This window comes from Lepisma saccharinum, chromosome 1 (genome assembly GCF_977018435.1).
Source record: "Lepisma saccharinum chromosome 1, izLepSacc3.1, whole genome shotgun sequence".
Lineage (NCBI taxonomy): Eukaryota > Metazoa > Arthropoda > Insecta > Zygentoma > Lepismatidae > Lepisma > Lepisma saccharinum.
Genome location: NC_139229.1, coordinates 16,144,707 through 16,216,795, shown reverse-complemented (window position 1 = coordinate 16,216,795; position 72,089 = coordinate 16,144,707). Strand labels below are relative to the sequence as shown.

Genomic DNA, 72,089 nt, shown 5'->3' with positions numbered 1-72,089 from the left:
TGTCGCGGTTTAACACTTTCGCATGTTATTAGTTCTCAAAGCAGTGGTAGAGTCGGTCGTGTATTATCTGTCGTTGCAGTTCCGTACCAGTGTAGACGGGTTCATTCGGAGTGAACAGTTAGAACGCCACCAGTGCATTAATACAATGGAAAATGATTTTGTTTGAAATCACTCAAATAAGGAATCACTATGAAGAAGTCTTCTTTGCAGCATTTTGGGAAATTTTACGTATGTGTTAGTCCATATTTTGCGAATTTTTAGTCCTACATACAAAGCCACTTATTAGTACATATTAATCCTAGTCCTGGTATAATGCATGACGTTTAAAACTCAACGTTAGATATAGCTGAACTCTCTAATTTTCTTGTACGTAACAGCTGTGCATCGGCGCACTGCAGCGATTTTTCAATCTGCTCCATTAGCAACACTGCTTCTTGAGTTGTGTCGCGCATCGCACGGCAGAGATATATGTGTCGGGCTATAACATCATAGAACGATTACATGAAAATACACCTAATCCATTTTGGGAATTACATAGAGATAGAGAAAAAGGTTGAAAATCCTTCAACTTATTGTCACACGCAATGATCACTAGCTTTAATTCTGAAGGTTCCAAGAAGCTACTATGTCTAAAGTTCGATTTTACTGCGCAATAGTAGATTCTACAGAGGATAATCCTCTAATTTAGAAACAGGAACAAAGATAATTAAATAAACGCTACTTGTCACAAATAATAAAAGATCAGCAATCGTGCTGGTCGTGAAGCGTCAGAATAGCTAAGGTATAATGATTACGAAAAATACAGGGCGTTTGCCAGTTCACAAGGACAAAAGGAAAATATTTATAAATTCTGTTAGGTGAGCCACCGACCCAATTTTGTAATTGCATAGCCATCACGACTGTTTAGCATTATAACTAAATGCATACTTTGCGTTCGACCGCGAAAATGCAATCAGGAATTCTCTTTGTCAGTTGCACGAGCTCGTACTTTAAAATTAACTTCGGGATGGCTTGTAATTGTAGGTTCCGTCCGAGGTTGATTACTCTATAGATTCTTCTGAGAGACTTGCTTCGTTGTGAAACAGCTCTGCTTCCCTTGAGCATTGGCTGATGTAAAAATAGTGGTGTTCGCTCGTGTGGAAGGTCGGTGACCCCTCTTCGTATCGAAATGTGGATCTTGGATGAGGAGAACCCGTGCACACTCGAAAGAAGAGGCCGTCACGAATTGCGTGATAGAGTGGGGTGGGGGAGGGGGTGGTAGCTTCGCATCCCTCCTGTCAAGAGCAACAGTCCACTTGTTTGCTCTGTCCATGTCGACAGGATAGAGCCACTCGTCTCTGGCAACAAGTGAAGATGCCAAAGTCGTAACTATGAAACCAGAGGTCCTGGGTTCGAATCCTGTTCAAGCCATTACTGTCTCATTTCCTCGGTTATTTGGGGGTGAAATGGGACGACCCTTTATTAATACACTAAAATGCCAACCTGGCTTGCACATATAGCCTGACAAGTTAAGTCCCGATATGCGCAGATCGCTGCGGAGCACTTCCTTTTACGTCATCCTCCCCACCTTTCTTCTACGTACTGGTCTGGACGAATGGTGCCAACTCAGCAAAATTAAGCTAAAACAAATATGACAAACTATTTTTACTGTGTGCCTCCACGGAGAATCGAACCCGTGACCTCTTGATTACAAGGCGACGACGCTACCACTGCGCCATCGGGGAGGCCAAGTTTTAAAAGAAGGAAAGGAGTCGTTGGCGAAAGGTGAGCTGAATTTCTGTACTCCGACAGGTAGAAAACAGCCCAGGAAAAAGCGAATACAAATTTCGTTAAAAATCCTCAGACCATTCCGCTCCTTCCAGGTTGCAACACTGCGAACCAACGTCGCTGCGGAGAATGGAGTGGGGAAATGTGGTGCGAGATGCGCAACAGCTATTTGCAGCGTCTTCTTTTTAAACTTGTCAAGTTATAGTACACCCTGAACTGCAATTTGCAGACTAACAAGGCTTTGGCGCCTGGACCTGCAGCCAGTGTTTATGATTATCCCTTCATCCATCTTATCATCATCATCCTCATCTTCTCGATTAGCCAAAAGTGAAACAAATGCGAAGTAAAATAAACTAAATCAATCAATCCTTCAGTTATTTCATCGACTCGCCACTCATCCTCACAATCTCTTCCTCTCTCTCTCTCTCTCTCTCTCTCTCTCTCTTTCTAAATAGCTTCTTTTCTTTTTCTGTCCTTCCGTGTATACAGCTTATTTATTTCTTTGCCCTCTTTCTCCATCGATTTTAACATTTTCCCTCGCTTTTTATACTTTCCCCACACTGGGTTACCTCCGTTTCTTTTGTATCTCATATCCCTCTTTCTCTCTCCATAATTTCTTTCCTCTCTCTCTAGCTTTTTTACTTTCTCTTTCCACGCTATCGGGGAGGTCCATCTTGGGGTCGATGTAAGTGTGAACGACATACACAACCTGTTGCAACACAATGAGAGGGTAAACATGAATGAGTAAAATGACGTGTGACGTCAATTTATCGAGAAAGACATGCAAAAAAGGAATTCGATGAAACGTTATCTGATCTGAAATATTCCGAAAGGGGGACAAAGCATTAAAATAAGGCCATGACGTCACAGCGACCTTATTTTGTTAAATCATATTATTCCAATAATGAACACACGATATATCCGCACTCATGTGTACATTAACGCGACGTTCAAATGCAAAACAAACCAGCATTTCGTCCATGCATAGAATTAAGATGATTCTTGGATGCTAATGCGGTTTCTGCACGTAGCATGATTCGATACAATGGGGGAAAGAAAGTTCCAGAAGCGTGATCAAGATGGCGCTTCAGATTTACGATTCGCCTCGACAAAATGGCGGCAGAAAACGGACTTCCTCTCCTACCCTCCCTCCTTCCCAAACGTGGCATAATCTCTACCTTCTGCACGCAATGCTTCCCATGCTAATAAGAGTTCTTGGATCTGATGTGGGGAAAGACATTGGCGTGACTCACAGAAGTTACCAATAGGTTTTGCACTACATTAAAGCTGCCTTTTGAATGTTCGGGGTAAGGCAAAATGTCCATCAACACCAGAACACAAACATGGAATATCCTAACAAAAATTGCAATGAAATGTGTTTCTCGTAAAATATTTTATAAGATCTATTGAAATGCATGTACCATAATGCATTGTGGCAGTAGATTTAGAGGGAATGACGCAACCAGCGGATGCAATAATATGACATTGCAGTGGTGCCAATGCCATATTTATTTTTTCCACTAGATAGTTTGATAAATTATTTCAATTCCTTCTTCCTTTCTTTCTCGTTTCTCCATTTCTTTATTTATTTCATTCCCTCTCTCGCTTCTTCTTTAGTTCTTCCTCTTTCTCTCGATTTTCTACCTCCTTCTCTGTTTCTCTGTCGCGTCTTTATTTCCCTTCCCTCTCTGTGTGTATACCTCGCTCCTGTATTTCACATCTTCCATCAAACTTGCTTGATATTGTTTTGTTGTTCATTCTATGTAAATGTGTGTTAGTTCAGAAATATCACCGTGCGAGATCCACCTGCTTATTTTCAACGCTATTTCCATCAGTTATGGACAACACAGGAAGAAAAACACTAGATTTGGTGAGAAAACGTTTAAACTGGTAAAACTGATCGCAGAATATTGATTGGTAAGACTGAGGGCGAGTTTGAATTACTGTAATCAGTGCTTAGATTCCAACCTACGCACTCTTATGAAATACTGCAAAGTTGATTGGCTAAGCTATTAACGACCCAAACGGATATACGGGGTTGTTCAGAATGAATCGCACAGAAATAAATATTTTTTTGTCAATTCTCTTTATGCCACACAATAGGTGATTAGAACTTAGAAATATTAAAAGTTATGCACCCATTTAATTGAGTTTTACACATTTATTGTCTTAAAATTATTCTTTTTCTTGTTCGTATTTTAGCGTATTTAAACGAGATGGTTCCGAAATGGGGTCGGATGTTTTGAATCATATCGGAAATATTTTTTATGTGAGAAAATTTACTTTTTCGGCACATTTTCTCACAGAGAAATGTATCCATTCCTTGTCAACAGTGAAAAGAAATTATGTTTGGATAATAAGGAGTTGTTTATACTCTCCACCGAAGGTCTACGATGGTTTACTTTAAGCTCCACACCATCCACATTCCAAATTTCCTCTCGAGAAAATACAGCATAATTGAATGAAATCAAAATTGTGGGTGCATCAGCACTTAAGCTATTTGCACCCGTCATATTATATGGTGGGGATACAACCGAAATTCTTATAACTCACACAAGGTACATGGAACATAAATATAATTTATACGAGAATTTTATATAAATATTATAAATAAATTATGTCAGACGTCATCAAGAACTGTCACACGCTGTACATAAATTCTCAAAATGTGATTGCATATTCTCACAAACACAAAAACCTACGATATGATTCTTTCACAGTATGTGTAACCTCTAGATGTTTAGGGATAAGTACGTACACCTATTGTCTACAGTCATGCTAGTGTATAAGTTCTACAATATTTATTTCATCTTCTCCAGAACAATCTCTAATAACCTACAACTACAAAGGGGCTTTCCAGCATCTTGATAAAAATTCTACAATCTACATACTCTACTGTGTAACTAGTCACTACATCATCAAACATAATAAACTACTTAGCCTATGTGAATAATCTTTACTTATAAATTAAACAGATATAAAAACATTAAAACTACTTAACTAGTATTAACTATGGATATATAAAGCTACTATAAATATTCATGTGTTCTACTTTTTTTATTGCAGTTCTACATAATAACTTTTGTGCAATATAATAATTGTCCGTTTCTTAAACAATTACTACATAAACATTACGTGACCGCAGTAGACTTTTAAAAACTAAAACCATGATAAAATTTTCAAGGAAATCATTTTACGTAGTGACACAAAATCTTGGTGCTACTGAGTAGTAAGTCTTGTTTCTCAACCGTTCTGCCATCTATTAGAGAAGTTTTATAACTATCATTTTCTTTTTTTACCTGCTATATAAGCTCCGCTGTCATATTGAGCATTGAAGTTGTGTATCAATTCACAAAATTAAATGTTTCCATAGCAACCGGCCGTTTTACCCCGTCCTGTGAACAATGAAGAGTCGACTTCCTATATTTCTTGTTTTAGCACAGAGCACAGAGCAGTAAACCCCCCCATTGCCGAATTCCTTATTGTGCGCATGTGCAGTAGACTACAGCGCATTTCGTCTGCGCATCATAAACGCGATGAGGCGCAGAACTCAGACAAGGAAATAATTAATGTATTTACGACGTAAAGAAAAGAACACGGAAGGTTCGTTAACTAATTCGGAAAATAGCTATGTAATTCGGATATAAAACGCATCTTATCCTTACAGAGCCTATCTGAAATAGTCCATTAAGGACAGTATTTATCAACAATCTGAATGATAGTTCAATTAAAGGTATGCATTCTAAACCCGCCATAATTCTAATCGCATAGTGTGTAGTGTAATGTAAGAACTACATATTACTCATTCATTTCTCCTATGGTGTAAATGTGTAAAATGAACTATAAATATGTAAGTTCAAACAAGATCTAACATTACTTTGTGCGTTAGAAAACAAGCATTCTATTTTCGGATGCAAAAAAATCACCTGTGTTCATCTTGGCAATTAGGCCTAGCATTGCCGTTGCACCTATAAGAATAAAATTAGTTATTCCTTACATAAAATACACTACGATACCCACAAATTACTCACATTTAGTGGTAACTGTGAGCCTATTCACGATGGTATATAACTATCGCTTACCTTATATCTATATATTTACATTTTCAACATATTTAAATACATATTTGTGCCCTGAAAGTTAATGCGTACATAATTGTCTACACACCTACAATGATATGTTAGAATCGTACATACTATAATGTAAATCGTACCTTTGAAATATGTATACTACTGGTCGTCCCCTATCAGTTGCCAATGACGTGTATAAAATACTCCTCGTCCTTAAAAACCATGTTGAAGTAAGAAACTTACTGTACATAGACATCGCCAACCCTGTTTTGGACAGTCAGCATACATACAGTGTGAAGCACAGGTATTGCTCGGTAAATTGTCCATAACAATTTTCATTAATTTTTGGAGTATCACTAATCAGCAACTACAAATAAGTTAGAATTGGCTATGTATAGTAAGTTTCTTACTTCTTTCAAATAACTTATCTGATTCTGAATGGGCAATACTATGAATAGAACAAATCATTTCAAATTGTGCATAAGTAATATTTATCTCTTCAACAGTGGCGGCGATTAGGAGGGCAGTTGCCCCCCCCCCCCACACACACACACTTTTCGCCACTTTTGTTCCCGTACTATGCTAAATCTTATATACAAAAGGAAATATACTGTCTTTGCCCTCTCCCCAGTTTTGGAACCTAATCGCCGCCACTGCTCTTCAAGTATTGTGATTTTCATATGTCAATTTTTCGAATTGTTTGATATTTTGTTGAATATGCAGACAATATCATATCTTGAACTACTCACCGATTTAGTGACAAGAAGTACACTAGATGGCAGTGCAGATAAAAAATATTATATTTCTCAAATCGACAAAGATATTTTTAATTATGTTTCAGTTTGTGTAATTTATTGGTGGAATAATCTAGCATGTGGAAAATTATGGATTTATAAGATATTGTTTTCGTTTTGGTTAATGCGACGGCGGTTGACTCAACACTGAATTACACTGCCATCTAGGGACGTGTTCACGTACCACGTTCTCCGGAACATACGATCATATCATGGTACAGGCACGGGCACTTCTGGGTTGTAATGATTCTCTTGAAAGTCAATTGTATCGTTACAACCCAGAAGTGTCCATGACTGTACCACCTTATAATAGCCATGACTTATGCCCCAGCCCTCATATTATTGCAAAAACATGTAGTAATATAAGCTAATATAATTACGTAGGTCTTAAGGGGCTCCTGTGAAGTCGTCCTTAGTACGATCGGTTCCGGGTTCGATTCTCGGTGGGAGCTGCCTCAAAAGCCAGAAAGCAGCGGCGATAGGACTCTATGCACTGACCACGCGTCACTCAATGCAAAAACCGCCCTGGTAGATTTGGCCCTTAAGGGGGCTGTTGAGCATGGAGGTTTTTTTTTTCCTTTTCCTCGGTGGATAGTGGTTCGGATCCCACTTTAAACTGTACGTCCAGTCTCGATTAGCCTATCGGTGTATAAAGTGAACTGAAACTGCAAACTCTAACAAGTACAGTGTAGTTCCCAAGAGGGGGGATAGTGGAGGTCATATCCCCCCTCCCTCACCCCCCTTGGCTCATCATTCCTGAATAAAAATTGCATTGCACGAAAATATGGTAAAATATAGACTGATTACTAAAAAGAAAGACAGAACAACGTTACAGAAATAAACAAACTCGAACGGTACATCATCTACATTGCTTCCTATCTATTTTTAGAAACTGTCAATTACACAGGATAGAATTACGTTCCCGAACAAACTCAGGCAGCACGGAAACATATTTCACGTGCCATCTGGCATTAGACAAGGTCGCGAAAGTAAGAAAAACTTTGCAAGTTTAGATTTCGAATAGCAGGACGGGAGAGACATGCGAATTCCTGTTTAACCTTGTTCGCAATGTTACCCCAGTTTCGCCATGTCGCACGTCCTATTTTTGTTCATACTGAAACGAGAAATGGATCTACCTTCCTTCAGAAAAGGAATGGTGTATTTTTGGAACCCAATCGCCGCCACTGATCCATGTGGTTCACTCTGTAATAAAACATAAGTAAGTCCTGTATGCATTAATTCTTCTTGAATCTGCTCCTACATTTATATATGCTACATTAATTTTCGATGTTAAAAGTAATTAATAGTTGACAAAATTGGTTTCTTCACGTTCCGGTGCTTTTTTGAGTTTATAAATTTGATACAAATTTTAATTTGAACAACTTATGTCTTTAAAATTATGGTGAATGTGTTCAAATAAAATAAATATCTCGCAGGATTCATGAAATTGAAGGGATACTCGATTATTATTACTATTACATATTCTTTGATGCTACATATTTAGCTACATATCCTTTTGATAATACATATTTCTGTACATATTTTGTATTATGATACTACATAAAAATCCTGGGTCTAATCATCACGATATTTAGCGATATATATAGTGTCGACGATATATAGTGGAGATGATACGGAAAAAATATCGTATCGTATTATCTGTGATGATATTTTCTTCACGATATCAAATTTCCGAAATCATTCATCCCTAATTCTTGTCCTCTAAGATTGTCGTGTTGATCTAGTTCGTGATCAGGGTTCGCAAGTTGATAAAAAGTAAAGGGTTCTGCTGTGCTTTGCACCACGCCGTGAAGGCGAATAGGGAGGTGTAAAGTTGGGGGTCCCATACTTTGTGGGGATGATGTGCTCAGCACCACGATCCTGGCCGCCTTCATCGTCCAGAGTTTACTGGAGGTACCACCTGTTCAATGCTAACCTGATAGTAGTTTCCTTTCAGTTAGAACCAAAAAACATTGATTTTACGACATATTACATTTTTAAAATTTTCGGCTGTTTTTACTTATAGGCAATTTTTTGCCGGGTTTTTTTTACTTTTTTTTATCATTTTTTAGTTTTCTTCTTGCTCCTTCCCTGTTGTTTCGTGAATTTTAAATTCATTTCATAGCTGGCAATTGATTTAGTAATTAATTGTGGTAAATTTAATTCTCCTCCAGCAAACTTAAAATTTACTTTGGGTGAAATCTACCTTGAGTTTCCCTTAGTGACCTCTATTATCGCTTTCAACTGTTGTTTTAAAGTAAAATTGGTCCAAAAAGAGTTATAACCTGATGCATCTGTATTTTTAGATGCTGATCGGCTATTGTATCGGCAAGGCCAACTCTGAAAGAAGGCGAATAACTTGTACAGAAAATACATTGAGGTGTATTTCGTATCGCAATGTTAAAACTTCGTTGGGATCGAACCTAGAACCTTGAATCTTCGATTGGGTGATGTAGTAATTCATCACTCATCTTTCAGATGGTTATCACTCGCTTGGCCTAAATGTGATACATGCGAGAGGTTACATTCAATGGAATGGCAAAAGAATTCACATGTGCAATAATTGGATTTCTGTAGGCCATGACTGAACCGATATGGATGATTCTTATTCCTTGGTGGAATTAACGCACTTTGGACATTACTGAAACAGTCAAACAGTACATTCTATTACTTTAATATATGAGTAATAATCAGTGCCATCTATTAAGATTGATTTTCATGAATTTCAAATGTGCAGAAATCACTGTGCGAGTTGTTTTGAATCGTCTTCGATTTTCGTGCGGCAGGAAGCAGATTGCACGCAAAGGTTCAATCTCACAACGAACATCGATTCCTCTCAGCCCCACAATCTATTCTGTGAACAATGAACAACCCAACTTGTTCATCTACGGCACAGAGTTGAAGTGACTCACATACCATCTTGTGAAGCAGTTAAGCAATATGCATCACATTAACTGTTTGTCCTTTCACTCACTAGATGTCACGATAAGTACCCATGATTTGAAATAGACTTTTTTATCTGCATGATTCATCTCTTGAACTGCTCGTTTTGAATTACAAACCTGGAAAGAATTCGTTTATGGAATTCTGCCATTCGTCTGTGCATGTTATGAGTAAGATCCTTGATTTTTTTGCAAGCGAGGGAACATTGAAAGAGTTTAATTGCTGTATAAAATGTTTATGAATGTGCAGTGACGTTCTGAATACATTCTTCACCCAATCAAAATCACTTAACCTTAGTTTGACTTAAAATGTTAATTGTGACCCTTTTCGTGAATTTCAACACATTTTGTGCTTAAACAACGTAAACTGCAGTGAAATTCCAACGTTCTTGTGTTTTAGGCTTTAAGAAACAAATCTACTCCTGCATGTATAACGCGCACCTTTTCCAACATTTTATCCAAGAGAAAACTATAATTTCGACTGCTACATGAAACCACGTGTAAATGGATGCTTCCAACGTTTTTTCACGTTTTGGCAGGAGATAGACTGCGCACGTACCTTCAAACGGTAGCCATAGCTTCGATTTTTGTCGCGCGAGAAGTATTTTCCGTTACCGAGCGACGTGGCGACAATTTGGCGGAGATCAAGTGCGCACCTATCGCCATAATGAAGCCGTAACATCGGCATTTGTCGCGATCAAAGTATCACAACCAGGCGTAGGCCATGTGACCGACAATTTAAAATATTACTTTAAATGAACAATAAAGGTATAATTTTAGGTACATCTGCCTAAATCAAAATAGCGAGTTTTGGGGAAAATAAAACCGATATTAAAAATAATAGCATCGAAAAATCAAGCTACTTAGTTATGAGCAAACGCTACGCTAGGATCGCATGCATTGTTGGAATCAATGTAATAGTGTTGCTATTGTTCCTGATATTTATTTTTTCTGGAAAGGATATTTTTCCTTCTCTCAACAGCAGCAAGTGTCATCAGTAGGACTCGGAAGCTGTGACCTTAAAAATAATTTTCGCTTTTAAAATTAAAGGTAGCCTGTTTTTTTCTTTCATAAATTACAAGAGAGTAGTTGAATAATTCGATAAATCATATTGTTTGGTGGTTTTACTACAGATACAAAGAGAAAAGAGCAATAAAGTGCTAATGTATTTTTCCGTAACGCAATGTTAATACTGCGTTGGGATCGAACTAGACACCCTGAATTGTCCGTTGGGCAGCGTAGCTTTTCATCATTTATCTTCCAGATGATTATTACTCTCTTGGCCTAAATGTGATACATGCGAGAGGTTACGTTCAAAGGAATTTGGCGATACAATTGACTTAAGGTAGATATGGGTTTTTTACTCTCCATGACCGAAACGATATGAATACTGTTAGGTAAAGTTTCTTACTTGCCTCACATTTCAATGAAGGATATTTCCACAGATTGTCAATCTGAATTGTCACACGTCTGACCTCCCTGTGGGAATTCACTCTCCTCACGCGTCACTTGTTTTCCATTAAGTCGGTTTGCAGTATGTATTTTTCTACGCTACTTGCTGCTTTGTGTGGAGACTCTAAGCTCCTCTTAAGGTGAAGAGCGACAGTTTCGCTTTCGCACCGGTTACATATTTACACTGGATGTTTGATATTTCTGAGAGAACAATTAATGCTCCCATAAGCGTGATGTATTTCTCCGGCGCAAAACTCCTCTCCGCAGCAGTGTTACCAAACCTGATGCTCATATATTTTACCATTATCCCAAACACAGGGTGCTAGGTGCCAACAAAATTCAAAGTGTACTATGTTTAGCACAATTATGCTAGGGTTGGCATCACTGCGTGAGGCCGGACTCACTGTGTCCATTTCGGGACAACGCGCCCCTGAAATTTGTCTTTCCCGCATCAATCACTTAGAATGTTATGGGACCAGCTGAGGCCCTCGGAGAAGTGGCTCGACATGTGACGATAGAGCCTCTGGCAGGGATGGAAATTTCTGGAAATTATCGTAATGCCTAGAATTTCAGTTTTCTTGTATTAAGGCGTCGTTTAATGAAATTATACGTAATAATCCGTAATAGCCACTCATACTGTGGCCTTTTTTTTAAATGAATATGTAAATTTAAGCTTTGTTATCATCAGATGATACATGGTGCGACTACGTAGGGTTGCAGGAGGTCATGCCACCCCACCCCCCACACACACCCTCTCCCGTGGTCCAGCTTTAAAAATATGAACACGTGAAAATGTTCAAAATATTTGACATAATTTTTAAAAAAGCATACCTTCCCTTGCACTTTTACTGATCCCAGCTAGCGGCTGAGAAACAACGAATCAGCAATCAGTTGAATTCTCTTCGACTAACATCGGGTATTTTCGTGTCACAAGGCACCGAAAATGGAGTCAAATAGTGTGACGTCACAGCAGACGACGCGCTGGGACTGAGTCTTCACAACGAGAGAACGTGTTTTCTTCGTATCCAATTCAATGCTATTTTCCTTCGGAAGGGGTAGTTTAAATATTGTGACAGCAGTTATGAAACAAAATTGTGATGTGCATCGTACATCAATGCAAAGATAAGATTTCGGAGAATACGTCTATATATAACTTATACCTTACATATGAGAATGTAAAGAATAAATGGAGTAGGAAATCGATTAAAGCGAATGCTCCAAAAGAAATCTCAGCCAATAGGCGTCGTCGGTTCAATCGCCTGAGGCTATTGGGTTCACGCCGTTTCCCACCACCCATAACGGCAGCGTGGCCGACTTCAGATCGGGTGAGTTCGGGTCGGCTTCGGCTGTGCTCGGAAGTGGAATGTTTTGAAAATGCATACTTTTCTTACTCCGGTTATTCTTTACCTTACCCTCTGTAACGTGTGTGTGATATATAGTCGTATTCTCCGAAATCTCATCTTTACATTGATGTATGATACGCATCTTAATTTTGTTTCATAACTGCTGTCACAATAATTAAAGCTATCCCTTCCGAAGGAAAATAGCATTGAATTGGATAGGAAGAAAACGCTTTCTCTCGTTGTGAAGACTCAGTCCCAGCTCGTCGTCTGCTTGTGACGTCACCACTAATGGATTCCATTGCCAGCGGGTCCAAACAAACACAACATGTTGCCCAACGTACTGTAAAACGGGGGGGGGGGGAGAGAGAGAGAGTTGATCAACGCTGTTACTGGATAAAAGTTGTACAATAGTACACAAAGCACAGACAATTAGTACACAAGACACAACTGAAAAAATCAGGTATATGCTTGGCAACGTTGTAACATGGCGATGTTACCCCTACATCTTTTACTTCACAACTGCGATTGCTGATATTCATCGAACCACACAGACGATTGGTGAACAGTTAGGAGTATGTAGCAAAAAGTAGGTTACCCACCGGTTGGGTCCGCGATCAGTGTAGTCATAGTCTCTATTACATAATTCATGGGCATGTCACTGTCGAATTAAGCCTGAACTAAATCCGCATAGAGGAATACGTTGCTTCAAACTATAACAACTAATGTCTACGTTCCGAAACGCCCCCGTAACTGAACTGACGACCTTCGTACCGATCAGATCTCATTAACATAAATTGCTCATTAATACGGCCTCAAGGATTTTGCTAAAATCGAAGAAATTGATCACGAAAGATAATTTGAAAAAGGTCAGACGTCATTTTAAGTATCTGTCCCATAGCCAGCCTGTCTTGAAAGTGAGAACAGTAGAAAAATAAACTCGGGTGTTTATTGTGTACCTTGGTCAGTTGTGCAGGTATACTGCACTATAACTTTGACTTGTCTGTGTAAATACTGATGTGAAAATAGCACCATAGAAATGCATTTGTGAATTGAAAGTTATAAATTCTTCAAATGGATGTCATGGGGGTTCGTACCGCCAATCCCCCCTTCCTGAAATTCTGTTGAGAATGTCCAAAATGGTCATACCTAACTGCAGGTTGTTTGTTAACTATTCTCCATTTCCTTTTCTGAATTATAATAGGAAGAATCAATTAAGTAAATCTTTGTAGGACTGGCCAATCATTTGTCAAATGTAGGCTTTATCGGAAAAGAATTAACTGGTGATGTTAGGAGTTCAGCAACATTTTGTCTTTACTTGTTCAAGAAAATCTTTCAACATTAGTACTGTAAGCCCATAGTGTAATATTGCTCATGAATGACGGATGGAGACTCAACAGACAGGTGACTCTGGAAGGTTCTGCCATTGGCTGAGCTTCTGCGCTGGTCGAGCGAGAAGTTTAGCGTGGCAGATCCTTGCCGACTACGAGAGACTTCTGACGTACTGGACACTGGCTGGACAGGCTGAGTATATTGCATTACAGTCTATCGCCCTTTATAGGCCCTCATGGCCGGGTGTAATTTACCTAAAGTCCATTGATTTATTTTGAGTTCTTATAAGTGCAAGAAAAGGAAATTGTTTTAGTTTAGATTGTTTTAGGTGGATTGCTCCGGGTCAGGTTGGCTGTGGGGGGGTTTTGGGCTGGGTTGCGATTTGCTCTGACTCGTGTAGCCTTTACTTACTGACTGCTGACTATCAAATGGGACAAATTAAACTAGGTTAACTGGGAGATAATCCATAGACATTTCTGTTGAATTAATTGTATTTGGAAAGTATAAGTACTAATATGTATTGTAATAAATATTGGGTTAACGAATATTAAGTTCCAATTGTATACTTTAAGTACCTAATATATGATCATCCACTGCGCCGATAAGACAATCCTCGTCTCACTTCTTTAGTATTAAAGGGGAAACAAGAGACGTAGAGGATTATAAGAGCAGAGCATGGTTACATGCTGGTTCTGTCTCTGGTACTTGTGTACAATTGGCTATCAATATTTCTAGGTTGGTTAGACTGTAAAATGGTGCGGTAATATGGCTACCTCTCGAAATTATTATACTGTAGATATTACGGGAACAGTGGATGGGAGGAATTTTGGTCCGCCTTTTCCCCCACTTTCTTCAACTCGTAGAGAACATTCTGCTTCGCAGTTGTTAAATGAATTTGTAGGACCCTTACCACACACCCCAGAAAATGCCCAAGGACGACAAAGGGAGGGGGAAGATGTAGAAACGTACGTAAAGGTCCCTTGTAAACCCCGGTGGGTGAATAAACGCCCAAGTAAGCCTTTGGAAAGTTCGTCGTCGTCTGATGAAGACGAACGAGTATTATATAATGGGTCCGATTTGAGAAAGTTAAATATGGAAATGGCCAAAGAAAATTTGACTCAATTAATAGCTGCCGTACCTATAGTTAAGGAAATTAATGCTGAAAGCCTGTATAGATTTTTGTATGTATTGCAGGGTATTAAAGACAGAAAAATGTTTCCTTCTCACGAGATTATGCTCGCAGTTTTACCAAAATTAAATACTGAAATGGGTAAATTATGGATGAAATGTATAATTGAAAATATCCCTTGGAATGATGTATTTCAAATGATCTTAAATAAGTATGCAACGTCTATTGGGAGACAGTATTTATGTAATAAATATGTAATGGGTAATCAGAGACAATGAAACTCCATTAGAGTATTTAGAAAGTAGAGTTCGAGCTGCTAAGATTTTGCAGTATGATATTGATGAAAGTACATTTGTAAGTTATCTTGTGGATAGACTTAAACCTCAGTGTTCCCAAAAATTGTATCTAAAGGGGATACCTAATACTTTAAATGAATTGCAGAACGAGTTGAAAGTTTTAGAAAAACTTTCTTATTTGTCCAAGGATTTTTGGGGATTACATAATATCGAACGACAATTCAAGGCTAAAGGTCCTGCATTCAAAGACTATACGCCCAAATATTGTCGTAAATGTTCAGCAAGTGATCATTTTGAGCGATGGTGTCCGATGCAGGTGAGAGGTGCTCAATTTGCTTTGCAAGGATTGCGTAGTGACATAGGACCCAGACAAGGTGGTGAAACTAAAGTGACTGCTGTGTTTGTTGACTGTAAAATCAATAATCTGAATTTTTTGGCCTGTTTAGATTCTGCGTCAACATATAGTTTAATTAGTGAAAGTCTCTTGGATCGAATAAAGACTAGGGGAACTGTTCGAGAATGGGGTCTTGAAATGCAAGTGATAGTTGGTAACAATAACCTTATGAATATCAATAAAGGAGTTATGTTAAATGTTGGTCTTGGAAATTTATCGTGGACCACAACTTTTCATGTCTGCAAAAACATGCCTCTAGACTTAGTGCTTGGTGTGAGATTTCAGAAACAGTGCCACATGGTGATTAACTATTTAGAACAAATTGTTGGTTTTTCCGGAAGTGATGAGAAAATCCCTATTAAATGGACATCTGAAAGCTTATGCAAAAATTTTCGTGTTTTACAGAATATAGGTCAAGGACAAAGACAAGATCGTCCTTCATTTCCTGTACGTTCTCCTGCCCAGGGTTCAGCCAGCACAGGCCGAGGTGTCGGAGCTCGGTCTTATCAGCGCACGAGAACTGACCAAGGTCAACATGTAGCTTTCCAGCAGGCAGCAGGTGCGAACCAGGAAAACTTCGTCAGAAATGTAAACAATGGTGAGAACTCCTTTCGGAGCCAGTCCAGGACTTCGTGGAGGCCACGAGAGAGAAGGCGTGGACTCGAATCCAGAGCTTCTGATGTTTCTGGCGCATCTTTTGGACAGTTTGCATTAGAGGATACTGAACAACAGTTATGTAAGTTGAAAAGTGAATTTTCTGATGTTATTACTTCTAAGCTAGGACGTTTAAAGAACTTTTCGTATAAAATTAAATTATATGATAATGTTCCTGTACATCGGAGTCCATATTTTGTTCCACCATCTAAACAACAGGAACTAGATGGAGTGATTACTGAATTATTAGAACAAAACATTATTGAAGCATCTTCGTCACCGTACGCAGCACCTTGCTTTGTAATTCCTTCTTCAGGGGGGACTAAAAGACTTATTTGTGATTATTCTGCAGTGAATAAGAAAATAATCTATGATGCGCACCCAGTGGCTAATATGGAAGAAACTATGGCTCAATTGAGTCAGGGGAAGGTATTTTCAGTTATTGATTTGAAAAGAACTAAAGCCAAGAATTTTCCTTATAGGATATGTGTACCAGATAATTTGAAACATCCTTTAATATTATATTATCACACTAATATGCGAACAGGATCTCATGGTAATTGGTTGAAAACACTTAAGCGTCTACAGAGACACGTTACTTGGGAACATATGTCTCAGGATGTTAAGGATTTAGTTCAATCTTGTGATGTATGTCAACGAGCTAAGTGTAAAAACACAACCCCTGAAAATATATTAACGTCTGAAATTGTAACAATTCCTATGAAAAGGTTGTACATAGATATTTGTGGACCATTACCTGTCTCTAATGGTTATAAGTATATTTTTGTTCTGGTAGATGCAGCCTCAAAATTTTGTATATTTGAGCCTATTAGGAAATTGAGTTCAAGAGTATTGATTGATAAATTAGATCATATATTTTTGACTTATGGCTATTGTTATGAGATTGTATCAGACAATGCTTCATATTTTGTATCAGATGCATTTACCAGTTATTTATTTAACCATGGAATTCAGCATATTAGATTATCTGTTGGCAATCCTCAGGCCAATTTAAGTGAAAGATACATACGTACCTTGAAAACTGCCTTAAGATGTTATTATTCAGCAGATCAAACTAAATGGCATGAAGGTTTGAAAAGGATACAGTATAGTTTAAATTGTTCATACCATCATACATTGAAGTATACTCCGTCGGAATTATTTTTGGGACGACAATTGTGGGATCCATTGGAAGTCCAATGGCAATTATCTGATATGGATTTTAATGTAGCAGATGGTAATTTGCAAGATAAATGGAAAAATGCTATCAGAAATATGAAAAGGGAATGGGAAAAGAGAAAACAATTGTATAAGAAGCGATATGCACCCATAACGTTTCAAGTCAATGACAAAGTATTAGTTAGGACTAAGATTAAATCTTCCTTAGAGGACAAGATAACTAAAAGTCTTTCTAATATGTACGAGGGTCCATATTTTATAAGTAAATTTCTAACAGAGAATTCAGTTCTGGTTAAGAAAGTTGATGATGACAAGGTATGTTCCAAAGTACATGTACATAAATTGAAAAGATATTTGGAGCCCAGGAGAGGCAATAATAGGTAATTTTATACATGGATCGACAAGATCTCTGACTATGTAAGGTTAATTAATGATTCTCCCATTATATAAATGTAAATTATTGTAGATTTGGTGTAGGTTGCCTGTATTATAGTACGAATGAATGGTTTATGTTTGTAAACTTGTACTGGTACCAGTTTTTCTTTTTGAATATTTACAGGCGATGGAGTTGGAGGGATGACATGCGCAAACCCCTATAACTATTACGAAACCTCGCTCTAAAGCTTGAAACTTGGTTATGTAAGAAGAGTATGTTTGAAATGTGAATTCTAAAAAGATATGTGTAACAAGTAGTACACTATGTGCTAGAAAATTGTAATTTTTGGGGGAGAGGCTGTTTTGTAAGCCCATAGTGTAATATTGCTCATGAATGACGGATGGAGACTCAACAGACAGGTGACTCTGGAAGGTTCTGCCATTGGCTGAGCTTCTGCGCTGGTCGAGCGAGAAGTTTAGCGTGGCAGATCCTTGCCGACTACGAGAGACTTCTGACGTACTGGACACTGGCTGGACAGGCTGAGTATATTGCATTACAGTCTATCGCCCTTTATAGGCCCTCATGGCCGGGTGTAATTTACCTAAAGTCCATTGATTTATTTTGAGTTCTTAAAAGTGCAAGAAAAGGAAATTGTTTTAGTTTAGATTGTTTTAGGTGGATTGCTCCGGGTCAGGTTGGCTGTGGGGGGGTTTTGGGCTGGGTTGCGATTTGCTCTGACTCGTGTAGCCTTTACTTACTGACTGCTGACTATCAAATGGGACAAATTAAACTAGGTTAACTGGGAGATAATCCATAGACATTTCTGTTGAATTAATTGTATTTGGAAAGTATAAGTACTAATATGTATTGTAATAAATATTGGGTTAACGAATATTAAGTTCCAATTGTATACTTTAAGTACCTAATATATGATCATCCACTGCGCCGATAAGACAATCCTCGTCTCACTTCTTTAGTATTAAAGGGGAAACAAGAGACGTAGAGGATTATAGTACTCTTAATTGTTTCATGCGAATGCATTCTTCATGATTATCCTCTTCAGACATTGTTAGAGTAATTAAATCAAGAAGACTTAGGTGGGCAGGCCTTGTGGCACGAATGGGAGAGGAAAGAAGAGTTTACAGGATTCTTGTTGGGAAACCTGATGGTAAGAGACCTGTACGAAGGCCAAGACGAAGGGAGGTTTAACCTTGAGATGGACCTAAATGAAATCGGTAAGGATGGAAAAGATTGGATTGATCTTGCCCAGGATAGGGACAGATGGAAGGCTTGTGTTGCTGCAGCCATAGACCTTCGGGTTCAAGAAGGCTAGCGAGTTAGTTAGAATGCATTCTTCATCATGTGGTGATATTTAGTACTTAACTCATATTGCTCTGATTCAGAGCGTGGATAATGTCTTCATTATCAATAAAACCTAGAATGAAGAAGACATTACTTATTATGTTATGAAACACATGAATAGAAGTGGAATCGTAACACACAGAGCACATAATAGCTTCTTTCACGTTCCTACATTCTGTAATAATGATAATTCAATTATGTTAGATCATGTAGATATATTTAATAAGAGTCAATATTAGCCTAAAATGTCAAGAGCATGACTCTTCCAGAAATCCCTACGCATCTTTTATGTTATTTTTTTAGGAATATTTGTTATCTGTATCTCCTTATGTGTTCCAATTGATAAAAAGATATATTTCATGTACAAGAGTTGATGAATTGTTATGTACAATTTATTGAAACAAGAAAATCCAGGATCAACAGCTAAGTGGTTAGTGGTCAGAGCATGGAGTCCATATCATTTTTCTAGCTCTCCAGATATTGGGATATTGTTTTTCAAGTACCACCTCCCCCCATTTCCACCATTTTTTAAAAGGAAAATCAGGATGAACAAAATCATAGATTTGGAATCTTAGATCGCACCTAGGACTTCTAGCTTGGTGGTAGAACACTAACCATTCCACCACGTTCACGAATTTTCTGTGTTCGATTATCTACAAACAATGAGCGTAAACCACAAATATGTTCTGTTACCATATACAAAGTCTCAGGTCATCTTTCGCTGCAAAAATCCAAACAAACGAAACTTCTCGGATTAGGGTTTCTTGAGGATAGAATATAAGCCTCCATATTTGAACGAAATAATTGAGAATCACGATTTACTTTATCACTTTGGCTGCCACTTACCTGTTCTTTATTTAATATCATATTTATTTACGTTCCTATATATTGTCTATCTAAAGTAGAGAAGTCTCTTCAGTATAATTGTAGTATTTGACAAATGTGGGCTGTAAACAATGATGTAGTGTAATGAGCCATCTATGAACTAATAATTTAATTACATTCCACGAATAAAAACAGATCCTTTTGCAATGCCTTGAATCTGAATATAACATCTGAAGTACGATAAGGAGACTATTACAAAAGATGTACAGTAACTAAATGGTATAACATAGTAAAGAATGACTTTGTTGCATAAATAAATTGTGTATTCTCACATCTTTTTCTTTTTCGGGAGGGACTAGAATTGTAAATGTGGATAGTGTATACCTACTTTCTAGGTGGGCAGCATACACAATTAGACATTTCGTAAATAAAAGCTTTCCACTCTCAAAAATTGCAATCAGGGGATATTTTAAGGCGAATTTGCATTTATCACTCTGGCTTTCCCCGAGTTCTTCAATCTTTTACTTGAATATATTGGTTTTCTCAAAGTTTTGGAGGGGGGGCTTTAGCCCCTACAGACACTCCTCTTCGTACGTCAGGGGTTGCAGATAATGTTGTATAGAAGGTAAATAAAGATTATTCAAAAAGGGTAGGTGGAAGTTGGTGGTGTGTCTGACTGACACACGGGTTAAATTCCAATCTATGGTCCCTGCATTAACCTGATCATGGGTTCACTCAGAAACCAATAAATTGGAGCATGCGGGCAATCCTAGAGGAGGTAAAGACGGTCGGATCTCGGTGCTGATCACATCACCATTACAAATAACAGAATACCTCCACATCTTCACCACATGCTTTCACGACATCTTGCAGTGTGAATAGAGACTATATGTTACATTTTACTTATTTCGCGTCACTTTTCTGTCACTATATTCTATTCGCGACAACGAAGATGAATTATAAAATGATACCCATAAAGGTTACTGGACAAATAAGCCTGAACTGTAAATTTTCATTTGATTTGATTTGCTCTATTTTACTTGGCTTTCTGTGCCACTTTTGGCTAATTTGCGAAGATGGGGATGAGTGATGACCTGATGAATGGTGCACTCATGTCATTAAGCCTGAAAGGATAAAGCGTGTATTTAGCTAACCTGAAACGCATTCTATGATAAAATTCGACGAAAGAAAATAGAAAGAATGAAACGGAGAAAGAAATTGAAATAGAAAGAGAAAAAAGAAGGAAAACGGAGGAAAAGGACAGGGAGAGAGAGAGAGAGAGATATAAAGAGTTAGAAAGAAGATAGAAAGGAACAGAGCAAGAAAAGAAAGCGAAAGAGAGAGAAGAAAGGAAACAGGCAAAAACAGACAGAAAGAATATAGAAAGAAGATAAGAATAGAAAGAGGGAGGTACACAGATAAGGAAAAGGAAGGGAAAATCTAGAGAACAGAAGGAAAAAGAAAGATAAAAGAAGAGAGAGAGAGAGAGAGGGAGAGAGAGAGGGAGAGAGAGAGGGAGAGAGAGAAAGGTACCAAGAACAAGGAAAGGTCCGAGAGATATGTAATGACATAGGAACGGAGTAAGAAAAGAAAGCGAAATAGAGAGAAAATAGTAAAGATGCAAAAACAGAGGAAAATAAATAACTTGACAAAAAGAAAATAGAAGGCGAGATCTCCCAAACAGAGGAAAAGAAGAAAGTAGAAATATAGAGAAACAGAAGGATAAATGGAAGGTAGAACAAGAGAGAGAGAAACTCGGAAATCTCTGGGTCAGGGGAATGGAAACAAGTCTCTCCGAGAGTAGTGACTCGACACGGCTTGCCGATGAACGCGTGAGAGGGGAAATAAGTGCATGAAGAGGAAAATGCGGCTGCAGCTACCAGCAGCGCGTGCTGCTTCTCTCTCCCCTTCTCTACCGTCATGCGCGACCTTGCTCCACAAATTCCTGGGACGGTCGCCAGAAATACCACGAAAGGGATTAAACGCGAAAGTTAAATTTTCGCGGTTAATCCGTTTCGCGCTTGTTCCTTTCGCGGTTATTCCGTTCGCGTTTAATCCGTTTCGCGCTTAATCTTTTCGCTCTTATTTCTTATTCCGTTCGCGCTTAGTCCGTTTCGCGGTTGTTCCTTTCGCGCTTATTCCGATGTTCAATTTCGTTTCGCGGTTGTTTCTCTCGCTCTTATTCCTGTTTTGAATTTTGGTTTCGCACTTATTCCTTCGCGTTTATTACGTTCGCGCTTAAACTTTTCGCTCTTGTACCTTCGCGTTTTTTCCGTTCGCGCTTGATCCGTTTCGCTCTTATTCCTTTCGCGTTTAATCCTATGTTACGTTTCGCGGTTGTGTTCTTTCGCGGTTTTCCGATGTTCAATTTTAATTTCGCACTTAATCCGTTTCGCTGTTATTCCTTTCGCGCTTATTCTTGTGTTGAATTTTCGTTTCGCAATTAATCTGTTTCGCGGTTATTCCTCTCGCGCTTATTCCGATGTTCAATTTTCGTTTCGCGGTTGATCCTCTCGCGTTTATTTCTGTTTTGAATTTTGGTTTCGCGCTTAATCCCTTTCGCGATTGTTCCTTTCGCTCTTATTCCATTTCGCGCTTAAAACTATCGCGATTATTACTTCGCGTTTATTACGTTCGCGCTTGTTCCTTTGCATTTTTTTCGTTCGCGCTTGTTCCTTTCGCGTTTAATCCTATGTTACGTTTCGCGATTGTGCTCTTTCGTGGTTATTCCGATGTTCAATTTTAATTTCGCACTTAATCCGTTTCGCTGTTATTCCTTTCGCGCTTATTCTGGTGTTGAATTTTCGTTTCGCGATTAATCCGTTTCGCGATTGTTCCTTTCGCTCTTATTCCATTTCGCGCTTATTCCTTCGCGTTCTTTCCGTTCGCGCTTGTTCCGTTTCGCTCTTATTCCTTTCGCATTTATTCCGATGTTTAATTTTCGTTTCGCGGTTGTTCCTCTCGCGCTTATTTCTGTTTTAAATTTTGGTTTCGCGCTTAATCCCTTTCGCGGTTATTCCACCGCCCCACTATCACCACCGAAACAAATTCAACGTGAGTCTGTCCTGGAGTCAACCGAAACCAAGTTCTCCGATGACGTCACCGGTTAGGAAGAGGACTACATCTGCAACCTGACGCAGGAGCCAAAACCACACCCTCGAGTACCTAAGGAGAATAGCGCATCAACCCCGAGATCAAAACCAGCTTGAAAAAAACGCACACTTCAATCAAACTAGAGACGTTCGAGAAGCTCCTGTCTTGGAACTCACCTCTCCACCCAGCCTGATACGATTCGCGTGCGCCATCTTAACATTTCAACCTCAGCACGCCAAGATATTGCGAAGTTTCGAGTGACGACTGGATATTTTCAGCTTCAATTAAGGATAGAGATTACGCTATCGTCAATCAAGCGTCGATCCCCCTCCCCCTTTTTTAGATATAGCTAGCATGAAACCAAGAAGTCGATTGCTCCTTTTTTCGCTTTTATGGCGTCCTACTTTTCATCCGAGAACATTTCTTCCGTGCGTGCATGAGCGCGAAAAGGAGCAGTGAGGTTAGAAGTTATGGAAATCTCCCCTTCTCCCCATAAAGAAAAGGCTGATAAACATTTATAGGATTCTTACCAAGATTTCACAGTGCTTCGGATCCCATTTCAAACTGTAGATACGTAAGTTAAAGATAGTCCGGTGCGTGTGCACCCATGCCATAAAGATCTATGAGGTGATGTAGAACTCCACACATATTCTTCATCTCGGCCATAGTTGGGATGATGTGATCAGCATCGCGCCCGCCCACCTTTACCCCCCAGGTACCCAGAGCCGCGCAGAAACAGGGAAAATAACTAGAACATTTCCTGGTTCAGATCACCTGCCCCGGGATTCGAACCCAAGTCTACCGCAGCTGTATTTTGCCCATCTCGTTGACCTGAAACTCATCTCTTCAACCTATAGCCCAAACCTCATAACCTAAAACCTGAAAGTTTAAGGGTTCGAAAAGTAAATGATTTGCAGTTACTGATTTTATGAAGTAACTCAGTTACAGCTTGTTGTAGTATTTCAAAAGTAACTGAGTTTCTTTCACCGTTACTACCTGCTGGATATTTTCTTGTAAACAAATTATACACAATCAATTATATTCATTGTAATCAACTGGAAACGAATTTATATGTTTTTACATACCATACATATCCTCAGATAGTGCTAAATCAATGTTACTTTGTATTATCTTTGCGAATCGAAGCTTGAAAAATGCTACTTTTATTTTCCATATTCATTAGCTTAAAGGACATATTTTCACATATTTTAGCTATTTTCTACAGGGTGAGTCAAAAGTCCCTGACCACCCCTTATAAAATGAAAGGGAGTGTAGATTGCATCAATTGATCATGGTAGTAATATGTTAGGCATAGGTGGAAACTTTTTGGTGCATGTCATGACAACGTCCGCCATCTTGGATCCAGCTTCATTTCTTTAAATGGGAAGGGGCCATGCGAGGTGTGGTTTCAGGCTAGAATTTCACCAGGAATTCAGTGGTGAAGTCAGATTTATGAAAACTTTAATGATAAGGAAGTTATGGGCATTGAAAGTGATAATTGCGCATTTGCAGGTGCTTGGTCATTGACCAAGACCGAACGAATCCTGATTATCAAGCTGTGGGTGGGTGGGGGGGGGGGAAGTGCCCGTGCTGTAGCTTGTGATTTCAACGAACGGAACCCTCAACGGAACCCAGTGTCGCACGTTACAGTGTCCCAATTGCTGACCAGGTTCGAAGAGAGCGGTACAGTCCAAGACAGGTCACGATCTGGCAAGCCCAGAACTGCCACTGACGAAGGAACAGCTACGGCAGTGCTAGCATGTAATTGCCATATCTTCAAACACATATTCTATATTCATGCTATCACTATATTTTCCGTTCTTGTGTTAAACAACAAAGGATTTCCGTTCACTACATTCTGATCGTTTTGCACTTCCTGTTTATTTAAAATCTTGACAGTAGTGTTAGATTCTATAAAGTCGACTTTATGCACAGAGAGGCTAATCGTGACTGCACCTACAGTTTAAAGTGGGACAAGAACCACTATGTGCCTCTGCCGTGTATCGAACCCGGGATCCCTTGATTGCAAGGCGATGAAGTTACCACTACGCCATCGGGAGGCTCTTGACATCTGGGGTTTCGGGTTAGATACCCGGTGGAGGCACATAGTGATTCGGATCACACTTTAAACTGTAGGTCCAGTCCCGATCAGTCATTAGCAATACGTATAATTAACATGTGCTAACTAGGTTGACTTAAACGTAATCGTGAAATTGACGAAATGGTCCATTTAAACATTCTTAACTTACACTAATCACCATTTTGAGATTTTCATTTCCAAAAACCTTAAGAACCTGGGTAATCAACTACACAATTTGATGAGAGTTACCGAAATAAATTGGGAATGTGCATTTTACGTTATCGTGTATACCAGTCCATCTATGGGCATTAAAATCAATACCTTCAAAATGTTATTTACGTAGTGTATGACGTGTATTACGTATAATAGATATCAATAGCAAGATCATACACTTCAGTACCTCTCAGCAACGATTCTAATCAATGTATAGTCTTCATTTCTTTTTGTTCTTCACGAATCTGACATTCTCGTCTCTTCTCTCGCTCATTCATTGTCGATCGATTCAACAATGAAAGTCACCGATTCTTGTGAGATATTATCCAATTGTGTTCGGATTTCAAGAAACGCAAAAATAGGGCAAGAGAATCGAGTTCATGCCGTGACTGAAATGCGAAATACCTTCCACCAATAAACATTACTCTACGGGTCGGTCGCTTTAAGACATAACCAAACTGACCTTGGAGTGTACAAAGGTCTTTTCTACGACCCTATTCACTATGTTCTTAAGTTGGACATTGCCCTATTTTCCTATTTTGTTCCTGTGAACAAGTTCATAGGCTTTCAGTATACAGAGCTAAGAATGATTCAGGCTACATCGAATGTTGTGTGTTAATTTTGTAGTGGCCTAAAATTGCCTAATAGGATCATTAGTGCCAATTTTATCTCAGTGTCTAACCGAGTACTGTATTCCTATACACCGAGGCCGATTTTCCACAATATGGTAAGAAGTTTAAAATTACGCAAGTGGTTTTAAATAAATAAAAAACTATATATCGGTAACTACGAATTCTAGAGTTCATGACAGATTAGGCTACAAGCCTGCGGTTAAAAAATAATTTACTAAGTAAAAGAAGGAGGCGAATGTAAACTTTTTTTTTTTTACGAAATTTGAACCTCGTCAAAATGATACCCCCTATTGCCTGATAGATGTTCAATCCGCATGACAAGAATTTGATACTTGCTGATGATACTTTCTCAGAAAATCCCCCCTTTCCACAAATATAACCAGAATCAAATTAAACCTTACTAATTACTAATAGGATGCCTTAAGGCTCGTGTAGCACTCAAAACATGTATCTCCAAACATTATCTGTGACACAGGATGTTTCAAAAGTAGAGAAACCAAATGTGACATATTTCACATCTCGGAGTTAGAGGCCTCACCTAAATGTGACGCATATGTCACGTCTCGGCGTTTAAAATGAGAGGCACTGGACAATTTATCAGAAGGTTTTAAAGACGATGAGGTATTTGATGCTGTGCAGTTTCATTTTACATGCCTGTTTCTGCTTTTTTTAGTCCTTTACAGTGCGACTCCTCATTAATATGAATTTATAAATAAAAACATATCGTCCAATTTAAACCATGTTATCAAAAAAGTCAATGACTCCCACCAGAAATTAGCATTCATATGAATAATTAAGGCATTAGATAAGTACAGCATCAGTTGCTGTCAGAAAACTGAATTTGTACGTTTAATAGACATATCCATTGTTCTACTTACAGAGATTTCTGAAAAGCACAATCATATTGAGAGATATTGTATATACAGAGCCATCTGTTGAGAGCTTTTGTTTTGCATAAGTATTTCCATGGTTGTAGGGCTGTAAGTGTATCAAAATAAACATTATTTAAACCCTTAGGGGTTGAATTCCGGCAAATGACAGGTTTGGGATGTGCATTGATGAGTAAGGACATCCCCTTTTATATATTAAGAAGATTTCTCTATATTCCGCATTAGATTCCCATGAAGCGACCAGTTGGGGTTTTTGAAAAGATCCCTCGGAATGGATAATTGCAAGACCAACGAGGAAGAACTTCTACTGGTTGATTGAATTAAGTTATTTTACGTCGCTTCTCTGACACTTTTGATTAATCAACACAATCCCCTCATAGAGAGTGGCGTGCCAAGGGGAAAAAAATATATTTCGATTGCTAATTTTTACTAGTTCCCAGGTTAATGTAATAAAGATGATGGATGTATTTAATACTTCACAATGGTCTTCATGTGAATTTTCACTTCGATGTTAGATGAGAGTGTTGTAAGCTCATATTAATGGATATAGTACAAGAAAAGAAAGTTGAATTAATAACAACGACTAAATAAATCATTCCAAAGTATAACTGTAGATGTTAATGTGGCTGCATGGATTAAAAGAAAACTTACACTAACAATTACACCGTGTCAAGATATACAGAGTGTTCATAAAGTTCTGGTGCCATTACAAAAACCCATAGCTCGGAAATTACATGCAATAGAACAATGGAGGAATTCCAGCCAACCATAATTTTTCAATAATATGGGACACCCCCTAATCGGTCCAAAGATGTTCGAGGTCTTCTGGATAGGCATTTCCCTGGCAGGTGGATAGGCTGTGATGGACCTATCCCCTGGCGACCGCGCTCTCCTGATATCACACCCTTGGATTTCTCCTTCTGGGAGTACGTCAAAGATTGTGCTTACCGCACTCCTGTTCCAGATGTTGCAACTTTTCGAAAAAGAATAACGTAGAGTATTCGAACTGTTACTGGTGATATGCTGGGACGTGTATGAGCAGAAGTGGATTGCCGCCTTGATGTTCTGAGAGCAACTAGAGGGGCGCACATTTAGGTGTATGGCATATAAACGTGGAGAGTTGTAGCTCATTTTTGAATTAACAGCATTGATCTATTGCATGTAGTTTCCGAGCTATGTGTTTTTGTAATGGTACCGGAACTTTATGAACACCCCATTATTTTGACCTAATAACTTCCCCATGTATGTTTGTTTGATCTGTGCAATGTATGTATGTGAGTATATATATATATATGTGTGTGTGTGTGTGTGTGTGTGTGTGTGAAATCTCAGCCTCGGCAAGGGTGTTCTTTGTGAGGGTCCGTTCATCAATTTCAACATATCATCGAGTAGTGGGGTTGGTGGTATTATAAACTCAATTTTAAGTGTAGAAAAGGCGAGGCTATTTGATTGAACAATCCGATTTGCCTATACTTAAGACAATGCCAAGAGGGGCCTATACCCCAATTCTTCAGGTGTGATATGCTCTGATTTTTAAGAAATTCTGAATTTCTAGTGTAGAAAAGGTGAATGCTCAACAGATAGATTTGCCCATACTTAAGACAATGCCAAGAGGGGCCTATACCCCAATTCTTCAGGTGTGGAGGTTCGGGTTTAAGTCCTCATAAAATGTGAAGCCTCCCCTGATGGCAAAATGATAATATTGTTGTCTTGTAAACAAGGGGCTCTGGGTTCGAGTCCTCATAAAATATGTAAGATTGAAATACATGTGGCAAAATAATATTTCCATACGTGAGATTTTGAGAATAATTACTGCTAGTTGATATACAACTCCCAGATCTGAAAACCTGGTAAAAAGTGTTTTACAACAGAGCAAAATTATTTTATATTGGGGATCACCCAAGCCTAGTTATTGTTTTGGCATAGTTCTGTTTTTTTGGACCAAGAAATTTTATATAAATAAACAACAAAAATGCCAAAACAAAAATATTGCAATCAGTGTAATAAAAATATATCTAGTTCTCATTGGGCCAGGCACCGGCATATTTGTAAGCCTAAGAAATGCAGAAAGGCCACAAAAATGTGCCCAAGATGCCATAAAATATTAAGCAAGGCATATTACAAATGGCATAAGTGTAATTCTTATGTACAGTCATCAATATTGCCCCCACAACCATCTACATCTGGTCTGAAAAGAAAGCATGAAGCACCTGTTAATGCTGGACCTGCAAAGCAGCCACGCTATGCACCACCTATCCATAGCAGTTTTAATGGCCAATTAAGAGATTATCGGTTTGTATCAGAGCCAAGATGTGGCATTAAGAATTTTTTGAACAGTAAAAAACCTGATGTGCAGGCAATTCTAAATGCACAAAATGGCTCTTATAAACTGTCCCTCAAATTGTTTACACAATATAAGAAACCAAATGGCACAAAATTTACACAGCCCCACATAACAGAAACTGTACCGGTATATTCAAATGCAAATTCAGACAAAATAATAAGCAGGTTGATGGATCAATTGAATATTAAACACTCTGAATTTGCAGCAAAAGAGTCTGGATGGAGCCTATGCGGATCTCCACACAAGTTATATGTTAATATTTCTGAATTCAGCCCATTACAAGGATCTACATATTTGCCATTACCTGAAAATATTAAAAACAAAAGAGCCGTGGTTAATATTGAAAATACCGACCAGAAATGCTTTTTGTGGTGTATATTAGCTGCTTTGTTTCCAGTTTTAAGAAATCCTGAGAGAATAACTTATTACAAACAACATGAACATGATTTTGATGAAGCAATGGAGGGTTTAGAATATCCAATGTCTGTTCAGAATATTGACAAATTTGAAAAAAAGGCCAGGCATATCAATGGCAAACAATTATCTATTAATGTATTTATTTGTTCCACTGGTCGTGATAATTGCTTGATAGAACCTCTCAGAATCAGTACAATTGATGATGATTCTGCTATTCCGATTGATTTGCTCTTAATTGAAGGGGATGGCACATATCATTACACTCTGATACATAATCTTGAAGCTTTAGTGAGAACACAACTAGACAAATCCAATACAATATTCAAGTTGTGCAGAAGATGTTTAAGTGTATTTGATGGCAGGAAAATGGTAAATAGGGTTCGGGAAGAAAATGCAGAAATTGCAAAAAACAAGTTAATTGAGCATCTGAAATACTGTGGCAACTATAAACCTGTTCATATGGTGATGCCTAATCCAAGTGAAAATTGCAAATTCAAAAAGTTTGAAGCCTTGTTGGAACACCCAAAATATATAATCTGTGATTTTGAATCAAACCTCAAACCTCTTGCATCCTGCAATCCAGATCCTGAAGAATCTTCAATTACACCATACCAGCTACATGAACCTTCCAGCTTTTATTATGTGGTTGTACAGGATGGTGTTGTTAGTAAAGAATATTCATACATGGGAGCAGATGCCATCAAAATATTTGCACATAGAATAGAAAATGAGTGCCGTGACATAGCATCTAATATCTTATTAAAATCAAAACCCATGTTGCCTTTAACAGAGAAACAGATTGAAGATTTCAACAATGCAGAAAAATGCCCGGTATGTGATTCTGAATTTTCAGATACAAATATTAGGGTGAAACACCATTCTCATACAGATGGTAAATTCAAAATGGCCCTGTGTAATAGCTGTAATATTAAGATCAAGAGACCAAAATTTGTCCCCATATTTTGCCATGGAGCATCCAATTATGATTTTCATCATCTGATCAGATATGAGGGGTTTGACAAGCAGAATTTAAATATTTTAGCTGAAAATGATGAGAAATATATATCTATTAGCAAAATAATTAAAGTTAATGGTGTTCCTATTCACATAAGATTTCTTGATTCTTACAGAATTTTATCTGCTAGCCTGGCCACACTGGCCACTCAATTATCTGATGATCAATTCAAAATTACATGTGCCTTGTTTCCATATCAGGACCTGAAATTAATTAGGCGGAAGGGTGTATATCCATATGACTATGTTACAGATTTTTCTAAATTTGATGAATGTTCTTTGCCACCACAACAAGAGTTTTACAGCAAAATCAGAGGATCTGGAATCAGTGATGATGATTATCACCATGCCCAATTGATGTGGAACAATTTAAAATGCCAGACATTTGGTGATTATCACATGGCATATTTAAAACTTGATGTGACCCTCTTAGCTGATATACTGCAGGCATTCAGAAAATCTTCTATGCAAAATTATAGACTGGACCCAGTGTATTTTTACAGTGCCCCGGGCCTAGCATGGGCTGCAATGTTTTTAAACACTAACATACAATTGGATCTAATCCAAGATCAAGATATGTACTTGTTTATGGAACAATGTATAAGAGGAGGCATGGTGCAATGTTCTCAGAGATATGCCAGAGCTAATAATAAATATATTTCAGATTATGATCCAGCATTGCCATCAAATTATATACTGTATGTAGATGCCAACAGCCTCTATGGTTATGCCATGATGCAAAAACTGCCATATGCAGGGCTTGAATGGGTTGAAGATTTCAATATTGAAGATCTTCAGGATTTTGATGACAGTAATTATGGCCTGTTCTTAGAGGTTGATCTGACAATTCCTGATGATTTACACAACAAATTTTCTGATCTGCCCCCAATTCCCGAGGTTCAGTGCTCACCTGGCTCTAAACAGAAGAAGCTCATGATGACTCTGGAGCCAAAACAGGGCTATGTCATATATTACAAAAACCTCCAGTTCCTGATGCATCATGGTGTTCAAGTAACCAAAATTGGCAAAGTTTTGAGGTTCAGGCACTCAAAATGGTTGAAACCATATATTAATACAAATACAGAGCTTCGAACATCTGCAAAGAGCCAATTTGATAAGGCCTTGTTTAAATTGATGGTCAATTCTGTATATGGCAAAACAATTGAAAATGTCAGAAAACATACCGATGTTAAAATAATTACTGACCCCAGCCTGAGCAAAAAATTGGTTGCAAAGCCTAATTTCAATTATAGAAGAATTTATGATGAAAATATGGCACTTTTCAACATGAAAAAAACAAAAATTAAGTTTGATAAACCTATTTATGTAGGGACTGTGATATTGGAATTGGCCAAATCACATATGTTAACATTGTATTATGATGTGTTGAAACCTTTTTATAAGGATAATATAAAATTGATGTACATGGACACGGATAGTTTTGTTCTTGATATTAAAACAGAAAATGTTTATCAAGATATGGCACAGCCTGAATTGTTTAAATACTTTGATACCAGTGAACATACAGAGATTCAACACCACAACAAAAAGGTGCCCGGCAAGTTAAAAGATGAGACACTTGGTGATGTTATTGTGGCATTTGCTGGGTTAAGTGCCAAGATGTACAGTTTTAAAACATGTAGTGGTGTTGCTGCCAAAAAGGCCAAGGGCATTGGCAAAGTAACTGTGGGAAAAGAGCTTGAATTTGAAGATTATAAAAATTGCCTCAAATCCCAGAGTTTAATCAGAACATCAGAATCCAGAATTCAGAGTGTGGATCACTTATTGACTTCAAATGTTGTAAGAAAAGTGGCTCTGGACCCACATGATGATAAGAGATGCATTTTATCATGTGGTATTCATACTTTACCATGGGGTCATTGTGATTTGAAAAATGGGAATCAATGCCCAATTCCGGAGCATGATTTGAAATAAATAAACATGCCTATGAACTTATTTGGGTTCAAAAAACAGGCTATTATGGAGCTGCCAACACCACAAGCCTCTTCTGATATACAGTCTATACTGTCTAAACTGAGTGGCTTGTTAATTATTCATCTGAACAGCGTACTTACAGATATTGATGATGAAACAGGCAAAATATTGTACATATTTAACAATAATTTAAATCATTACCAATTACCTGTAGGTGGGCAATTGCAATTTATTACAACCCCTGAGGGTGATGTTAAAATTTCAGTAGGGAGAAATATTTACAGAATTAAGCACTCAAACATGGTTTCTGGCACTGTTTATACTGTTTCTGCTGGTGACTGCTTATATATTGAGGTCCCTGGATCTTATGACAAGCTTATACCCTTTTTTATAGAATTAAGAATCAGATACTCTATAATAAATAACCACTAAACAAAATGCCTAATGATATTTTTGGCCATACAAGACATGAAGATCACAGTGATGAGATTTTGATGCTTGATGTCAGAGTCAAGAAATTAAGAAGTGATTTACAAGCTTTACAAACAACACTCAATGCCAGCCTTCAATTAGAAATTACAAATTTGCAATCACAATGCATGGACCCTCTTCTTAAAATTGATTCTGAACTCAAATTGTTGCTTCAGAAATATACTGATTTGGCCACATTGGATAATTTTCAAAGTTTGGAAGAGGCTGTAGCAGCTCTTCAAGCCAAATTTAAGACCCAGGCTAACAACTCTGAGCAATTGAAACAACAATTGGAAGAGCAGATAAATAATGTCCAGGCACAGCTCCAAACAATTGTCAAAAGCATAAAATCACAAGAAGATTTTGATCTAGTGATTTCCACTCTAAAGGAACAGATTCAGTCACTCCAAATACCTAATCTGGATCCTCTGAACAATGCCATAGCCGAGGTTAAAGAAAAAATTGAGACACTTGAAAATTTTATGAACAACTTGCCATCTTCTGATGCTTTGAATGCAATAACTCGGAGTGTAGCAAATATTAAGCTGCAACTTGAAACATATGAAGATTTTGGAAAAATTCAAAGTTCCATAACCCATCTTGAAGGTACAATAGCAGCAGTGCAAAGTGATTTGGCAAATGTACTAGAATCCAGATTGCCCGGTATTGTAGATACACTTGTCAGTGTCCAGCAACAAATCACAAAGCTTGAAAACCTCAACACTGAATCTGAACTATCTCATTTTCATCACTTGATAGATGATATCCAGACAAAACTTGAAATTTTACAACAATCCACACCCTCTCAGGCAGATATAGCTCTGCTCCAAAATGCTATGCAAAATGTGGCTGATGCTTCTGAATTAAACAATGTGAAATTGGCACTTGAATTTTTGCAAAATACAGTATCAAATCTGCCTACATCACAGGAACTTAAAAATATTAAGAGAGCAGTGAATAGGATATTGAAATCAGAAGATATCAAAAATATCCAAGCAGAGATCAAACATCTCACACAGACAGTGGCCACTCTACCAACTAATCAACATATTAATGAATTGCATGCCCTATTTGAGGATATCAGAAGACAGGTCCATGATCTTACAGCTCAAAATTCAAAATTGGCAATTGTTGAAAATTTGCAACAAATTCTAGCTAATATCAAGCAACAGCTAGGAACTATCGAATCCAATCAAGCAAATGCTCTGTCTGTTTTTGCCACCCAGCTCCAAGAAATTGTGCAACAATACAAAAAACTTGTTGTGGATATAAAAATAAAGCCAGGCCATGATGATGTTGTTAGAACCATCAATGAGCACCTTGAATCTGTAACAAGCAGATTGCTCACAGCAGAAAAAGAAATAACAGGCATAATCGAGAATCCAAAACATACAGTATTTCTTGAATTGTACAGCATCCCCAACAAAGAATATGATTCTCCATTTACACCAGGTGGCAAAATATATATGCTGTCCCCTGCACAATTTTATTACCAATTTTTTGTTGGGGGCACATTGAGACCAATCAAGATCAAATATTGGCTTCAACCACAGGCACACCACTACCCCACCTTATCAATAACAAATGCTGATAACAAAGTGAAAATCACCAGTGTAGAATTGGAGGATTTTACAGATCCCAATACATTAGAAACAGCCTATACTGAAGATGATGGCTCTCTGGAATTTAAAATACAAATAGGGGACAAATTATATTTAGAAAATCCTGCAGTATCAGCTGCTGAACACCCCATAGTTGCAATATTCTTGTTTTCATATTATGTCTAGAAAAATTATTGTTGATGAATTACACAGACAAGCCCGACATAATCATAAGAGACTCCCAGTAGTCACAAAGGGCATAGATGATTTATGGCAGAGCGACTTGATTGAAATGGCAAGTGGACAGTTGAAAAACTTAGACAAAATCAACAAGGGCTACAAGTATCTACTCACTGTAATAGACACATTTTCAAAATTTGCCTGGGCTGTGCCACTCAAATCCAAGACTGGAAAATGTGTTACAGAAGCCCTCAGGACAATCATCAATCAGAGTGGAAGATCCCCGCGCTATTTGCAAACAGATAATGGCAAAGAATTTTATAATTCAGTGTTTCAACAATTTATTAAAAGCCAGGCAATACAACATTATTCGAGTTACAGTGATCTCAAAGCCTCAATTGTAGAGAGATTCAACAGAACCTTAAAAAATCTTATGTATAAACAATTTACACTGCAGGGTAATTATAAATGGATTAATATTCTTCCAGAACTTCTACAAAAATATAACAATTCTGTCCATTCCACAATCAACATGAAACCCTCTGAAGTAACTTCATCTGATGAGCAAAAATTGATCAGTACTGTTTATTATCCTAGATATCAGCCAACAACAAGAAAGGCCAAATACAAGGTGGGTGATCAAGTAAGAATCAGCAAATATAAGCACTTATTCAAGAGAGGCTTTACAAGAAACTGGAGCACTGAATTATTTACAGTGGTTCAGGTTAAACCCGGTACCCTTAACACATATATAATAAAGGATCACCGAGGAGAAATTCTCAAAGGCAGGTTCTATGAACAAGAGCTCAGCAAAACTAAACAGCCTGACACATATCTCATAGAAAAAATCATCCGCAGAAAGGGCAACAAGTTATTTGTCAAATGGCTAGGACTCCCAGAACACAGCTGGATCGATGCAAACAAAATAATAATATGAGCACCTGGGATGTTATAAAAAGGCTGCCAGAACCTGAACAACAGAATAAGAGAAGTGGAAAATTGCTGCCTGAAAATATTAGGTGTCTTATTGTTGGGCCATCTGCTTGTGGTAAAACTACACTAATGGTTGATAATTTTTTATTGGCACCCAACTGGTTAGACTGGAAAAACAGGCACTTGTATATCTTCTCTAAGAGCTTGGAACAATTAAAATATCAGCAGCTGATGAAGCTATATGATGGATTGGATATTGCCACTTTTGAACCAGATGTTAAGCCACTTGATGAATGTCTCGATAATTCTGTTGTTGTGTTTGATGACATTATATTGGATAATCAAAACAAGGTTAGAAATTTCTTTACACAGGGCCGGCACAAAAACATTGATTGCTTCTACCTGGCACAGACTTTTTCAAAAATACCCAAGCAACTGATCCGGGACAACAGCAATTTTATATGTGTGTTTCATCAAGACCATACCAACCTCAAACACATACATGATGAATATGTAGGTGGGGACTTGAGCTACAATGATTTTTCCAAGTTTTGCAGTAAGTGCTGGAACCAGGACAGTTATGGGTTTGTCACAATTGATATGACAAGAACACCCAATAGTGGCAAATACAGAAATAAAATCAACAATTTTCTAGACATTGAAACATATATAAATAAACATGAAAAGGCCAATTATTGATGATCTTAAATTAAAAGATTATCTTGTAAAAAGATTTAAGGGATGGAAATCAGAGAACCGAGGAATTTATGAAAAACACAAACAAACAGAACAGCCTGTAATTGATGCTATTAATAATTTAGGTAAGAATATCAAAACTGTTACAGAGCAAAATCAAAATTTGCTCACAGAGCTTGTACCTGTAGCTGCTAGGAACATATTAGATTATCCATTCACCCCACTTTCCAGTATTCATACACCTAGTCCTATTGCTCCTAGAAGAATTGAGGCTAGTCAGGATCCTATTGAATTGGGTCTTCTTGCTCAAAAATATTTAACCACACCTAAAGACAATAAAGATGAGGTTTTTGGCTTATATGCTGACACAGAGCTTGATGGCAGCATCATACATAGAATTGGCAATTTCAGAGTAACATTTATGGGAGATGATATAATTGTATATTCAGAATCTAGACTTGGAGAAAAAGGTTATTTTGTTAAGTACTCCGGAACACCTGGATTGTGGGAATTGATGACTAGGAAAAGACCTGGCAGCTATACAGATCAAGATTATGAGGATTACAAAGAAATATTAATAAAATCAGATGCCCTATACCAGAACAATGATCCCACACAAAAAAGAGTCAAGTCGAGCAGTGGGGCAAAATACAATAATTTAATCAAGCCCATATGGTCACAAATTAAGACTGGCAGTGGAATCAAACAATAAAACACCCTGCCTAAAGAATTTGTATGGGTTGATGATGTCAGGAAACTTGTTGATAGGTTATTGGTGATAGCTGGGGAGGAAAATGCTGGGAACCACAATTTTTACAATGAAAAGGTTGGAATTATGGACATGATAAGCACAAAATTGTCTAATTTTATAGTAAATGACACTAAGGGGATTGGATATCTTATAAAAATAATTAATACTCTACCACCTAAATTTTGGAATATTTCTGAGGGTCGGGGCCTTGTTAATGATATTATAAACAAGCTGCCATTTGAACTACACATTCCAGGCTATCAGTATTGTGGTCCAGGCACAAAATTGGATCATAGATTAAACAGAGGGGATCCTGGTGTTAATCCTTTAGATGCTGCTTGTAGAGACCATGATATTGCATACAACATACATTCTGATCTTGACAACAGACATGTTGCAGACAAGAAATTAGAAGAGGCTGCATTTGGCAGATTTGTAAGCAAAGATGCTTCTTTAAGTGAAAAAATAGCAGCATTGGGAACCACCATAGCTATGAGCACCAAACAAAAACTGGGGTGGGGGCTGTGAATATGTATATAATAAACCTACAATGAAGGCCAAGGGTGTTATGTATCAAGTACCTTATGCAGGTCTCAAATCTCTTGGGCCTATTGACAGTCTTTTAACCAAAAAGCAGCGCAAGAAAAAAATTCTTGTATTGCAAAGGGGCATGGTATGAAATTGTTACTTAGTACCCCCCAATTAAAAAAATTACAGCAATCAAGAAACAAATCACATGTGGGGGGATTTATATTTACCATCCCTGCCATCTTAGCTGCTCTCGGGGCTGTGGGGAGCTTGGCTGGGGGTTCAGCTGCCATAGCAAAAACAGTAATAGATGCCAAGAAAAATAGGGCAGAATTAGATGAGCAGAAGCGCCATAACCTGGCCATTGAGAAACAAGGCAAAGGTGTTAAGAGAGCCATGAATAAGTTTAAAAAAAACAAGAGCCGCTTACAAACCAAGATATTGAAGCTTTAATCAAGCCACTGGGCATCAAACATTTTAGAGGTGTGTACATGTCTGATTCTTTGCCAGAGCAACCACTCAACAAAGAGTGTGGCATTGTTAATTTGGATAAGTACAAAAATCAGGGCACTCACTGGATCTGTTATCTTAAATATTTAAAAAATGAGGCATTTGTATTTGATTCATTTGGAGGTGTTCCACCTGAAAATTTAATAAAATATCTAAAATCACCTAATCTTTATTACAATAATGCCCGTGTTCAAAACTTCAAAGATGTTAATTGTGGACATTTGTGTTTATCAGTTCTTAGATATATGTCTCAAATAAATAAACCATCAATTGAAGATTTTCAAAAAGCCCTGTGGTATCTGAAACATCATGGGGGTATTTCATCTCACCAGCCAAAATTCAATATTGAAACTCAAATTGCATGATGACATAGTGTATCCCAAAACAATAGCTCTCAGAGCATTTTATGGCATGTACTTAATCCCTAATATTACACACCACAACAACACAATTGCAGTAGGGGATGAAAAAATTGTCATCACTCCAGGGCAATATAATCTCTCCACTCTAAATGCTCAATTACCCAGAGGTGTAGTGTTAAGTCAAAATTCTGTCACTCACAGAGTAGAAATTGTATCTGCCACAGAAACAGTGGATCTGGACACTATAGGCGAGCTGTTAGGCTTTGAGAACAACACAAAACTTGAAGCAGGCATCAAACACACTGCTATGAATATACCCAAATTCTTAGCCATAGAGACTCTGAATATTCACTGTAATGTGGCTGAGGGTATGATCACCAAATCAAATGGCATAGGCACTCACAAACAAACAGGCATCATTGCAACATTCAAACCTAATTCTGAATTTATGGAGCCCATCATCTACAATCCATCCCCAACATTATATTTTCCTGTGTGTCATAATAGAATAGATAATATTGAATTGATGGTCACTAATGAAAAAGAAGAATTAGTTGATTTTGCTGGAGCCACAACAACTGCAATCATAGAGATTAACATTTAAATAAAAATACATACAAGAAGAAAATGGAAAATATTGAGAGTTATGAGCTACAATCATTCCCTCCAAACAGGAGGACATTTGCAAATTTAAATCAACCCAACACAGAGATTGAGGTTGATCTTGATGTAGGGGATGGATTTATGCACCCCCACAGAGCAGATTTATACATCAAATTTGATGTTGTAAAGCTCAATGGTACAGATTATCCGGCAAATTCAAATATAAGATTGGTAGATAATTTTGTGCCGCATCTATTCTCTGAAATTGAGATCAGAAAGCATGGCGTTGTTATAAACAGAGTGGATTATCCCGGCATTACCTCAACAGCTTTGGCCACATTAAAATTATCCAAAACCGAGGCTTCATACTACAAAATAGGTGGATTTGAGGCTGGTGAGAAAATATTATCTAAAAACCACACAGTGCTGTTCCCGATGCGCCTATTGCCTGGATTCTTCTCAGATTACAAAGAAATTATGTGGAAGGGTGGGTTAAGAATTACATTTAGAAGAGCTGCAAATGATAACAATGCTTTGATGAGGTACAGTGCATTAAATTCTACAGGGGAAGCTCTGCCCAATACCCTACCTGATGCAGGCAAATGCATTATTCAGACTATGGAGTTAAGAATCCCTGTTGTTGAATACGAGGCCAGTTATGCTCTTAAATACAAAGCAGATATAATAAAAAATCCACAAATTCCTCTACAATTTTATACATATCAATGCGTACAGAAGCCCGCAACTGGTACATATTATGAGTTTGATGCTACAAATTCATTCTCCAGCATACAATTTGACATGCCTGATTTTGTAGTGGTACTGTTTCAGACTGGAAGACACAACAATCAGGAAAAAAATTCAAGTAAATTTGATAACTGCAACATCAAGAACATATATCTTAAAAATGGCAGAAATGAGGTCTTTCCTAGAGAAAATTACAATTTAGACATGTCCAAGAATGATTTCCTCAAATTATATGAGGCATTTACATCTTTCAAAAGGGTCACTACTGGCAATACTGACATGTATTACACACCAGATGAATTCAAAGCACAGAGACCCATGTTTGTAATAAACACTTCAAAAAGAAAACAAGTTGTGGGTAATGACAGGACAAACATTAAAATTATCTGTGAATTCCATGAGGCATTACCTGAAGACACCATATGTAGTGTTATTCTCATAGGGGAAAAATCATATGTTTATGATGTAAGAAATGAGAGAGTCACGGAGCAATTCTAGAAGAATTACATTATTTTAATACTAGATATACAAGTTGAGGCTGGGGTCCAATTAAACTTAAACCAGAAGTAAATATGTGTGTGTGTATATGTGTGTGTGTGTGTGTGTGTGTGTGTGTGTGTGTGGCTTTTTAGCTTAGTTTTAAGTGTGGCCAAAAAAAATATCAAGAGGGGCATATTTTTGACAGGATTATGGACAACAATCTCACAGAAGTGCCTTTTATAAGTGTAGCCTCATCAATCTGAGGGGGGTCATACTTTCTCAGGAAACTTTTGAGGGCATTTTTACAAAAATCTTGGATTAGAGGGGGTGCTACACTTAAGCAAAAAGCTCATATGGGCATGTTGAGCTAGTTTTAAGTGTAGGCAATTCTGCTTGAGGGGGGTTCATACTTTCCTGGGTTTATAATAGTATCAATACAACTACTTCATCGCTCATCCTCATCGTCGCGATTAGAGAAAAGTGGCAGAAAGGCTACGTAAAAATAACCTAATTCAATCAATCAATGTGTGTGTGTGTGTGTGTGTCCATATCTGTTCCGAAACCCAGGGAAGATCGGTGATGGGACTCGACGTGCTGACCACACGTCACTTGGTGTGTGTAGGTAAGTAATAAGGACCGTCTTACCAGAACATACATTGACTCTTAGTTTCAGTTTCAGTTGGTGTTTAAAGTCCACTTTATGCACAGTAAGGCTAGTCGGGACTGGACCTACAGTTTACAGTGGTATTCAAACCACTATGAGCCTCCACCGGGACTGAATCTTAGTGTTCAGTTCAAAACTAAGAGTTATGAGTTCGAATCTATGATAAAGTCCGTATATGCACTGTTTATCGTATAGTTGTGGTTAATTTAACTGTTCACGGTATTAATTACAAGTACCTATATCATAATTACGCAGTAAATTGGTAGTAATTAAAGGCGGGTTTCAAAATCGAAAAATAAAATGATGCATCATCAGACGAAGAAGAATTAGTACTCCTTACGCTCAATAGTCTTCTGGGCACTACAGACAGCATTTTCGCTTTCAATATTTCAACCTTTTAGCACCTGAGTTCTCCCTTGTAATGCTATCACGACACTGGTCAATAGCATGACTGGAAACGGTGCATAAGGAAAATAAAATTCACGTATAATCGACCATACTTCGCAGTAAAGTGGGATATTTTCTCTCATTGCACGATAAAACTGCAGTCTATTAAGAGGTGAAACTTCTGAATGCTGTTTCGTGGGGGTGACTAATAGGCTAATAATAATGTCTAAATTAAAACAATTATAATTATATTAAATTAATTTAAATTATTATAATTAATAAGAGTATTAATTAAAATATTAAAATGAATTAATATTATATTTTTATTACATAGAGAAGTAAAAAGACGGTATAAGGATAGTTGAATAACAGCACGTGTTTATTATGTAGCTTAAGTATATGTAGCTAAGTTTAGCAAAATTTGTAAAAAAAATAAAAAAACTTCGAACTAAGTAACTAACTAACTCTCCAGACTTCTTAAACACTAAGGTTCATAGCTGCAGCAACACAGGCCTTCCATCTGCCCCTAACTTGAGCAAGATATATATACTCTTTCCCATCCTTACCGATTTTCTTTAGATCCATCTAAACGTTGTCCCTCCATCTTCGTCTTGGCCTTCCTACAGGTCTCTTGCCATCAGGTTTCCCAACAAGAATCCTGTAAACTCCTCTTTCCTCTCCCATTGGTGCCACAAGGCCTGCCCATCTAAGTCTTCTTGATTTAATTATTCTAATAAAAATTGCTCACGAATACAAATTATGTAGTTCTAAATTATGTAACCTTCTCCACTCACCTGTCTCCTCATCCCTTTTAGGTCCAAATATTTTCCTAAGAATCTTATTTTCAAATACGCTCAATTTATGTTCCTCTTTCAATGTAAGAGACTAAGTCTCGCATCCATATAATAATAAAGGCAAAACTACTGTTTTGTATATTTTAACTTTTAGTTTCTTAGATATTAAACGAGAAGACAAAAGTTTATGAAGAGAGAAGTAACATGCATTTCCTGAATTAAGCCTACTTTTTATTTCCTCTTTAATATAATTTTCATTTGTTAATATTACTCCTAAGTATTTGAATTTGGAAACTGGTTCAAACGAGTTGTTATCAATAATTAGATTTTGATTATTACCTAACTCTTGGTTTCGGCCTGTAAGCATATATTTAGTTTTCTCTTTGTTAACTTCCAAACCTATCTCTTTAGCAGTTTTGAAAAATATTTTAGCATTATTCTTATTTGTATTTATATCATCCCCTAATAAGTCTACATCATCTGCATATGCTAACAACTGATTCATACCATTTAATTTTAGTCCTTCGTTAGTTTCTTCTACCTTCCTAACAGCATATTCTAAGGCAAAATAATAGAGCATTGGAGATAATGCATCTCCTTGTTTTAACCCATCATGAATTGTAAATTTGTCAGACACATTAATACCCACACGAATTTTACTTTTTGTTTCACTGGTGAATACTTTTATCATACTAACAAGCTTCTTAGGAATTCCAAACTCGAATAATATATTATATAATTTATCTCCTTTGACAGAATCATATGCTTTATTGAAATCAATGAATAGCTGATGGACAATTTGAATATATTCCCACTTTTTTTCAAGTGTCTGTCTGCTTTGAAAAATTTGATCTGTAGTTGATCTGTTACGCTTAAATCCACATTGATAATCACCTATAAAAACAACTTCCATGGCAAGGAAATTAATGTCAAATAGATAAAGAATTGAATATTTATTGAATATCAAAAAATGATGTTAGATTCTCCCCCTTAAATACGTCCTTGACCAGAAGTACTCTTTGTATACGAAGAGTATATGCATAAGTTACCTTACAGAGGAAATCCTAGAGATTTTGGAGAAATTTTCCAAAAGAATATGGAGATGTAAAATATTAGATTTAGAGGGAGGGATTAATTTCCGTTATATCCTCCCATTGATTGATTATTTAAATGAAGAAAAGAATGATAAGCGAGATATTAGACATAGAGTAATTTATTTGGGAGTGCCTTAAGGGGAATTTTATTTGCATATCTGCGCAATAAAGATGCTATTAAAAGGCTAAAGAATAACAAAGCACCTGGCATTGATTTAATACCAGCTGAGTTAATTAAATATGGAGGAAATTCGTTAATATGTCAAATTCATAAATTAATTTGTTCAGTATGGAATAAAGAAGAAATTCCTCAACAGTGGAAAGAATCCATAATTGCTCCTGCGTTTAAAAAAGGTGATAAAATTAACTGCAATAATTACCGTGGAATTTCTCTATTCTCAACAACATATAAAATATTATCTAACATTCTTTTAACAAGACTAACAAAATATGCTAATAAAATTATGTGATTAACAATGTGCATTTAAACGTAACAGATCAACTACAGATCAAATTTTTCACATCAGACAGACACTTGAAAAAAAGTGGGAACATAATCAAAATGTCCATCAGCTATTCATTGATTTCAAAAAAGCATATGATTCGGTCAAAAGAGATAAATTATATAATATATTAGTAGAGTTTGGAATACCTAAGAAGCTTGTTAGTATGATAAAAATATGCATCAGTGAAACAGAAAGTAAAATTCGTGTGGTATTAATATGTCTGACAAATTTACAATTCATGATGGGTTAAAACAAGGAGATGCATTATCTCCATTGCTCTTTAATTTTGCCTTAGAATATGCTGTTAGGAAGGTAAAAGAAACTAAAGAAGGACTAAAATTAAATGGTGTGACTCAGTTGTTAGCATATGCAGATGATGTAGACTTATTAGGGGATGATATAAATACAAATAAGAATAATGCTAAAATATTTTTCAAAACTGCTAAAGAGATAGGTTTGGAAGTTAACAAAGAGAAAACTAAATATATGCTTACAGGCCGAAACCAAGTGTTAGCTAATGATCAAAATCTAATTATTGATAACAACTCGTTTGAACCAGTTTCCAAATTCAAATACTTGAAAATTATATTAAAGAGGAAATAAAAAGTAAGCTTTATTCAGGAAATGCATGTTACTTCTCTCTTCAGAAACTTTTGTATTCTCGTTTAATATCTAAGAAACTAAAAGTTAAAATATACAAAACAGTAATTTTGCCTGTAGTATTATATGGATGTGAAACTTGGTCCCTTACATTAAAATAGGAACACAAATTGAGAGTATTTGAAAATAAGATCCGTAGGAAAATATTTGGACCTAAAAGGGATGAGGAGACAGGTGAGTGGAGAAGGTTACGTAATTCAGAACTACATAATTTAGATTCGTGTGCAGATATTATTAGAATAATTAAATCAAGAAGACTTAGGTGGGCAGGCCATGTGGCACGAATGGGAGAGGAAAGAGGAGTTCACAGGATTCTTGTTGGGAAACCTGATGGTAAGAGACCTGTAGGAAGGCCAAGACGAAGATGGGGGGACAACGTTGAGATGGACCTAAAGGAAATCGGCAGAGATGGAAAAGAGTATATAGATCTTGCTCAAGATAGGGACAGATGGAAGGCCAGTGTTGCTGCATTCATGAACCTTCGGGTTTAAGAAGGCTAGAGAGTTAGTTAGTTAGTTATCTGCGCAATGTTAGCCTAAGTGGCGTACCTTAATGTTCCTTTTTCACAGAAACTATTAAGTACAGTCACGGACACTTTTGGTTTGAAATGATTCCATTGAGATTTAATGGGAGTCTTGCAACCCAGTAGTATCCGTGATTTTACATCTCAAATGAAACAAAATTCCTTACTCTTTTAACACGGATAATATTTTCATTACTTTAATGGTAGTGTCTACATTTTTTTATTTTTTGAGGACACATTAGTAGTCCCGACCCCCCCCCCGTGCGCACGCCTATGATGTAAGGCTAACTCTGGCCAGTTCAAAGAGTACAATGTCCTATATTTTTCGAAATTACTGGGTATGTTCTACTTAATGTATTGTTTTCATCTTTACTAAAAACGAAAATCAAAGTTCCTATTGTAAAATATCTTCCACGTCATGAAGAGCTATAAATCATTTTAAATGTAAATTTACGTTCGAGAATACTGCAATCAATATCTAACTTTCTACTCTTAGCATGCAGGCAGAATATTTTCAATTCCTGTCAAATAGATTACAATTTACAAGGATTGTAGATCTAGGGTGGGCTGATAACTGCAGTGTATCATTGATTAGCTAAAACTGAATTGACTTAATATCACTGGATTCTACACATAAGAGCTAGTTATTACATTACACTGTCACTGATTGACTAATAATGCTGATGAATAATACAACAAGGTTAGTAATACATATAAAAGTGACTTACCTTTAAATCTTGCAACGGTATCTGCCTTGCCCTGGGAAATTTCGTCTTGGATTTCCTCTGCTGCCTGCTCCATACCTGTCTTGATCTCTTCTGCCTCGGTGAGAGCTTCATTGATTCCATTGGTGACGTCATCAGCCGCACCTCCAATTGTTTCTTTCAAATCATCCTGGCCCTTGCTGAGCTGATTCCTGGCCTGGTTTAGTTCGTTCCTCGCTTGGGTCAATAAATTTTCGGGGTCGTCCTTCATTTCGTCCGAACTTTTAGTCTCGAACGGTGTGTGGACGTCACCGTTCTGCACGGACAGAGGTGCACTGCTGGCGCAACCCATAGTTTTCTTGCCAAGATTTGGAGAACTAACACAACGGATGGAACACTGAGGAGTTTGAAAAACTATCAACGGTTTTGTTTCTTGTCCAGTATCTTCCTAACCACTCTGGTTAGAAACAACAGTCTTTTTTTATGGAAACGGATAGTCTAGGATGTTTTCAAGGAGTCATAAGCAATGTCTGTCCTTATCTGATCACAGTACACTAACAGAACACATGCAACACTGACAAGTTTCAGATTTGAGGACAAGCAACAGCTTTGATAGTTTTCCGTACTTCTTGTCTAACTACTCTGGTTAGAAACAAGCCTTCTTTTTATCGAAACGGATAGTCTAGAATGTCTGTCATAAACAATGTCTTACTTTATCTGATCACAGCGCACCGACGCAACTGATGCAACACTGACAAGTTTGAAATTTGAAGAACTGCAGCGGTTTTGTTGCCAGTTACTTCGTACCGAACTACTCTCGTAAAAGAGAACAGTCTTCTTTATCGAAATGGTCAGTTTAGAATATCTTCAACATGTCTTTCCTTTCACAGTACACTAACACAACAGATGCAACACTGACAAGTTTGAGATTTGAAGAGCTACAACGGTTTTCTTGTCCGTTCCTTCGTACCGAAGTACTCCGGTTAGAAACAAGTCTTTAATATCGAAATGGATAGTCTAGAATGTCTGTCATAAACAATGTCTTTCTTTATCTGATCACAACACAACAACACATACTCACTCCCTTTTGCAGTGGTGGCCACATTTTGAACGAAAATGCCTCGGATGGTAAGCCCACTGTCTAATTTCCAGCATGCTTGTTCTTGATCTGAGTAAGGTTCCCTGTGAACTCTCGTCAAGACTCCCTGTTAAACTTTCAGACAATGAAAAGAGCGAAACAACTTACGGACGCGCGACAGTTGTTCCCGGGAGGGTTGGAAAAACAACTTATGGAACTTCTTCCCGGAATGCTTCGTAGCACGACAACGTCATCGATTAGCAACCGCACGATTCTGAAAGGAAAACAGAACAACGCCAGAAGTTAGCATGTGACGAGAAAAGTTGAAGATCGAACTGCGCATGCGCGCGTACCGTATTGTGAATATCTAAGTAAAAAAGGGAACTAAATCTCCCCGTGGCGCTTGCGTTTTTGCATTGCACCTCTCCTTCCTGTCGATTTCTTCTTGTAACCTCAGCTCTTAATGTTTTATTCATGCTTTCGTCTTATTTTAGCCAGATTTTGATCGTCATAACAGCACGAAGCTTAATATACGTTTTTGGCGTTCGTTGTTCTCGGCATTTTTCTCAGAGCGTAAAAGAGCTCCTTTCTGAGTTTCGATAAATAATTCTCTCTCTCCATGCTATTTCTGCATTCCTGAAGACGTTGGCTGGTCAGGAAGGGAAGTGGAGTAAATGCAAATTGTATGCAATTCCTTGGCAACCGATATTTACTTGTGATTAATGGAAATCTAGATGAGTCTGGGAATGCAGTTTTTTTTTAACCATTTGATCATTATTATTCGGCTGCATCGGTTTGGGATGGAGTTCAATAGTGTGACGTCACAGCAGACCAAGCGCTGGGACTGAGTCTTCACAATGAGAGAACGAGTTTTCTTCGTATCAAATTCAATGCTGTTTTCGTTCGGAAGGGGTACTTTTAATTATTGTGACAGCAGTTATGAAACAAAATTGTGATGTACGCCGTACATCAATATAAAGATGAGATTTCGGAGAATACGTCTATATATAACATACGTATACCTTACAGATGAGAATGTAAAGAATAAATGGAGTAGAAAATCGAGTAAAGCGAAAGCTCCTAACGACTTGCGATCCGGAATCGCAGCCAATGGGCGTCGTCGGTTCAATCGCCTGAGGCTGCTGGTTTCACGCGGTTTCCCACCAGTGGCGCAGGAACGGGGGGTACAGGGGTACATTGTACCCCCTAAATTTTTGAAAGGGGTACTGTACCCCTAAATCCATAAATCGAGTTGTACCCCCTGTACCCCTCCTTGGTAATTTGACAGCAGACGCAGACCCATCAAATCACTGAGATAAATTGGATTCGCAAGGTTTTTGAGTGAGATGAGAATGTTTGATTGATTTATTTGGTTTATTTTACTTCGCATTTCTGCCACTTTTGGCTAATCGCAAAGATGAGGATGGGCGATGATATCATGAAATTGATGAACGCTTACGAGCCCAACCTGGGACCTCTGGTGTCAAAGCGCGCTAATCTAACCCGTCCGCCACGGAGGCCGGCGAGATGGAAATGTGTTTTGGATTTTCTTTGTAGATGCAAAAATCTTTGACTGTGACGCGCACATGCTTTTGCTTACATTAAAGTTGACCTTTCCACATAAACAAGAAATTAACATGTCACCCTAAAACACAAGCATGTATCTGCATTTAATACCACTACATACGAAAGGAAACCTTGGGCGGTTCTTCATATTGTCCACCAAAGATTGAAAAAAAAAGAAGAAAAATATTGAGCGTATGCCTTTCCTTGCTTCCTCTGACATCTGCAGGATTTCGGTTTTGTATATGTAATGATAGTACTTTCAGTGCTTGAAGAGTGTCATTAAGTACAGCTAGTTACATAACAAATAAATGCTTTGTCAAATGTTTCACAAATATTTTCAAAGTTAAAACTTCTTACGAGTTGGTCGGGAACCATCTCAAGTCAGTTTTTTTTCTTTTTTTTTTTAATACAACGCCCTACAGATGTCTGAGTAAATACCAAATACATGGCTTCTAAAAGACATTGGATGTGGTACACATCTGCCATAAAATGTTTAAAGATATTTTTATGCGTAGCTATAGGAATTTAAAATTAGAATGAACTGAACTGAAGTAGAACTCTATAAGTGGCTCAAGATCCTCCTCATCCCCTTTAATCTCAACCTGCATTAAAATGAATAGATGTATCCTTGTTCGCAATTTTCACATTTCAAACTCCTAATTTTCCGTTCCGTTAAATTCAAACAAGGCCAGAACGAAGTCCAGAGCATTATATGTTTCAGAATTGTTATCTGGTTTTAAAATCTGTTTAAAAAAACAACATAAATTCTAAGAAAAACAAAAAAATTAGTTATGCAAATTTTGCATTAAGTAACAGGACATTCGTGTGTGCTGTTCTAAAATAGAATGGCACAGTGCTGGCGATCTTAACTACACGTAAGCTAGATAATGAATATATGCTTTTATATCTCTATTCTCTTACTATCTTTTACCTATTCATGTAATAACAACGATACAATATTAATTAACTTACATATTTAATTATTATTTTAATTAAATTAAATATAATTATTATAATTATAATTAGGTTGGGCCCCCAAAATGTATTTCTAGGTGCAGTAGTATGTGTGTTTATATATATGGGAGGCTGAATTTTGTACCCCCCAAATGAAAAACGTTCCTGCGCCACTGTTTCCCACCATCCATAGCGGCAGCGTGGCCGACTTGAAATCGGGTGAGTTCGGGTCGGCTTCGGCTGTGCTCGGAAGTGGAATGTTTTGAAAATGCATGATTTTCTTACTCCGCTTATTCTTTACCTTATCCTCTGTAAGGTATATGTGATATATAGTCGTATTCTCCGAAATCTCATCTTTACACTGATGTACGATGCGCATCATAATTTTATTTCATAACTGCTGTCACAATAATTAAAGCTACCCCTTCCGAAGGAAAATAGCATTGAATTAGATAGGAAGAAAACACGTTCTCTCGTTGTGAAGACTCAGTCCCAGCGCGTCGTCTGCTGTGACGTCACCACTAATGGACTCCATTCAACAGCAACACTAGCCCCATCTAGTTCGCTTCACTTTTTGACTCTCTCTGCACTCTCACGTCTAGTTGGTTACACAGTGCAACACCAACTCGTCTAAAGGCACGACCATGAAATTAGGCGGGTGGCAGAAGTTCGCGGTGTTGCCACGTCGAAGCACAACCCCATGTATTGGAGGTGTAACAGAATGAAAGATCTAGTTATAGAGTTGGTATTTGTAATCCATGTGATACAAACTGCCAATATTTGCTCGAAAGGTCAGGGATGACACAAAAGTGTCCCGGCGAGAGGTCGGTCTGATGGTCGAACTAGGCAACGCAGCCCGGTTGACCTTGCCGCCAATTTTAATGACCGTGCGTTTAGTTCGTTGATTTGGTGCCAAGTAGTGCCTGCACCGTTTACACTACGTTCTGGTGTGTGGTGTATAGTCACGTGGTGCGTGCTAATGAAATGAACATTTAAAGCAGCAGACAGGCATATGTGAATCTTTTGAAACTTGAACACCGCCATTCGTCAATCTGACACGGGGATACACCTCCACTACACCCAGTGTCAGAAAGAGCAGCGAACTAGACGTGGCTTATGTGTGTACACCTCAGTCTTGCGTCCAGAAGAGTTCCCAAGCCTGTTCTAGAAGAATAGTTCCTGTTCCAGGAAAGATTGCAACTGCAGTTGAGAAGTCAGAGCACAAGAATGTAGAGCGCATTAAAAATAGAAAGTGAAAAAATGTTATTAGTTACCAAAATGCTCAGGAGATGGTGCTGCTTTTCTTCATAGAAGTGCTTCTCATTTGCAATCGGAGATTGCAGAAATGTAAGACTTACCTAAGGCAAAAATGACATAAAATTACAAGAAGAAGATTTTATTTAAGTCATAATATTAGCTTACAGAGGAAAAAAACATTTACAATCGTATTAGAAAACCCTCTTATATCTATCTTATTTTTATACTGAGATTAGCTAGTGCCATAGGATCCTACGTAATTGGTGACACATCTGGTATCTCTGCTTCTATTGGCATTAGAGTTGAGACTTGCCAATATGCTTGTTACAAGAAGAATGTTAAGCCAAACATTAGAATGCTCACAAAGGCAAAATTTAGTGTATAAAAAATATACACTAAAAACGTAAGGTTTCCACCCTCTGACAGGGTCTTCTTCAGACGAAGATTCACAATAAATTCAATTTTATTTATTGTGAATCTTCGTCTGAAGAAGAAAGACCCGGTTAGAGCGTGGAAACTACATTATTAGTGATTAGTGTATATTTGTTATACAATAAATGTTGCTTTGGTCAGCATTCTAATGTTTGATTACAAGCAGAAGTATCAGTTACTATTCCGGTGGAAGTCAAATGTGATTTAAAAAAAGAGGTAGGTCGTGTCTTTACAAAAGTCAATTTTGTATTTTTTTGTTTCTTACAAAGGTAGAAGAAAACGAATAAAGTTCATAAGTTTGACTTCTTCGAACCAAATTAGAATATACAAGTGTAGTCTGGTCACCTTACACGTAATGTAATAGCAAAAAGATAGAAAGAATTCAGAAGAAATTTGTTCGTTACCTGTATTACAAAAAATACAAAAGATCATCTTTTGAGGATCATGTATCATATAAACAACTACTCAGTGAATTCAATGTTACACCTTTGTACAAAAGGAGAGTGGTATCACATCAATTATTTTTATATAAGTTAGTTAACGGGCTAGTCGACAATCCAAGGCTCCTCCAAACATTACATTTTAATGCTAAGAAGGACATGTTACGGTGCCTTTTTATTACGACAAATCCCACTCAACGGTGCACAAGAATTCGCCCATTCTAGGACTATGTATTAAACACAATGAGAAAGACAGAATCGGTGGAGACTTGGATTTTGCTATGCCATTCAAGCAGTTCCTGTATGTCCTTCAAATAACATTATCAACAATTAAACTCCTAAACAATTGAATCGGCAGGTTTAAGAAGGGAATGAAGACGAAAAAATTGTCTCTTGTACTCGACATCATCGGAAAGCGTCTCTCTACACGTGAGTGTGAAGAAAGATATAAAAAGCAGGCCCTAGAGGAGGATAAACGTAAGGTGTAAAGAGGAAATGAATCCCTACCACTTATACAGTTCTTTTTGATTTCCCACAAATTTTATTTTTGGAACTATTCCCTTTTTAAACCTGCAGATTCAATGTTTCTGTGAACATGGGTACGTTTGTAAATATAATTATGCCCGCATGTGTGTTTTGTTTATATATGAGTATATAGTACATGTGCATAGTTATGAATGTCTACATATAGATATGTATCTTGTACTTTTGTAAATGTCATTCTTTGATTTATGTTTTGTATAAAATGTGTGCTACTATTCTTTACGAAATAATTAGTGTAGTTTTGCTCTCTATATTTTTTGTTTTGTATTTTTGAAATTGTATTTTTTTAATTGTTTATAATAAATGTAAGCCTATTGTAATTGAAGCCAAAGCTCTGTTATATAAATAAATAAATAAATAAGGAGAAAAATTAATGATTTGATATAATGCAGTGTGTTTGACAACTTGCGCGAACCTAAATTTGATCACTTATAACAGGAAAACTGCAATTTGTCTTTTCATCATTACAAAGCTCACGCAATTCAGGAAATTCTGTTCAATTAATGAATCAGTTTTATTTTTTCACTGTAGAAACAGATAAAAAATTGTAATCATAATTCGGAGTTTTGTGGCTGGAGCCATCTATGGTTTTCTGCCAATGATCATGTGAAGAGAACATGGTATGGGAATCCTGATATTGTAAAAATGAAAAGTGAGATTTTAGCTGCATATAATCATTCAACACAAGCAGTTCAGAATTTTGTCTTCAGATGCTGGGAATCGTGTACCCATATACTGATCATACATTTTCTGTAACTTATACCCTGTTCCGGATATCTCTGGAGCAAGAACGGCCCTGCTCCAGAGATAAATGGGATAGGGTATAGATCCCTTACCAACAACTAAAACTATACTATCTTCAAGGATAAAATCTCCAGACCGAAACGACAAGCGGCAAGCGACACGGAGATTTCACACCGCAAGTGACAAACGACATGGGCTCCTTCAGCCTAAAGCAAAACATTAACGCGCATGCGCGAGGAACAGACCGAGGCGACACGATTGACAAAATGTACCACATGTGGAGATTGTCATGCCGCATCGGTTCGGAAAGTTTATTTCTGATGTTCGGTTTCCAACCGACACGTGTTTCTTGTCGTGTGTCGCTTCGGTCTGACCCCGGAAAGGCCAATTTCTTCCTCACCTTTCCAAAAATTCTCGGAACGCTACTGTTACTTTCACACATTTCGTAACACCATAACTTCTCCATTCCGTTCTTAAATGTAGATCCGACCCATAAGCTTTAACGATCCTATGCTTCTTTGTTTTACTTATGCGTAATGGCGTCATACCATGCTGGAATATTCGTGACAAAATCTGTTGCCACGCTACTTCGTTTCCTTTCTGACACAGCGATCGAACGCGAGATATTTTCTGTTCGGAGGGATCTCTCGCATTCTGCGTCATAGCCATTAACCGAGGTAAGATTTTTCGGTAGTCACGAACGCCGGAAATGTCCAGAGCGGAGATTGCTGACTTTGATGCTTTTAAAGGGCGTCACTCTCTCGAGCTGCGACACTAAAGATTCTATCACGTCCAATGAACTAGCTCGCGCTGTGTTTGGTCAAGAACCTTAGGCTTCTTCGTACAAGGCTCGATAGCAGATTGTGTCAAAGTAGACTTTCTTCGTACCGCTTAGTGTATATTGGTCAAATTAAGGATTGGTTGATTTATTCATTTTCTCTTTTCTGAAAAGTTATTGTCTTTTCCAATTATTTTTCTACTCACTTCCCTGTTCCCTCATTTCATCTCTTCTCCTCTCGTAACCATTCTCTCATCCTATATCTTCACTTCTCTTCTCTTTTTCCAACTCTTCTCTTCTTTTCGCAACTAATCTCAATTCTCATTTCCCATGTCTTCACTTCTCTACGTCGCCTGATAATGTTCGCATGAGCACATGAACACTCGTGTACATGTCTTAAATTACGTACATATTAAATGCACACACACATACGTATATTTATTCGAAAGAATACTAAGTACGAGTATATACACACAATTTACTCTGACACGACTTCTTTCACGTCTGATAACTTCTCTAGATAGTTGGTAACCCTGACTCCAACGGTGTTCCACGGAGGGCGTTGAACACAATTGCTGTGCGTGTTGCATAGAGCTGACAGGTAAGAAGCTGTTGGTCACTATACCCCGAAGATGTTCACTTCGCTGTGCGAACACTAATGCAAGCGGAAATACTTCTTACATTCGGCACCAGAGTGCAGCATGTACAAGGCATGTCTAGGGGGACTCGAAAATGTCTGTTCTACATAGTTGGAAACTTTAGCGAGAATACGCTAAACCTGGCAGATTTTAAGGGGGAGAGGGACAATTGCCCCTAGGTCCTTCTTGCATTACTTCACATATATCGTGATTTGGGGAGGGGAAATTGTTGAAAATAAATTGAACTATTATTCTCACTTTTTCAATTGAAGATGAAGCTACAAGGAAGAGGAGCAAATCTGCATTCAGTACAAGAACATTATTGTGAACACTCGTATGCGAACCGCACGCGACGCCACTACTTCTCTATTTTCTTCTTCTCCTTACACAATTCTCCTCATCCAATCCCTTCACCTCTCTTTTCCCTTCTGTCCTCTCCTCTCATCGCCCCACTTCTCGCAACTATTGTCATCTACCATCGCATCTCTTCCTTTCTGTATTCTCTTCTTCTCTCTACTTTTCTCATCTCTTCTCTTCTTGCAACTAATCTCTCTTCTCCCTTCTCGTGTCTCCATTTCTATATTTCCTTTTTAACTTTCTTTCTCTCTTCTTCCATTTCTTAGCTCATCTCATCTCAGGGCCTTCCGATGGCGTAGTAGCAACGTCGTTATCAAGGGGTCCAGGTTTCTATACCCGGTGGAGGCACAAAGCAGCCTCGATCCATCCCTTCACTTCTCTTTTCTCATCTCTCCTGTTCTCTTATATCCCCTTACCTAATATCACAACTATAAATTCTTCTCCCCTTGAATCTCTTCACTTCTCTACTTCCATCTACTCGGATTGCCCGGATATTTGAATTCTCCGGCTATGCGTATTATCCAGATAACCGTTGCATCCGAAACGGATATCGGATAATTTGGAATCCGTTATCCAAATTTTGTGGCTAATCAAGACGATAAATATGAATAATGATGAGTTGAAACTGATGAATGGACACTCACAAAGCAACACCCATGCCAACGCCGGGACTCGAACCTCCAAGGATATTATCAATCATATATCAATAAAATGTAATAAATTAAATAGTGCAAGAACAGGTAGGTATCTGAAATTCCAATTCCATAATATCTTTCAAAATGTAAAATTTGCTGAGAGAGCTAAAACTTCACCATCTACTTTCCACGTGAATAAATAGCAGCAGAATTCGATCAACTTCCCTATGGATAAACTCATCGCTGGAAGTAGTACCGAAAAATCACGAGAGATGGCGCTAGAGCAGCATCAGCAGCGAACAGAGACATCTACGGAGAGAGTGTGAACTACGTGCTCTTCCTGATACCATTTTTGTCGGAACAAATTACGAAATATTTTATTACGTATCCACCTAGACAAAGTGAGAGAAGGTAAGCAAGATACACAGAAGTAGAAAGAAATGGGAAAGAGGAATGGACAAAAAGAGATGGAATCAGAATGGAATAAAGAGAGAAAAGAGAAAGTAGGAGAAATAAATAGAGACAGGGTGGGAAATAAGGAAGGCGTTCACTCGTCTTGAGATCGTTCTCTGCGGGACGGCGTAGGTTCGAATCCGGCTCTGGTCGGAATTTATTCGGCCTACGTATAGGGCCGTTGGCAACCCACCATCGTGAGGAAATTGGGAAGCTCCGAGTGAGTGAGCGTAACCCGGTCAAGAAGACCTACAATAACGGCTGGGGGTTCGTCGGGCTGATCACCCGTCACCCCAATACTGGTCTAAGACCTCCACGCTATAACAGGTGACGGAGGAACAGTGTGGGAGGGAGACCAGCAGTCGGTAGGTAAGCCAAGACCCTACAAAGGGCTGTAGCGCTGTGGGTTTAGTTTTAGTTTTAATATAATTATCTCCCACCCTGTCTCTATATTTTTCTCCTACGTTCTCTTTTCTCTCTTTATCCCTTTCTGATTCCATCTCTTTTTGTCAATTCCTCTTTCCCATTTCTTTCTACTTCTGTGTATCTTGCTTACCTTCTCTCACTTTGTCTTTTATAAACTTTCTTTCAATTTCTTCCTCTCTTCTTTCCTTGTCTCTCTCTTCCATTTCTCTCTCTCTCTCTCTCTCTCTCTGAAATCTTTTGTCAGACAGGTAACGTCGTCGCCTTGTAATCAAAGGTTCCCAGGTTCGATACCCGGTGGAGATACAGGGCGCAGTGGTTCGGATCCCACCTTAAATTGTAGATTGACACTTTTGGCTAATCGCGAAGATGATGAGTGATGATATGATGAAATTAATGATTGAACATTCACAAGTAGCACACATACCCAGTCCGGGATTCGAACCCGGGACCAATGGCTTCTACAGGCTATCAGCAGATTCCGGATTCTAGCACCAGACATCACCACGAGATTCCAGCGTTCAATAAAAAGTCTAAACATTCTGATTTTCTTTAACTTAACTGGTTGACACGGGTAAAAATCCCACAAAGATATTCATAAAATAACCAACCGAAGGAGAGAATTCCATTAAAATTTTGTAGGTGTAGATGCAGGAACCAAATTTTTAGACGAAAAAAAAATTTTGTCAGGAGTGGGATTCGAACCCACGCCCGGAAGACCGGACTGCGACCTGAACGCAGCGCCTTGGACCGCTCGGCCATCCTGACTCAATGGATACTATTCTCTAAAATGGCTAACAACGTTGCGGTACTTCCCCGCTCGGCATTTTCCCCATGTTCATTTGAAATCAATGATTTCCGTTACAAGTCTTGATAACTTAATTCCTTTTAAACCGCATTTCTCGTTATATTCTGCGTATCTGCAACCACATATAAGAAAGTAATATTCCCTGTTATTCAGACCCGCAGCCAGGAATTCTTTGCAGGGGGGAGGGCGAAGTCAATCCTAGAGGGGGCCATTTTTTAATATACGGTGTCGCATTGGCTGATATAACAGGATACATAGAGGCAGTTGCCCCCTCCCCCAAAAGAGATAACAGAAAAGGGATGATATCTTGAAACTCCAACGAACAAAAAAAAACTTCGAGCAACATCAAATAGCAACATTTCGATAATGAGCTTTCCAGATTGCCAAAGAATATAAAGTTTAACATAAATAGGCTAATAGGGACTGTATCGGGAGTGAGACCGGCAGTCGGTAGGTATGCCTATGCCCTTCATGGGCTGTTGCGCGACGGATTTTTTTTATTTTATTTTAATATTAATAGACAATTACTTTGTACCAACAGCTTTGGGCATCTCTGCAGAACTGATTAAGGGAGCCTTTTATAAATCATGCTTCATAATGATTCCCTCTAGTTTCCAGTATGCAAGATATTTACGCACAAAGGAATCTAACGAGAATCCAACAACGCCATTGTGTTGTGTTATGGAAGAAAAATCGAATTAATTAAATAATAATGGTTACATATTATCTACACTTTGATGAATTGTGTAAAAATTTGTAATACATTTTTTTGTACTTGCTAAAACATTAAAACATGGGTTACTTAGACTCTATTTCCTTCAAAGGGGAGACTCTTGAATCACTACAGACAATGTTTGTCTACTGGTTATCTACTGGTTATGTTAACCATTTTGCAAAATATTGTGTGAATTATAGGTGAAATACATGTGTTTGACACCTGAAAAACAAATACTTTTGCAAATAATTTTACGGGCGCCATGGCATTCTCTTTAACATTTTTCTTTCATATAGATTGTTTGGCTCGCATGGCCGACTCCCGCCGCCTCATAACTATGGCTCTGAACTTGGTCTATAAGAGCAGAAGGCATTGCGAGCGGAGCGAGCAAGAAAATTTTACAAAATGTACTTTTACTTGTATAAAATTTGTAATCGAGGAGGGGGGCAATTGCCCCTCTGTGCCCCTTGCAAGTGCCCTTGGTCGTCTGGAAGAAAAATGCAAGGAACACGTGAAAACTAATTCCATCATGAGTATCCCATTGTCCTGCTATTCTTCGATTCTCCTAGTCTTGTTTTTTTTACTTCAATGTTTGCTTCCCCTAGAATGGACTTCCATCCAAGTTCGGGGGGGAGGACAATGTCCCCTGCCCCCATGTGGTTGCAGCACTTTATGAGTGTCTCTTCATCAATTTCACGTCATCACTCATTGCTGCGATTAGCTAGAAGTGGCAGAAAAACAACGCTAAGTAACAAAAATCAAATATCCATTCCCTCTCTCTAACACATGAATCATTATTACCAAAAGGTAGACTTGGGAAACAGAAATTTAAGCAGTTCCAAGTAACACATCCAAGAAAAATATCCGACCACATTAGGCACCTTTAATACAAGACTACCGTACTCAAAATGTCACAACTGTTCTAGATACTGAAAATTGCGAAATCATTTCCCGAAGTCTGAATGTGGAAGGGAATTTCCCACCCAATCCTGATACGACATTATACGGAATCCCATACACCCTAATAAATCACAAAATCAATAAGTGTCTTTGTTATGATGCTAGAGTAACATATGATATAATTTTAAAGATTAGTGTGAATTCCAGGTAGGAATTCACAGGGGGGGGGCAAAGCAGGCTCTCAGGGGGGGGGGCAGTTGCCCCCTCTGCTCCCCTCTAGCTACGGGCCTGCTGTTATTTTGCGTACTGTTTATAGAACGGTGCAACCAGTGGCGGTGATTTGGGTTGGGCGTAGGGGAAGCTGCCTGTCCTTGCCGACTCCCAGTTTTGGCACCCAATCGCCGCTACTGGGTGTAAATATTGGTGAATTTAGTCGGAGGGGTACAGCGGGTATGGTACCCCAAAAAGAGATGCCTAAGTATTGTATTATAAATATTGCTTGTACAAAGAAAAGTTCCAGCAATGGAAATGAAATCCCCAAACAAGGGTGCCCGGAGAGGGGGGAGCATGGGGCATTTACTCTTCCTGGAATAGCTAGAAAGAATTAAAACAATTAAAATTTTGAAATTGTAGCGTTAAAATAGAGTCGAGGGTAGCCGTGAAAGACAGCTTATAAAGTGATTATGCTGTAGATCCTGGGGCTGGAGATGCTTTAGTAGAGATAATTCTATTAACAGAGGGAAAGCATCACCCCCCACGTTTCACCAATTTCAAGCACTGCTGCCCCACCTCCCTCTGGACGGCAGTGCTCATGAACAGGAGTTTATCGAGAATTCTATATCTGAGGAGTTGCAAAGTTAAATTTAGAACCAAAAAATGACCAAATTTGGATCTTTCTGAAATATTTTAGACGGATTTTTGAGCGATGTTGGAGTGTGTGAATAAATCACGGTTCAGGAATATCCTTTCCCAAACTGAAAATAGCACTGCATCCATTAGCGAATTAAATGTGCCGTCATCGGCGTACGCAGGGAGGAGCTGATAGTGGTGCTAACACCCTTCGGAAATTTTGACAAAATCAAAATTCTCAAGAGAAAACAGCAAAGAACTCGGGAAAGCCAAAGATGGTAAATTGAACAGCTTTTAAAGCCTAAGTTAAAAAATCGTCATTACGAAATATTTTATCGCCCGCCCCTATATAATATACACCTTTAGAATTTCAGCCCCGTCAGAAAAAAAATAATGTAATAAATTTCCACAATTAAGGAAATTCACCGAGAAAGGAGTTAGATCCAATTGAAGAAAAATAAAGTTGCTTGTTAATTCGAACAAGTGTTCTCGTGTTACCTTAATCCTTTGCGCAACAGTCCTGAAGGCCCTTGGCTTACCTACCGACTGCCGGTCTCCCTCCCACGCTTTCCTTCGTCACCTCTAAGCGTGGAGATCTGCAACCAGTATTGGAATAGTCGGGGGGTCAGCCCGACGTATCCCCAGCCGTTATAGTAGGTCTCCGTGACCGGATTACGCTCACTCACTCGGAGCTCCCCAATTTGCTCTGGTCGGAATTTATTCGGCCTACGTATAGGGCCGGTGGCAAGCCACCATCGTGAGGAAATTGGGGAAGATGCGAGAAATACAAACGTTAATGAGTTGACATTTAAATTTAAGTAGTGTAAGGGATGGATGACTTCCACATAAGTACCCAAATGTCAACTTTTTTTTATTAACAGTTCGACTGAACTTTGTCATCTTAATCTCTCTTCCACGTAATACATCCTGGGCATCATTTTGCAGACTAACGAGGCTTTGCCGCCTGGGCTCACAGCCAGTTGCGTAGTTCATAGGTATTTGTGCTCATCTCATCTTATCACAATTCACTCCCATCGTCGTGATTAGCCAAAAGTGGCAGAAAAGCGAAAGAAATTAAACCTGTGTATAGGGCCGGTAGCAATCCACCATCGTGAGGAAATTGGGGAGCTTCGAATGAACAAGCGTAGCCTACTCCAGTCGCGGAGACCTACTATAACGGTTGGGGATACGTCAGGTTGACCCCCCCCCCCCCAACTATTCCAATCCTGGTTTAAATTAGAGGTGACGAAGGAAAGCGTGGGAGGGAGGCCAAGGCCCTTCATGGGCTGTAGCGCAAAGGATTATTATTAAAGTTTTATCAATGGCCTGACACTCTACAAAAATTTCTGTCCCCCATTTTTTTTACTAATATATTAATATATTAAACAGTAGGATTTTATTTATGTTATGAAAGTTACATGGAAGTACTATTAAAAATACAAAACCCAAAGCTGTTTATCGATCGAACTGTCAAGAACGTGCGCACCCTGGTTTCTATTTTACGCCACCCTTCTCGCCAGGAACCCAACCCTGGCTCAGTGGTCTAGGGGTATGATTCCTGCTTTGGGTGCAGGAGGTCCCGGGTTCAAATCCCGGCTGAGCCCGCTTTTTACAGAAGCGCGATTTTTCGCAATTCGTCCTGCCTTGATAAGCACGCAACAGTTAGAAATGATAAGAACGTGCGTGTGTACGGAACAACACGAAAAACGTACGCAGTACCTAACACATGCAGCTGAATTTGGGGTATAATTGTGTCATTTTCTGTGAACAAGTCGGAGTGGCTAGCGCAGCGGGTTACGACGCCAGAGGTCTCGAGTTTGAATCTCAGCATAGGCATAGATGTTCTTTGTGAGTGTCCCTTCATCATCACCACTCATCCTCAGCTTCGCGATTTGCTAAAAGTGGCAGAAAAGCGAAGTAAAATAAGCGAAATCAATCAATTCTGTGTATACGTTCATCGTAATTGAAATATAAATTCCAATAAGAAATTCTCATGTGAAACCTGTTATCATTTTTGTAATGCGGAATTTCAGTATAGCGAAGGTGATTTGGACAAATACTGGAATGTTTTTGTGTGGAATGTAATGTAGATGTTTTATAAAACGAATATAAAGGGCTGGCCCCTGTGGCGGAGTGGTTAGCACATCGCGCTATGACGCTAGGGGTCCTGGGTTCGAATCCTGGCCTGGACATGGATGTTTGTGAGTGTTTATTCATCAATTTCATCACTCATCCCCATCTTCGCAAATTAGCCAAAAGTGACACAAAAGGCGAAGTAAAATAAAGCAAATCAAACAAATCGAATATAAAGGAGTATGTACCTTAAATCGTTATGGGAATAACTGCAAAAGGAGGTAACCCCAAATAAATAAAGAAAATACTAAAAATATTACAGATTACTCAACCAGAGAGACAGTAATTTATCCAGACACCACCAACAGCCCTCGGGGGACCCCTGCCAAAATTTCCTCAACACACTAATCTCCATCCTCTGTAAGAATGAAGTTAATGAAAACAAAACCACATGAATGTTTTAGAAATAGTTCCTTTCGTGTGTTATCTTGCCCATGAATACATTGGTATTAGCTGTACAGCTCCTAATATAACGTTGCACAACTTCAATATAGCAACTACATTGAGTATTATGGCTTTAACACGCGCACATCCTGCAAACGCGATAATGGTAATTGTTTCAAAAAAAAAAGTGTTGATGTATGTATAGTGACATGTTCAAACACATTTTCATGCATATGAAATCGCGAAGTAACGCGAATTTTTCATAAAATGCGAATTCTGGACTTTATCGCGAATTTCAGCACTTTCCTTCCTTAAAACACGAAAAATGCCGCGAAAATTCCTTGTGTTGTAGGCTTAAAATAATAAAATGTACAGTATTGACGTGTGTATAATGCACATTAAATAAAAATCCCGTCTCCACCCGCCAAAAAGAATATTTCCATAGCTTCAAGACAGGTGCAAATAGAGGTTTCCTATGATTTTTCACCTTCTATCGGAACATTTTGCATCACCGAGTACAGTGGTGCAGTTTTGGTGGAGATCGAGTGCGCATCTTCCGTCACACATAAGCCGTAACATAGGTACTTGTCAAAAATCGTTCCCAGCGTTTGAAACTGTCACGGACAGACGTATGCCATATGATCTACAAACTGAAATACTAGTTTAAAAGCAAAATGAGGGTATTATTTTAGGCCTATTTTGCAGAAAAGTGTGCTAAAATTAAAACGCGAATTTTAGGGAAAATAACACCGAAATATTAAGGTCCCTACCGATAGGGTGTGTCACAAGTCACGTGTACATATTTACATTAACTTTGCTCCGATTGACAAGTAGAAAATGCCACAGGCACATATAGATATACAGATAACGCCACTGTAACTAAATTCTGAGTTTGACTGCAATTCAATAGTGTTCCTTTCTATTATCTTTCGAAAGAGATAATGACAAGTCACGTTTAATCTCTCTTGGTATACTTTAGTAAACAAAATTTTAAAAAAATGGTCGAGAGATTCGTAGTTCTGGTAATAGTGTTTAAATAACTTTATTTCCAACAGCCTTTATTGAGGAACGTAATTCATAAATGCAATTAAAATGCAGGAATGGCATAATTTTAAAGTGCTAAATCATGAATATAAGTAACGTACATGTTGGAAATAAATTGTTTTGAACTGTAGCGTCATCTACTGTGTTCGCTAACTAGCTCCGAAGGACATGGGTGTCCGAAAAGGTGTGGACAAGGGTGGTCACGCCCCCATGAAAAGTAAATGTCAGCCTAAAAGTGAACATTTCACATATTGAATTTCATTTTAGTCTCAGTAATTTATGTTAATTGAGGACTAAAAGTGGTAAACGTTGTAAGTGCCAAAAGCGAAAGTGTTGGGAAATCGCATCGTTCCGCACATCAGCCCGTAAGAACGTGCACATTAGTGACCTCTTTACACGCCCTTTGAACTACTCAGAGGGCTACCAGCCACATTTCATGTTTACCACATTATAAAGCATGACACATTTCACAGTTTAACGTGGTAAACGGTGTTTGAATTATTGCGGAACTTACAGCGTTTACCAATTTTAGTATTTAATTATTATTAGGGACTTGCAGAAATATTATAACTTCAAACTGAAGGGATGTTTTTTAAAGGGCAATCTCTATTATGGGAGAAATATGCCTTGCCTTCCTCTTCCTGGAAAAAATCCTGAGGACGCTCATGCCAACGATTCGAATTTCCACCTTGTTTCTCATTTAATATGTAAAGAATTGGCTGATGTCTGTCTTATTATCCTTTTCTTTCCAGCATGCATGTCTGAGTTCGAACATCATACGATACTGGAAATTTCTTCCGCAAATACAGGTCGCAAGCTATAGCATTCTGATATTCTACAAGGTAAAGTGATCCCCTGTGCTTAGCACCACGCCCTGAAGGCGTATAGGGAGTAGCGCCTCACACTTTCTTGATCCTGTCGTGAGTGGGGGTGATGTGATCAGCAACACGTCCCTGACCGCCTTTACCCCCAGGAATTCAACGTTAGAAAAATTCCCGGATTTGAACCGGCCGGGGACCGAACCAGGGACCTTTAGCATGGTAGTCAGACGCGTTACCGACTGAGCCACCGCAGCCACTGTGATATTCTACAAGAATAATTATGCCAGAGCTCAGGCTAAACCGAATGCACTGTATTTTAGGACATGAAATCAAGTAAAATGAACACACTTTGTTGCACCTTTTCATGAGGTTAGCACATTTGTCCAATCTTTGATGCTTCAGCACCTTCTTTCTTCATTTTCTTTCATGTTTTGTTGCAAAAATTGGACAGAAAAATAAATGATTTTCACTATTCTTGAGCAGCTTCATAAAATTCTATAGTCTCATTCTGTAGAGCAGCACGAGAGCTATGAATTGAAATAATATAATCACTGCAGCCCCAATAGTTCACAAGATAGTGTAGCAAAACCCGCGAAAGAAAACACAAACTTCAACAAAAGCTATTGGAAAGAACTAGTTATCCATGCGGTCCGCGCGCATTATATACAGAAGGAGCAGAAAAAGAGAGCATTGAATAAAGGCATTTTATCAGCACCTTTTTGAAAATATTTGCAGAACCTTTTTTCCCCTTTCCCGACCATAATTTTGCACCTTAAAATCATTTCCCTAGTTATGGACGTTTCTGACCTTATGTTACCCATATTAATGGTGTGATATTATGTTCCTCAGGAGGGCTGGCTGTTGTACGTGTTACTAAGATTTGGGTTGCGTTTGAGAGGCACACAGAAAAGGAGAGAGAGAGAAACATGGCAGGTAGAGTGAGAGAAAGAAAGAGAGAGCACGAATGAATGAGTGAAAGCAAGGAATTAAGAGATGAGACAGAATCGAGGAAGCAGAAAAGATGGAGATACAAAAGAGAACTTAGGAAACAGAGAAACAGAAAGAAAGCACGAAGGTAGAAATGGACAGAATTGAGAGAAAGAGAGCGAGAGAGAGAGAAATGAGAGATGAACCAAAGAGAATCAGAAACGAGAAAGAGTGTAATAGAAAGATAGAAAAATCTACACAAAAAGAGAGAGTATTGAGACGGGACGATGGAGAAAGAGCCACAAGGAAAATGTAGCAAAACAACTGAACGAAGGGGAGAGAAAACTTGGACTACAGCCGAAAAACTCAACATTCTTTACTCGACAAAATACAGGGTGAGCCATAAACACCTGACGGTTTTGAAAATAAAATAGCACTTCAGGGGAAAGTGCAAAAATTTATTTTTTCACACAGATACATTCTTCTTTTCATTGAGAATTAGTGTGTATCGCTATTTCTTGAAAATAACAGTTTTTAAGTGTCCACCATGCAGATTAACACACTGCCGTAGTCTGTCCGGAAAATATAACATAACTCGCCGCAACATGGCGTTTGGAATCTCCTCTGCCTCTAGTCGCAATACGCTGTTGCTATGGGTATCGAAATGGCGTCAAGACGAAACTGTGAAGGACAGCAAACCTGCAGGACGTTCTCGTTCCGCACATACACCGGAAAACTCGAATCGTGTACGGGACGCGATTGTGCGTAGTCCTCAACGGTCAACTCGGAGGCAAGCTATCGCACTTGGGTTGGCGAATACCAGCGTTCGCCGAGTCCTGCACAAAGATCTTCTTCACTGCCATCCTTACAAGAACCAAGTTGTCCATGAGCTTACTGAACGGGACAAGATTGAATGACTTCAATTTTGCAAAGAGTTCTTGGAGCTTCTGCAAGTTGAACATGGCATTGTGAACAGGTTACTGATGTCAGCTGAGGCCCATTTCCACTTGTCCGGGTATGTAAACAAACAGAACTGTTGTTTCTGGGCTGCAAACAACCCATGTGAATTGATGGAACGTCCTATGCACAGCGCAAAAGTGACAGTGTGGTGCGCCATTTCCTCCGAGTGCATTATCAGTCCGTATTTTTTTGAAAATGAGTGCCCTACAATAAACAATAAATAAAATAACAAATAACAATAAATGCTGAGCGCTACACAGCCATATTGCAAACATTTCGGCGTCACGAGGTCAATCCCCGTTGTCACCTATGGTTCCAGCAAGATGGAGCAACAGCCCATACTGCACGTTTTCCCATGGGAGTTCTGAGGAACATGTTTCCAGGCTGAGTCATTTCTTGCTTTTAGGTGAGCTCACAGCACCTGATTATTTTTTTGTGGGGCTGCATGAACACACAAAATTTATGCGCAACGCCCAGCCAGTATCAACGAGTTAAAAGATCGCATTCGGGATATTCCAAACGACATGTTGCGGCGAGTTATGTTATCTTTTCCGGACAGACTACTGCAGTGTGTTAATCTGCATGGTGGACACTTAAAAAATGTTATTTTCAAGAAATAGTGATACACACTAATTCTCCATGAAAAGAAGAATGTATCTGTGTGAAAAATTAAATTTTTACACTTTCCCCAGAAGTGCTATTTTACTTTCAAAACCGTCAGGTGTTTATGGCTCACCCTGTATATGAAAATGTCTATTGTACCGTTCTGAAATTCAATATCGTCCTCGCAAACATTTCAAACTGATCATCTTCTTTTTACATTTAAAAATTATAATAGCATGTTTACGTTAATTCTCTCATTTTCTTCGTAAATCCCAATGATTTCAGGACCCCAGGACAGTGCTATCACAGTCATGTGTGGCAAAAAAAAACCTGCTTATGCTCAGTGATTATGAAGATTGTGTGGTAACAGTCTTATGGTCTTTTAAACCGAGACCGTGGATGGCGGGAGTTTTGGCGTGCTCCAGTAATCCAGCTACAGTGGAGGCCAGGGTTTGTGAATTGAATAGAATGTTACAGACAAGTGTAGTTAATGACTTATACCATTGTTACGATACCCGCGAGAAGTAACTTCACTGGTTCGTCATGATCAGGGGCGCCGACTTATCAAAATTATTGGGGGGGGGTCTCCGATCACCGAAATAAATTAATGAATGACTCACTCTCTCCCTTTCTTAAGTTTTGGCCTCAGTGTTCAGAATCTCATAAAAGCCCATGAATTCCTCAAAAATATCAAAATTTTATTCACAGTTCGAATATTAATTCTCCACGGATGGATATGTCACAAGTTTCGTCAACCACAATAGCAAAATATTCCAGACTTATAATAACTGCTACCACGGAGCGCAAAACAGACCTCCCTAATATATCAATGATCTCGTTCTGAAAGTCATGTGAGAGCCATTTGTAGCCCGAACGTCCCATCCACTACCCTAGTTCATGCACATCGTCTTTTGCAGAGGCGTCCCGTGAACGCATGCGTCAATTATGGGAAAAAAGACAGTTTGCTCTGCGACGACATTCATGAGCATTTCTCTGAACTAAGCTTATATTCAATTCTTGGATGTGAAGTGACGCATGCATCAATTGCGGGAAAAGAATTATTACTTTCTTTCACTTCACATCCAAGAAATGTAATATAAGCTTAGTTCAGAGCTCTCGTGTAAAATAAATACTTCTCCTACATGAAGAAATTAGAATGTAGAAATGCTCACGAATTTCGTCGCAGAGCAAGCTGTCCTTTTTCCCACAATTGACGCATGTGCAGCATGCACCGCATGCGTTCACGGGACGCTTCCTTTTGAAACTCTTTTTAGTAAAAAAATTTAACAATACTCATAATTACATACTTAGTATATAGTAATAAGTCATGTGTTTTGCTGTCTCTGGCCATAGCCCCCCCCCCCACAAAGTTGATAGTTTAGCGGTCTCAGCTCCCAAAAGTTGATGGTCTCTAGAACATTTCAAATGTGTATTTAAAGTTAAGTTCATGTGGCACAATTCAGAGTAAACTTTACAAGAGAAGCAAAATAGTATATTAGATCCTCTTAAGCAAAATTGTTTGGGGGGCTCGGCCCCCACATCGTTAACATTGGGGAGGCTCGAGCCCCCAAGCCCCATGGAATCGGCGCCTATGGTCATGATCATTCGCATCTGATCCCCAGGTATTGTAGCTACTGAAGGTGCCTTCATTTTCGACTAAATCATTGTCTTTCTTTGTTTTGTTCTCGTAATTCGATTAAAGCAATGTGTCTACAAGTTTCATGTTGTTCGAATAACTTTCTGGAAACAGTCTTTACAGTTATAACAGTTTAAAACTTCTACCCTTTTACAGGCAGGCCTTGATTGTTGTTCAAACGGTGAGGAAAATTATGAGGTGCTTATGTACGTTACATATGAAGTTCAGCGCAGGTTGGAAACTCCTGCCATCTAGTAGTGAACGCTCGAACTACATCAATCGATGTGTTTCTCAAGCCAAGAACTACATGGCCAACGTGCGAATTACGAGCGACGATCTTGAAAAATAATTCTTCAGTGACGCTCCTAATTTGTATTAAACGTCATTGAATGGTCTCCTTGATGATTTAATAACCACACAATGTTCATAATCAGGTAATTATCTGTAATTGATAATAATAATCGGTGGCTCGACAGCCCTTGAAGGGCCTAGGCCGAGCTCCCGACTGCCAGTGTCCCTTCCACAATCCTACCTAGAAGTGTGGAGTTCCTTAACCAGTAATGTGGTGACGTGAGGTCAGCACGTTGAACCTCCAGTCGTTATAGGAGATTTTTATGACCGGGTTATGCTCCTCACTCGTAGCTCCCACATTTCCTCACGATGGTGGGTTGCCACCGGTTCTATACACAGGCCGAGAACGCAGAGACTGAACCCAGGCGGACTCGAACCCAGGCACGTATCCAGGAATTCCTTTCGGGGGGGGGCTCAACACCATTTTTTAAGAGGTATAGTAAGAACCTCATAATTGTATGTTTAAGACCAGTGGTGGCAATTGGGTTCCAAAACAAGGGGGGGGGGGGGGGCGGTGCAAGGAAAGTTTACTTTCTCTTGGTAGACAAGGCTTAACATTAAGAGGTCATAATGTTGAGGCAAAAATTGGAGCAACTACCCCTTAAATCGTCGCCACTGTAAGGCTATCATTTTAATCAGAACGTGAAATCGGAACATTTTTTTACCACTCGACTTCTCTGTTTGGATGCATTAACATTGTGTGCCGGAACCTTCTCAGTATGTGTGTTTGTCCAATTCTTCTCATCAGGCATAAAAACATGTATGGTGTCTTTGAGTGTTTTTACGAAACTGTTACACATGCACGGGATGGACAGTCCACTCGACAACGCGAGATTCAAATTGTGGGCTGAGAACTGGACGCAGACAGCTATCGAATATGTATCTCTGATTCGAGCCTGAATACCACTAACGTGTCTTGTCCTCCCATGTTTGCAGCTCTTATAAAAGCCGAAACCCACCAAATTGTTCAGATTCAGGCATTAGCGCTCACAAGTGTTCAAAAATGCCTGTCACAGCTTCCGCTGTCTTGTCATATATCGGCACGAAACAAAGGAAGTCTTCTCGAATACAGCTGGATCACGAAACAATTAATGCACAATGAAAACCCTTCCGTTCCCAACACATCTAATGTTTCGTCTCCCAGTATGATGAAATGCTTATTCATTTATCTCCAGTGACGTACCCAAGGGAGGGTTGTTGAGGTCATAACCTCATTTGACCCAGTATCCCTTTTTTTTTTAAGAAAAAGAAGAACGTCAAAGACAGGAAAGTAATGGCAAAATCAGGACTGACCACCAAAAATAGTACGCGTAACCCCGCTCCATTCCGAAAATCCTGGGCACGCCACTCTTTATCTCGGACACATTTTTTAAAATCAACTCACCAGAAGTTCTTATCATTCCGTATTCGAGATTGAAGTAAGATGCGTTCTTCCTGCAGGTTTGGATATGATCCTTTAGGGTGCTGTCGTCTGCCTGCCTTCACACCTAACCTTAACAAGACCCAATTTTCCATCCTTCTGACTTGGATTTTCAAGACCTTGGAAGGTTTCAGACCAAAGGGACACGCGATACATGTCGATTGGAATGGGCCAATCAACAGCAACGTTTCACACCGTAGCGACACAAATGGCCGCACAAACCTAATTTCGACTTGTAAAATCCTCAGGCGACACGGTGTGAAATCTCCCTTATTAGGCTACTGTCATTGTCACCTCGAAGTAGTAGCTCTTGTTGACCACAGAAGAAAACAAAATCTCCTCAACCGGTGGGAATGCTCCTCAGTTTTCTTCTCTCTCCTATATTTTCTGTGCTTGTTCACTATACAGGCAAACCTTACGATTTGATATACACAGGACATGTACTATGTAGACATTTTAACGAAAAATCGGTTGAAGTCAAGGATGGCTAGGTGGCTCTGTTGGTAGAGCTCTGATTCGGGTCCTGGTAGAGCCTGCAATTTCCGCCTAAAATGTCTACATATGCAACATCTTCTTGCTTTCTCTTCTCGACATTCATAAAATTTTCGGCTGTCTCTTTATGGTAGTTAAGTGTTTGAATGTATTTTGAACCCAGTAGGCTTAAACAAAAGTATTCTATTATACCATGAAATTCTCGGACTGCATATATGAAATTTAGTTGTGGCAAAACTAAATCATCACTCAAAACTTCGATTTTCAGATGATCTATGCAGCTTATTTCTGTTTTAATATACCACTCCAATATCCGGTACTGCTGAAATATTCACTTCAGAGAGGGAGAGAGAGGCCTTGATCTCTTCGGCCCTCGACCTGAACTAGCACTACATTGAGGCCCCGGAAGTTCTACTATCGTCAATGTCTTCATTTTCGAATCACTATATCTTATAAAGCAACCAGAGGACGCTGACTGATCACTAAATCGACTGTACGAATTGTCACACTTACCTCTGAAATCACATTAACTGATTCTTTGTAGAGATGAACCGAAAAATTGAATCCACATATTCATATCCTCATTATATTCTAGAACGTTCCGCAGATAAAACGATTCGTTAATATTGCCAGTACTTGACTCATTCTCTCATCCAAGAACATACCCTCTCCCGCCTTCCAGAGATTAGAAATTACAACGAATCGCCCTACGTGTGGCGCTACCTTTGTTGTGCAGCTTCCAAATGCTGACAAGTCTCTACATAGTGCTCAAGTGCGCTGCGACAACACCGAAAGCGAAAGAAAAGTTTACGTGCAATATTATCAACAACAGGGTTATAGAACATTCTCCGTCTTGCCTCGATAATAGAACATTCTCCGTCTTGCCTCGATAATTGTCTATCTCCTTAAATCATCGTCACATTATTCAAGAAGCCAAAAACCTAATTTTATCTAGTGAAAAATAAAAAAAATCCTGGGGGGGGCCACGAGCCACCTGAACCCCGCCTTGGATACTTGCTATTAACAATAACAGGGTTATAGAACATTCTTGGACTTGTCTCGATAATTATTTCTTCCAAATTATCATCACATTATTCAAGAAGCCAAAATCCTAATTTTATCTAGTGTAAACAGAAACATTTCCTGAAGGGGGGCTCCAGCCTCCTGATTCCCGCCTTGGATACATGCTATTGACAATGATAGGGTTATAGAACACTCTCCGTTTTGTCTCGATAATTATTTCTCTCAGATTTATAAATTTATTATCTTCACATTATTCAAGATGCCAAAAATCTAATTTTATCTAGTGTAAATTGAAATATTTCCTGAGAGGGAGGGGGGGCTCGAGCCACCTCATCCCCACCTTGGATACGTGCTATTAACAATAACAGGAGTATAAAACATTCTCAGTCTTGCCTCGATAATTATTTCTCTCCTTAAATTATTTTCACATTATTCAAGAAGCCAAAAACCTAATTTTATCTATCGTAAACTGAAAAATTTCCTGGGGAGAGGATCGAGCTCCTGTGCCCCATCTTGGATACGTGCTATTATCAATAACAGGGTTACGGAACATTCTCCGTCTTGCCTCGATAATTATTTCTCTCCTTAAATTATTGTCACATTTTTTTATTTCACACCACAAGAAACCAAAAACCTCATTTTATCTAGTGTAAACCTAAAACTTTCGGGGGTGGGAGAGTAGGGTGACAAAACTGGGGGGCAAAGACAGTATATTTTTATTTATTTTTATCTTATTTATTTATTCGTTCCCTTCCAACAAAGAGAGAATCTCCAATTACAGGAAAGCTTACACAGATTATATTCAAATAATAAACATATAACAGTAGACTGCATATAAACACACACACACAAATGCATTTATACACACAAGAAAATAAGTGAAGTGCTGCAGGAAAGGAACATATATCCATCCATATACACATATATTCATTGTTAAGAACATAGCCTACACATAGTATTGAACGAGAAAAAAATATTTAACATATATATGACATACATAA

At 38.5% G+C, this 72,089-nt stretch overlaps 1 protein-coding gene and 2 non-coding genes across 3 annotated transcripts; 2 read left to right on the top strand and 1 right to left on the bottom strand.

Annotated features, from left to right (window-relative positions):
* Positions 1-15,432: 15,432 nt before the first annotated feature.
* On the top strand, positions 15,433-18,032 carry LOC145996153 (uncharacterized). The gene is made up of 3 exons (XM_083132536.1): positions 15,433-15,438; positions 15,922-16,252; positions 17,909-18,032. The coding sequence occupies exons 1-3, from the start codon at positions 15,433-15,435 to the stop codon at positions 17,968-17,970; spliced, it is 399 nt and encodes a 132-aa protein (XP_082988662.1). The 3' UTR covers positions 17,971-18,032.
* Positions 18,033-56,706: 38,674 nt separating this feature from the next.
* TRNAL-CAG (transfer RNA leucine (anticodon CAG)) lies at positions 56,707-56,790 on the bottom strand. The gene has a single exon. It is a non-coding gene; the product is annotated as a tRNA-Leu (tRNA).
* A 4,036-nt stretch (positions 56,791-60,826) lies between these two features.
* On the top strand, positions 60,827-60,898 carry TRNAP-UGG (transfer RNA proline (anticodon UGG)). Its single transcript has one exon. It is a non-coding gene; the product is annotated as a tRNA-Pro (tRNA).
* The last annotated feature ends 11,191 nt before the right edge of the window (positions 60,899-72,089 follow it).

Bases quoted from the DNA above. Each gene is read 5' to 3' on its own strand.
- LOC145996153 (XM_083132536.1), top strand. The intron at 16,253-17,908 runs GTAAGTTGAAAA...GAATATTTACAG, and splicing joins GGATACTGAACAACAGTTAT to GCGATGGAGTTGGAGGGATG.